This window comes from Bos javanicus, chromosome 18, assembly GCF_032452875.1.
Source record: "Bos javanicus breed banteng chromosome 18, ARS-OSU_banteng_1.0, whole genome shotgun sequence".
NCBI lineage: Eukaryota > Metazoa > Chordata > Mammalia > Artiodactyla > Bovidae > Bos > Bos javanicus.
Window position 1 is genome coordinate 49404348 of NC_083885.1, and position 71927 is coordinate 49476274.

Here is a 71927-nt window from a genome sequence, read left to right on the forward strand (position 1 = left end):
CTTATAAGTGATGGCCATTCTGACTGGTGTGAGGTGGTAACTCATTGTAGTATTGATTTGGGTTTCTTTAAGAATTTAGTGGTACTGTGCATCTTTCCATGTCCTGGTTGGGCAGCTGTAAGACTCCTTTGGGGGGAATGTCTATTTAAGCCTTCTGACCATTTTTTGATTGTGTTGGGGTTTGTTTTTTTTTTTTGGTATTGACTTGTATGAACTGTTTGGAAATTAAGTCCTTGTTGGTCACATCCAAATACCCTCTCCCAGTCTGTAAGTTGTCTTTTTGTTTTGTTTTTGGTTTCCTTTGCTGTACAGAAGCTTTTAAGTTTGATTAGGTTCCATTTGCTAAGTTTGCTTTTGTTTGTGTTGCTTTGGGAGACTGACCTAAGAAAACATTGATACAATTCATGTCAGAGAGTTTTGTTTATGTTGTCTTCGAGGAGTTTTATGGTGTTATGTCTAATATTTAGGGCTTCCCAGGTGGCCTAGTGTTAAGAATCCCTTTGCTAAAGCAGGAGATGCAGGAGATGTGGACTTTGTCCCCTGGGTTGGGAGGATCCCCTGGAGAAGTGAATGGCTAGCCACTCCAGTATTCTTGCCTGGAGAATTTCATGGACAGAAGAGCCTTGCAGGCTACAGTCCATGGGGTTGCAAGGAGTTGGACACAACTGAGCATCTGAGCATGCACACACATCTAATATTTAAGTCTTTAAGCCATTTTGAGTTTATTTTTTGTATGGTGTGAGAGTGTGCTCTAAGTTCACTGATTTATATGAGCTGTCCAACTTTCCCAACACCACTTGCTGAAGAGAATTTGCTTTTCCCATTGCATATTCTTGCTTCCTTTGTTGAAGATTGACTGTAGGTGTGTGGGTTTATTTTTGAGCTTTCTGTGCTGTTCCATTGATCCATATGTCTGATTTTCTATGTGTGTGTGTGTGACACTCCCCCACTATTTTGATTACTGTAGCTTTGTGGTACTGCCTCATTTCTGGGAGGGTTATGCCTCCTGCTTTGTTCTTTTTCCTTAGGATTGCTTTGGCAATTCTGGGTCTTTTATGGTTCCATATAAATTCTAGGGTTATTTGTTCTGCTTCTGTGAAAAATTCATGAGTAATTTGCTAAGTGTGTGTGTGTTAGTCACTCAGTCATGTCCAGCTCTTTGCTACCCCATGGACTGTAGCCCACCAAGCTCCTCTGTCCATGAGATTCTCCAGGTAAGATTACTGGAGTGGGTTGCCATTTCCTCTTTCAGGGGATCTTCCTGACCCAGGGATGAAACCTGCGTCTCTTACGTCTCCTGCATTGGCAGGTGGATTCTTTACTGCTAGAGCCACCTGGGAAGCCCTCATTTGATAAGGGATCACATTAAATCTGTGGATTGCTTTGGGTAGTATGGCCATTTTAAGAAGATTAATTTTTCCAAACAAGAGCTTATCTTTCCATTTCTTTGAATCATCTTTGATTTCCTTTGTTAATGTTTTATAGTTCACAACATTTAAGTCTTTCACCTCCTTGGTCAGGTTTACTCCTAAGTATTTTTTTCTGTGATTTTAAAAGGGATTGCTGTTTTTACATTCCCTTTCTGACATTTCATTGTTAATGTGAAGAAATACAACTGATATCTGTATGTTCATCTTGAATCCTGCTGCCTTGTTGACTTGATCAGTCTAGTAGTTTTTGCGAATTTCACCTGACTTCTCTCAAATTACAAAGCCTCTTCCCCAAATCACCAATTACAGCTTTGTGATTATAGACAGATACCTCTTGGTTTATTTGTCTGCAATGGGGGAAGGATTTTAGTTCAGAGCATCTGACATATAGTAGGTACTATATGAGCATATTGTTGCTAATGCCTTTACGGACATTTTAGTGACCTGTCACTTACTCCTTGTGTCAGTAAATATCTACCTTCTTAGATTCTTTGGTCTTTTCCACAGTACTCTCACAACCCTCTTGGTGATGACCACTTTTTCCCCCCCAGAGCAAGAACCAAACCCTGTCAAGTTTTCAGAAATTTTAATGACCACATTTTGGGGAAGGGTGGGGAGGAACCATTCTGTTTGCAACTCTGGGAGTCACATGGTCACTTAGATGGAAAGATCTCCTTGACAGTGGGCACTCTGGTCACATTCCTCTGTAGCTGATAGACACTGAGGACAGGGAGACATCTCTCCACACTTGCACGAACCTCACAGGCTCTGGTGGGAGTCAGAGGGCAAGGCTGACATATTTTCGGCCATTTACCATTACCTGGAAGGGAAAATGAGTAAGAAATACAGTTATGCCATCAAACAAACTTTCAATCTTCCTTTCTACTTCTGCTCTGGTACACACATCATTTCCTCAGAAAACCCATATTCCAACTTCAAAACCCGGTTAGACATGTTTCTTTCTATATATTTTTAGGACTATTTTGGAGACCTGTCCACTCTCTCTTCTGTATTTCTCTTATTCCTCCACTGGTGGTCTACCACTCTCTGTTGCAGTCTTTTATTTGCTCTAGCTTAGAAGATTCTTGTGGCCAAGAACTGTCTTTTGAATCTTGGACAGAGCATCACAGTCTAAGTGTCTGATAAGTGTTCATTAAATGCATACATTTCTGTTCTGCAAAACTAGGCTGCCATTTACTCTGATCACCTAGGTTTTTCTTTGAGTAGCTTAGATTGGAGATGATGGTGAGGAATGAAAGTAAAGTGGTCTTAAAGAGGTAGAAATAGTACAGATGCCTAAAAAACAGGATATTATTTTAACAGCTTATGGGCGTATGAAATGATGCTCTTCCTCAGTCTTAAAAATACTATTCTTTTGACGAGAGATTTTAAAAGGTCAGAATATTTGAACCTATTCTTTATTGGTGAGGCTTTCCAGAAATAGTCACTTTTAAAGTATTAATTTATCATACTTAAAATACGTGTGCTTTTTGAACCAGTTATTCTTCCAATGTAAGTAAGTATTAGGAGGTTATAATGACAAAAGTGTGGAATAGAAACATTAATGCAGCATCATTGATGAGATTCTTGTGTTACTAAGGGTCAAGGTAAATCATTTTTGGTAATCCTTCTGTTGCAGCGTTAGGCAAACATTAAATGATGAAGCATCATGGGTGGAAGTATTTCTTTAAGATACATTCTAGACCACGAATAGACTCTAGTCCTCCTGGTGTGATAGAGAAACGTATAACACCATTTGTTTAAAAAGAAATGAACAAAATGCATAAAATGAATAGATAAATGTACAACCATATTTTACCCCTGGAAGGAGTGTAAAGAAACTAGAAAGTTGTTCTGGTTTGAGAGAGAGAGAAAGAGTTATATTGGATGGATGATAATTACCCATATGCATATTTTAACTATTTATTGACACAAACTTTCAAATAATAATGGCATAGGTAGAAATGATACCTGAGGGTGAAGTCAGAGCCGATTCTGCATCTGGAGCAAAAGAGCGTGTAAGCTGATCTTGCCCTGGTTAGATCTGGGAAAATGCCTGAGCATGGTGGTACCAGCAGAGGGTGCTCTGTGATGAAAGGGGCAGGGGTGATGATGGGAGGTGGGTGGCGGGCACTGCGGCGGGGTCGGGGGACAGCAGTGTTCCTCTAGGAGAGCCTGTGGAGGCCGTGGAAGGGGTGGTCCTGGGCATACTTACCTGCCCTCATTCTGCATCACAGGCCGTGCAGGACAGATGGCTGGCCATCCTCACAGGGCATTTTGGAGGATTCCACCTCACAGTTTCAGCTCCCATCGTGATGGCTGTTTATCCTCACGGCTTGGCCACAGGACACTCAAAAATGAAAGGGGACGTCTGAGTTCCCATCGGTCCCAGTGTGGAAACCCACCTGCATTTGTGGATTCCTGCTGATGGGCAAAGCTCATAGCATGTTGAGCAGGTCTCTTCCTTGTGTGGGAACCCACACTGGACACACACGCCCCTCCTCTCCCAGCTCCTCCCTGGTGGAAGGCGGGCCTTCCTGGGGCTGCTGTCATCCTTTGTCCCGGGGACCTGCTTCCTCAGCTCACCCTGCCCAGGGAGGCAGGATGCCCTGATCCTTGGCCTGAGATTCAAGCTGAGCAGCAGTCACTGGCCTGGGCCTGTATCTTCTGGACGTTCTACGTCCCTTGATAAAAAGCCAAAGCCCTGAGCCTTCTCCCAGCCCCCGAGACCTGCCAGCAGTCCTGCGCCTGCACTGTGTCCCTGATGCTGGTTACACGCTTGAACATCACTCACGCGTGAAGTGGCCGTCCCCACACACACTCTAGTGTTCTCACTCCTCCTCCACCTCCACACCATGGGCTGTATATAACGTACCCACCTGAAGGAGACAGCAGGTTTCCCTTTGATTGTCAGTGAAGATCCGACAGTCAAGGACCCATCCCGTGTGTACGGGACCTGCCAGAGGAGACGAGAGTGGATGAGCGGCAAGGCCAGGTGTGGGCTCCCGCCCTACAGTGGTCCCCAGGGGTGCAGCAGGTTAGACACCAAAGGGTGGACTCTCATCCCCCATCTCCCTACTTCAGCAGAGTTAGGTCCCTGTTGCTGTGAAGAGTTGTGAGGATCATAGTTAAGAGCCAAGGGTTCAAGGACTTGAACTTAAGTCTCTTCCCTCCCCATGCAGAGGGCGCAGGTTTGATCCCTGGTCAGGAAACTAAGATCCTGCATGCCATGTGGTGTGGCTGAACGAGAGACAGGGAGAGAGAGAGACGGACAGGGGCGTGGATTCAAGAGCTAGCTTCCTGGATTCAAGTCCTAATTCTGTCCCTTACTAGTGAAAGGTTGTTGTTGAATCACGCGAATACACCAGGATTCTTGGCCCCCGGAGGAGAAGAATTCAATCCGGGGCCAGAGACGAGGCTTGATCGCTCAGAGCTTTTGTGTAATAAAGTTTTATTAAAGTATAAAGAAGATAGAGAAAGCTTCTGACATAGGCATCAGAAGGGGGCAGAAAGAGTACCCCCCTGCTAGTGTTTAGCTGGATGTTATATAGTCACTAGCAGTCTGTTAATGAAAGAAAGGAATGTCTTAAAATTCAGAATGGCACCAGGCCCCTCACCCATAAGATGCATTTTGGGATAAATGGTTTATCCTGGGCCATAAAATGATTAACTTGAATCTTGAAGAAGGGCAGACCACCATACAAATAGTTTCATTTACATAGATTAGGGGAACAATATCCATACTGGTTTGTCAAGTAGGTTCTGGGCCAAGAGGCGGAACCGACTTGGAGACAGAGTTTGGGGTAAAGGCATAGTACATTAGCATAGCTTAAGACAAACATTTCCATAAGAAAAAGGCATTGGTTATCTCTAGGCTCCAGAATAGCTAACTTCAGGCGAAGGCGGGTGTCATTATGGCAACACAGTATTTTAAGAGAAACCTCCCTTTAAATTTGTATAGAGAAGGAAAAAATATTGCTAGTTTGTTTCCTCCTGCCGCTTAAGAGAGATAAAAATGTCTGACACTTGCAGGCTATTTCCCCTATTTGGAGACCCCTGGCCTTCCTGCCTGTTACCCTCTCACTAGCAGTGAGATCTTAGGTCCATTACTTGAATTCTCCCTCGTCAGTTTCCTCAGTACAAGGAGGATTATCAGGAATTCCTACTTCCTAGGGTGTTCCAGGAATGGATAAGCTAGTATACGTAAAGACTTTAGCCTAATCCCTGGCACGTGCAGGGGTGACCTGTCAGAAGAGGGAAGACCCTTTCTGGAATAGCACCCTTTGATTACCATCTGATATCTGAAACTCTGAAGACAAGACTTGAGGATATAAAAATACAAAAAGTTCACTCCAGTGAAGAACATTGTTTATTTTTTTTAATTTTAATTTTATTTTTAACTTTACAATATTGTATTGGTTTTGTCATATATCAACATGAATGAAATGGAAATAATGGAAGGGGAGGCCCCATGTGTGGGATGCGTGCGCATCAGAATTATCAAGGGAAATGCGTGTCCTTTCAAGAACTTGTACAGCGTTGTTGAGAACCCAGTCAGTCAGTGCTCATCCACAGGATGTGTGGCAGGAAAGTAATTGGGAGAATCTACAAGTTAGTGACTGATTTCTCCTGGAAACCCTGAACTGGGGCTGCGTTTTTTCCTTCCAGCTTCAGGTGGTTCGATTCTCTGAGACCACGTCCCCCCGCAGCCCTCCCCCGGGGGGCCAGGGTCTGCTCACCTCCTCCTGTGAGGCAGAGGGAAGGGCTCGCTTGGGGAGGAGACCGGAGGCGGGGTGAGCGGGCACTGCATGTGGACCCAGACTGGAGACGCAGCGCCCTCTGGCCTGAGGTCGCCTTCTCGCACTCTTCTTGAGAAGAGGCATCTAAGGAGTCCCTCGCTCTGCTCTCATTAATGCTCAGAGATGAGTTCCGGGTAACTCACAGTCGGCAGGGCCACCAGTTCAGGATCCCCTCTGACACACATGCAAAGACCCACGGACACTTAAACAGTCACTGCTGTGTCAGGATGAACCCACACATGCACACAAAGCCACACACGTACTCACAGATCAACCCCTAGTCACAGATTTCTTACACACACACTCACACACATAGTCACACAGACATGCAGCTCCCCATGTCACACATACCTCCCCACATTCTCACTCACCGTACATGAACATTGTGCTCCACTCTTACACACAGACTCATGAAGACAGATCCATAATCTCAGCCCCTTGTACTCATGCACACACTCCCTCATCCCAGTCAGTGCTTCCCCAGCCGCTGCCCCCCGCAAAGTGACAGTGTCTCGGTAGAGTTCACTCTCAGTCAGGTACCATCAAATGCTATTGCACTGGTCCCGGCTCCACACGATTCCCACAAGGATTCCACATAATAGATCCTCAAGGAGTCTCTCTTCCACACAACTCTCAATACAACATTCCAAGTAGAAATATACGTATTTTCATCTTACACACTTTCCTATCTCTTCCTCCTCCCTTTATCTGACCTGGGATCACTGAAGGCTGTGTCTTTTCAGCTCACCCGTTGCTCTGACATTGTTATATCTTCCTCAGGGCAGCCCTTCCAAACTGTGTCCAGTTTTGTGTGTGAGTCTCTTGGAGTTGCAGAATACAAGTGAATCCTGGCAGCCCCGCCCTCTGGCTTTGTTCCTGTTTGTAAGCCTCAGAGTTACCCAGCAGGGTGAAGGGGGATGTCAGAAGCAGATTCAGTCACAAGCATGTCCTTGAGCAGGGCATGTCTGTGGCACGGCAGGGACTGCGGTGAGGGTAATGCCAGGGCGGAGGGAGTAGCCGGGGAAACACAGAAGTAAAGGTGATGGAGCGAGGGGGTGGCTGAGTCTAAAATCCAGCCTTTGCGCCTCTTCCCAGGTCTTTACCCCACAGACAGAATCTACTCAAAAGGTGCACATTGTTATAATTTTCACAATGGCAAAGAATGGATGACCCTGGCTCAGAAGACATGAACTTCCCGAAGGCTTCCAAGCAAGGCAGCATTTGGGGTGAGAGCTGTAGGATGCGTGACTCCTTTCTGATTGGTTTTGGTGAAGTAATGGTGATGTTTCAGGAATCTTTTTTTTTTTATGTATTTTTGGCTGTGCTGGGTCTTCATTGCTACCTGGGTTTTTCCTCTAAGTTTCGGAGAGCAGGGACTACTTTCTAGTTTCAGCACACTGGCTTCTCATTGTGGTGGCTTCTCTTGTTGCAGAGCACATGCTCTATGGTACATGGGCTTCAGTGGTTGTGGCTCCAAAGCTCTAGAGCATGGGCTGAGTAGCTGTGGCACACCAGCTTAGTTGCTCCATGGCAGGTGGGATCTTCCTGGAGTAGGGATCGAACCCACATCTCCTGCATTGGCAGGTGGATTTTTTTGCTACTGAGCCACCCGGGAAGCCCTGTTTGAGGAGTCGAATCATCAACCTTCTGGTTCCAACCACTTGCTCCACATCATCCTCCACTTGAGTCTAGGTGTGAATTTCTGTAGAACAACTCAGAGATACACATCAGATTGTTTTATGTATCACGAGGAGGAGCTAGGATTCTGTTTATCGGTGAACCATTGTTTAAGCCATCATTACTGTTCTTCCTCCTCCCGTTTTTCCTGCATTCCCTCACTTCTCTAATTAGTAACTGTCTGAGTCTGCTCTTCGGAACTTAGGGAAGGCCTAGGAAAGAAACTAAAACCCTTTTCAACAAACAAGAAACAGGGCTTACAGAGGCTGTGTATGTACCTTGGAGGGGTCTGTTGTGGCCTGCTTGGTTTCAACACTCCCCTCTTTTGTTTGACACTCCTCAATCCTGAAGTGGGACAAGAGAAGGAATACAGTTTTGAATAGAGAGGTCTGTTATAAACTTGGCAGGGAACTTGGTTTTACGAGGGCTTGGTTTCCCTGGGCTTAAGTCCTCACTTCTGCTGATCCTGTGAAAGTACTGGCTGATCCTCAGCTGTCCCAAAATCCTTCCCAGGTGGCACAGTGGTAAAGAGACCACCTGCCAATGCAGGAGACCTGGGTTCGATCCCTGAGTTGGAAAGATCCCCTGGAGAAGGAAATGGCAACCCATTCCAGTATATTTGCCTGGAGAATTCCATGGGCAGAGGAGCCTGGGTTTGACATAAAATTGTAGGACTCTGGCTCAGAAAAGTTGAAGTAGATATCCTTGTTCCCACTGCATCCACTAAACTAGTTTGACTAAGAATCCTAGAGAGTATATGTAAGACAAATAAAGAAGACTCTGGAAGGTGGAGAGAAAAAAACAGTGCAGCTGGGGACCCTGAGCCCCCAGAGCATCATGATGTTCCCTGATGACACCTGAGTTTTCTTCTTGTCTCTTCTGTCCCAGACCGGATACTACAGTAGCTGGAAGTCTGTAAACCATTAACCATTAAATGCCCAAGTGGATGAAGAGAGAGGATTATACTCCTGAAATAATGCTTCCTGTTTAATTTGGGGGCCTAGTGTCCCTTGCTGGATGCTGATCACCCCTCCAGGTTACCTCCCAGTACACACACATGCACGCGCACAGAAATCTGTATGGATGTCAGGATGATTTATATACACGCAACAGTTTGTTGTTCAGTCGCTCATCGTGTCTGACTCTTTGCAACCCCATGGACTGCAACACACCAGGCTTCCCTGTCCTTCACCATCTCCCAGAGCTTGCTCAAACTCATGTCCATTGGGTTGGTGATGCCATCCAACCATCTCATGCTCTGTCAGTCCCCTTCTCCTCCTGCCTTCAGTCTTTCTCACCATCAGGGTCTTTTCCAATTAGTTGGACCTTTGCATTACGTGACCAAAGTATTGGAGCTTCAGCTTCAGCATCAGTCCTTCCAATGAATATTCAGGATTGATTTCCTTTAGGAATTGACTCGTTTGATCTCCTTGCCTGGAAAAGTTAATCCATTTAGAAAATTTAATCCATGTAGAGGTTGATAACACAATTTAAAGCTTTAAGAATGCTTGCATCTAACACTCCCTTCATTAAAAATCTAGCAGGCATACCAGGAGATCTTTTCATACAAGTCTACTTGGACAAATTAAATTTGTAAAATCTAACTGCTTTAAATGACTCAAAGCTCTGAAACCAGCATCCCATGATTATTTTATTTACTAGAGAAGACAGCACTCTCACAGTTTCAGGATGAGAGTTAATATCAGTTGGGTACTTTCTTTGTGCCACACACAATTTTAAGGTGATTTCATATACTTCCTTTAATCTTCATAGAAACTGTGTACTGCAGGTCTACTGTTGTTTGGGCTTTACAGATGAAGACCCTAAAGCAGCAGTCCCCAACCTTTTTGGCACCAGGGACCAGTTTTGTGAAAAACCATTTTTCTACAGACGGTGGGCGGGGAGGAGTGGGATGGTTTGGGCTGATTCAAGCACATTGCATTTATTATGGTGTCACTGATTTGACAAGGCGTGGAGTTCAGGTGGTAATGTGAGAGATAGCTCACATTATCTGTGAGCTGTGGCCTGGTACCAGTCCTTGGCCTGGGGGTGGAGGACCCCTACCTTAAAGAACAGAAAACTTAAGTAACTTGTTACTCATGTTATTCACATCAAGTAGCAAAATTAGATTTGCACCCAGCCAGTCTGAACCCAGATTTCCCTGTCTTAAATGCAGTGGTATTAAGCACGGGCTCTAGAGAGTGAGCCCATTAACTGTGGGATTCCCAGTGGTTTAGTGGTGAAGAATCCACCTGCCAATGCAGGAGACTCAGGTCAGATCCCTGGGTCAGGACGATCCCCTGGAGAAGGAAATAGCAACCCACTCCAGTATTCTTGTCTGAGAAATCCCATTGACAGAGGCAGGCTACAGTCCTTGGGGTCACGAAGAGTCAGACATGACTGAGGACTAAACAACAAAAACAGCCACAGAGTCAGGGCTTCGATAGTTGTGGCTTGCAGGCTCAGTTGCTCCATGGCAAGTGAGATCTTAGTTCCTGAACCAGGGATTGAACCCATGCCCCCTGCATTGGCAGGTGGATTCTTAACCTCTGACTATGAGGGAAGTCCCTCTCACGCTTTCTATGCCTACCACGCTATGTTCTTTAGGTCTGTCATGCTGATTACACTTTTGCACAAACTGCTTTTCCACCTGTATATCCTTCTCTTTTATCCTAGCTAACTGTTACTCTTTTCTCAGAGCCTAAACAATCTCCTTCAGGAAAATCTTTCTTGACCTCCCTGGCCAGGTCAACCCATCCTAGAATTAGCCCTCAAAGCCCTGTACCTACCCTTTGTAACAATCATCACATTTGATTTTTTTTTTTTTTTGAGGGGTTGCTGAGCAACATTTCCATATCTAGAACAGGAAAGCAGTGATTCTAACTGCTTTCCCCCATTCTCAAATGAAAAATTTCCAACAAGCACCAAAAGAAGAAGAATGTTAACCTCAAACAATAAAACAGCCAGTTATTTTACCTGCCAAACAGACTTATTCAGAAGCACCAAAGGAAGTCTGATCCAAGACATGCAGCTCTGGTGAACCACAGGCAAGCCCATGAAGAAGAGGAGAAGAGGGGACTTCTCTGGTGGTCCAGTGGCTAAAATTCCGTGCTCCCAAATTAAGAGTTTGAGGGCTGCAAGTAAAGGCCCTACGTGCCACAACTAAAGACCCACACACGACACAAGAGAATGGAACATCCCGCCTGCTGCAACGAAGACCCGGCACGACCAAGTAAGTAATTTAAAAAAAAAAAAGAAAGAGGGACTTCTTGGAGGTCCAGTGGTTAACACTCTGAGCTTCCAATGCAGGGGGAATGGGTTCGATCCTTGATCAGGAAACTAAGGTCCCACATGCCATATGGCATGACAAAAAGAAAAAAATTTTTTTTTTTTAGCGAAAAAGGAAAGGAAACTCTTACTGAGGAAAAGGGAAAGTTTCGAGGAGCTGGTATAAACAAAGAGTCCATTGGAGGAAACTGAGAGTTTAAAGTACAGTGTATTTTCATTGGCTGAGCTGATTCCAGGCAGAGAGAAAATCTTTCTTCCTCCTGCTGGGGGTCGTAAAGTAAGGTCACTTTTGCCAGAGAGGTGAGGTACATCTCTTCCTGCTGGGATCTATGAGACAGCCAGTGGCGCATGTGTAAGAGCTCCCTCTTCTGGCTGCCCAACTTCATTTTAGTGAGGTTTTTTCCTTTATTAATTCTCACAGGAAAGAATAATATAAGTAATGCCTATGTACCTACTCTCCCACTTTAATTATGATTACTCTTGTTTCATTGTTCCTTCCACTTATTTGGGGGGGCAAATTTTAAAATAAATCTCAGTCATACTGTCATCTTTCACATAAACACTCGAGAATTTATCTTAACAGATCAGATCAGATTGGATGAGTCGCTCAGTCGTGTCTGACTCTTTGCGACCCCATGAATCGCAGCACGCCAGGCCTCCCTGTCCATCATCAACTCCCAGAGTTCACTCAGACTCACGTCCATCGAGTCGGTGATGCCATCCAGCCATCTCATTCTCTGTCGTCCCCTTCTCCTCTTGCCCCCAATCCCTTCCAGCATCAGAGTCTTTTCCAAACAGTCAACTCTTCACAAGAGGTGGCCAAAGTACTGGAGTTTCAGCTTTAGCATCATTCCTTCCAAAGAAATCCCAGGGCTGATCTCCTTCAGAATGGACTGGTTGGATCTCCTTGCAGTCCAAGAGACTCTCAAGAGTCTTCTCCATCACCACAGTTCAAAAGCATCAATTCTTCGGTGCTCAGCCTCCTTCACAGTCCAACTCTCACATCCATACATGACCACAGGAAAAACCATAGCCTTGACTAGATGGACCTTTGTTGGCAAAGTAATGTCTCTGCTTTTGAATATGCTGTCTAGGTTGGTCATAACCTTCCTTCCAAGGAGTAGGCGTCTTTGAATTTCATGGCTGCAAATCACCATCTGCAGTGATTTTGGAGCCCAGAAAAATAAAGTCTGACACTGTTTCCACTGTTTCCCCATCTATTTCCCACAAAGTGATGGGACCGGATGCCACGATCTTCGTTTTCTGAATGTTGAGCTTTAAGCCAACTTTTTCACTCTCCACTTTCACTTTCATCAAGAGGCTTTTTGGTTCCTCTTCACTTTCTGCCATAAGGGTGGTGTCATCTGCATATCTGAGGTTATTAACATTTCTCCCGGCAATCTTGATTCCAGCTTGTGCTTCTTCCAGCCCAGCGTTTCTCATGATGTACTCTGCATATAAGTTAAATAAGCAGGGTGACAATATACAGCCTTGACATACTCCTTTTCCTATTTGGAACCATTCTGTTGTTCCATGTCCAGTTCTAACTGTTGCTTCCTGACCTGCATACAGATTTCTCAGAAGGCAGGTCAGGTGGTCTGGTATTCCCATCTCTTTCAGAATTTTCCACAGTTTATTGTGATCCACACAGTCAAAGGCTTTGGCATAGTCAATAAAGCAGAAATAGATGTTTTTCTGGAACTCTCTTCTTTTGTCCATGATCCAGCAGATGTTGGCAATTTGATCTCTGCTTCCTCTGCCTTTTCTAAAACCAGCTTGAACATCAGGAAGTTCACGGTTCACATATTGCTGAAGCCTGGCTTGGAGAATTTTGAGCATTACTTTACTAGCGTGTGAGATGAGTGCAATTGTGCGGTAGTTTGAGCATTCTTTGGCATTGCCTTTCTTTGGGATTGGAATGCAAACTGACCTTTTCCAGTCCTGTGGCCACTGCTGAGTTTTCCAAATTTGTTGGCATATTGAGTGCAGCGCTTTCACAGCATCATCTTTCAGGATTTGGAATAGCTCAACTGGAATTCCATCACCTCCACTAGCTTTGTTCGTAGTGATGCTTTCTAAGGCCCACTTGACTTCACATTCCAGGATGTCTGGCCCTAGGTCAGTGATCACATCATCGTGATTATCTGGGTCGTGAAGATCTTTTTGTACAGTTCTTTTGTGTATTCTTGCCACCTCTTCTTAATATCTTCTGCTTCTGTTAGGTCCATACCATTTCTGTCCTTTATCAAGCCCATCTTTGCATGAAATGTTCCCTTGGTATCTCTAATTTTCTTGAAGAGATCTCTAGTCTTTCCCATTCTGTTGTTTTCCTCTATTTCTTTGGACTAATCACTGAGAAAGGCTTTCTTATCTCTTCTTCCTGTACTTTGGAACTCGGCATTCAGATGCTTATATCTACATCCTTCCTTTTCTCCTTTGCTTTTCGCTTCTCTTCTTCTCACAGCTATTTGTAAGGCCTCCCCAGACAGCCATTTTGCTTTTTTGCATTTCTTTTGCATGGGGATGGTCTTGATCCCTGTCTCCTGTACTATGTCACGAACCTCATTCCATAGTTCAACAGGCACTCCATCTATCAGATCTAGTCCCTTAAATCTATTTCTGACTTCCAGTGTATAATCATAAGGAATTTCATTTAGGTCATACCCGAATGGTCTAGTGGTTTTCACTACTTTCTTCAATTTAAGTCTGAATTTGGCAATACGGAGTTCATGATCTGAGCCACAGTCAGCTCCTGGTCTTGTTTTTGTTGACTATATAGAGCTTCTTCATCTTTGGCTGCAAAGAACATAATTAATATGATTTCGGTGTTGACCATCTGGTGATGTCCATGTGTAGAGTCTTCTCTTGTGTTGTTGGAAGAGGGTGTTTGCTATGACCAGTGCATTTTCTTGGCAAAACTCTGTCAGTCTTTGCCCTGCTTCATTCTGTATTCCAAGGCCAAATTTGCCTGTCTTTTTTTACACTGCTCTAAAAGAACTGGTTTCTTACTTTCCTCTACAGGTTGTTCATTGTCAAGGTATAGAAATAGGGAAGAATGCTCAGAGGGCCTGAAGACGACAAAAGCAAGCAGCCTTCCTTTATATATGGAGTGTCTAGGAAACTGCAGGCACTCAGAAACTTAGGGATTCATTAGGTCCTCTGTCTCTAGAAGACCTCCAGGCTGGAGGGGTCCGGAAGGATCTGGGTGCAGCCTCCTACGTCACACTTCATAACCCCTGAAAGCTGCCAGATGTTCCTAAGCCAGGGGAGACAGAAACCAGGAAAGCCACACACCATGGTTTATGCTGTATCTGCCCGAACGTCTGACGTTCATCTCCTGAGTTCCAAACACCCCACCGGGCTGACTTTACCCTTGACTTATCAGTATCAAGTTCCTTTTGCCAACAACACCATTCTCTAGTCCTCTCAGCATCACATAGGGTTCATACGGAATGTCTGGCACGTAGAAAGGTATGTTACAGAAAGGAGCTGTAATGGTTAATCTTCTGTGTCATCTTGACTGGGCTGTTGGGTGGTCAGGTCTTGGGCTGTACATTATTTTCAGTGTGTCTATGACTGTGTTCCTGGGATGAGATTAACATCTGAATCCACAGACTGAGTAAAGCAGACTGCCCTCCCTAGTGTGGATGGGCTTCCTCCCATCATCTGAAGACCTAAACAGAATAAAAAAGCTCGCCAGCCTAGAGAAGGGAGGATTTTTCCTGCCTTCAGAATGGAACTGAAACACTGGCTCTTCCTGGGTCTCAGGCTTCCAGACTCAGACTAGAACTACATCTTTGAAGATCTTGGGAATTGTCAGTCTCCATAATCAAATTCCTCTGTGTGTGTACATTTGTATACACACATACACACACACACACACCAGTTTCTCAGGAGAGCCCTGACAAATACAGGGACCAATAAATATTTGAGGAACGAAAAAACAAGTCAAAAGAGGCTCACATATAAAGTCATATCCCTTCCTTAAACAGCCCCAAACCTGACCACCTTCCTCATGACATCCTGAGACACTCTCACTGTCTCCATTTCAGGGTTAGCCCTTGACATTTTGGCCAACTGGGCCCTTCCAAAACCACACTCCCCATTCCACACCTGGGGCGATGTTCTCTTTGTGCCAAATCTGCCCTTGATATCTTCCCTACAAGCAAGAGCCAAGTCCTGGTTCATATCAGGAATATTTTATTATCACTGGAGTAAGTGTGAGGGCAGGGGCACATGCTGGCATCTTCTGGGAGTGGCCATGATCCTGCACATTATGGAAGAGTATAATGGGATCGATATCTTCACTGGAAGATCTTCTGCCCCTTAAAATGTATCCACTGGTCAGCACAATATCTCCCCTCACCTTCAGCATTTTCACAGACTGTAGGGGCAGGTGGTGGACAAACTGGCAGAAGGACTCGTTATTCACAAACACCTAAGGAAGGAGATGTATTTCTTGTGAGCTCAGAACGATTAGGCCTCCTCTTTCCCTTTCCTACTTTCATTGCCTTCTGTAAAATTTCTTTACTCTGTAAAAGCAAAGCAGAAATTCTCCTCCAGGACATCCTGCCAATACAGTGCTGTAGAAATCATCCTCCATGTCCACTTCCTCGCCTCCAGAGCTGCCATCCCTGCTTTACCCTGAGGGCAGGGGGCCTGCACGTCTCCCTCCACACTGCTGACTGTGCAATACAGTAAGAGCTGTGTGGAGTTCACCTCAGCATCTCTACTTGTACAGCACACACACTGAGTACAGCACACAAGATCCTGAGTATAGATGCCTGTGCTATACAGGGACAAGGGGCTCCACCACTCTGTTGTACGCCTGAAACTCACATGGTAAGGTAAATCAATGATACTTCAATTTCAAAAAGCACATGTGTTAAAAATACAAAACAAAGAAAAAATTGGTCTTTTGTGATCACATCAGAGTTGGACTCTCCGTGTGTTTCTCCACAGCACGCCCAACACAGCCACAGCGCTCCACACCCAAGAGGGCCCACACACCTTGTATTCATTCTCCAGCACCAAGAATCGAAGTTCAACTGGCTGGCCTGGCACGAAAGGGTCAGAAAACATTCTCTTTTCCTCCTGCCATCCCCCTTTCTGGAAACTGTTCATCACCACCTTGCTGTTCGTGTAGACTCGGAAATGGAATGCAATGTCGCTGTCTTCCTCAATACCCGTGCAGAAATCCACCACAAGCTCTGGGTTCTTCCTGCAAAGACAAGAGGATAGCTCCTGCAGGCAGGCATTTACTGCAGACAACAACTTCCTCAGGAACAACCACAGTCCTTTTTTCTCTCTCTCTCCCTCTCCCTCCTTCCCCTTCCCCCTGCCTTCTTTCTCAAAATATTTATACCTTTCTCACTTTGCTATCTCTCTCTCTCTTTTCCTCCCCTGCCTCCCCCGCTCACACACACACACATAGACACAGACACACAGAGGAAGGAAATCCCACCTGAAGTGTAATCTCACACTTTTGCATGAGACACCTCAACTTATTCCAATGATTAAAGAAGATCAAGCAGTTTCCAATGAATGTCCCCAAGACATGCTAACACTCTCCCCTTGTGCTTCACCCTCCATCAGACATAAACTGGCCTCTACTCACCCACAAGAAGACTCAAGATTTCCCTTGATCTTCACCATGAAACCCACAGCCAGAGAAACAGACTGCTGATAGGGGTTTGGCTGTGGAAGAGACGGATGTGTCAGTGAGTGAAGAGCCCATGTTCTCTCTCCCACATCATTGCCCAAGCAGACTCAGGACACAAAACGTGATCTCCTCCTGCAGCTAAGAGACATTAGTATACCTCCAACAAGGAGACATTAATCCGAGTCCACACATGCACTCAGAGGCACAGATACATAGATTATATACAAACCCTTCCAAACCCAGAGAAACAATATGCAAAAGGACATACAATAACGCAAATCCAGTGATTCCCACTCACACACACACACTCCTTCCCATTCTCTACCAGTATGCACACAATGATTTGTGTCAAGGTGACCTGGCACCAGCAGCAGAGGTAATCAGATTCCTTCCTCCCATTTTTCATACCAAGCAGTCCATAGTCTCCATCTGGGCCTTTCTTCCCTGTTGAAACTGTGTGTGTGAGTCTGTCTGGAGAAGGTGCCCTATAAATGCCATTAGGAGGTGAATCACCCCTGACCCTTTCACTCAGGCTATAGAGCCCCGCCCTCTGTTCTTCTGAAATTCATGATATAAAAAGTGTGTTCAGTCCACACTATCCAAAGTCCCCTGTGATAATAAGAAGTGGGTTCAAACTGTACTCACTTCAGTTCAGTTCAGTCACTCAGTCGTGTCTGACTCTTTGCAACCCCGTGAATCGCAGCACGCCAGGCCTCCCTGTCCATCACCAACTCCCGGAGTTCACTCAAACTCATGTCCATCGAGTCGGTGATGCCATCCAACCATCTCATCCTCTGTCATCCCCTTCTCCTCCTGCCCCCAATCCCTCCCAGCATCAGGGTCTTTTCTAATGAGTCAACTCTTCATATGAGGTGGCCAAAGTATTGGAGTTTCAGCTTTAGCATCAGTCCTTCCAATGAACACCCAAGACTGATCTCGTTTAGAATGGACTGGTTGGATCTCCTTGCAGTCCAAGGGACTCTCAAGAGTCCGCTCCAACACCACAGTTCAAAAGCATCAGTTCTTCAGCGCTCAGCTTTCTTCACAGTCCAACTCTCACATCCATACATGACCCCAGGAAAAACCATAGCCTTGACTAGCGGACCTTTGTTGGCAAAGTTATGTCTCTGCTTTTTTATATGCTGTCTAGGTTGGTCATAACTTTCCTTCCAAGGAGTAAGCGTCTTTGAATTTCATGGCCGCAAATCACCATCTGCATTGATTTTGGAGCCCAAAAAATAAAGTCTGACGCTGTTTCCACTGTTTCCCATGAACTGATGGCACCGGATGCCATGATCTTCGTTTTCTGAATGTTTAGCTTTAAGCCAACTTTTTCACTCTCCACTTTCACTTTGATCAAGAGGCTTTTTAGTTCCTCTTCACTTTCTGCCAGAAGGGTGGTGTCATCTGCATATCTGAGGTTATTGATATTTCTCCCAGCAATCTTGATCCCAGCCGTGCTTCTTCCTGCCCAGCATTTCTCATGATGTACTCTGCATATAAGTTAAATAAGCAGGGTGACAATATACAGCCTTGACGTACTCCTTTTCCTATTTGGAACCAGTCTGATGTTACATGTCCAGTTCTAACTGTTGCTTCCTGACCTGCATATAGGTGTCTGAAGAGGCAGGTCAGGTGGTCTGGTATTCTCATCTCTTTCAGAATTTTCCACAGTTTAGTGTGATCCACACAGTCAAAGGTTTTGGCATAGTCAATAAAGCAGAAATAGATGTTTTTCTGGAACTCTCTTCTTTTGTCCATGATCCAGCAGATGTTGGCAATTTGATTTCTGGTTTCTCTGCCTTTTCTAAAATCAGCTTGAACATCTGGAAGTTCACGGTTCACGTACTAGAGATGCTGATATGCTTAATCTAAGTGCAATTCCTTCTGTCTACTGATAAGTGACAATGATACAGCTGTAACAGAGAGCTCCCTGGCTACCCTTCTTCATAAAACTGGTGCCCATCCCATGCCATATGCAACTGACTTTTTCTTTGACATCAAACCTATTCCTGAATCTTTGCTGGCAATTTCCCTATTCGCCCTAGACTTGAGGAGACACAACACCTGGATGAGAGTCCAAGCTCTGCCACTGTGAGGCCTTATTAAAAGTGTAACCTCTGCTAGATGCAGTCTTCTTACACACAGAATATCTGATGACCATAATCCCAAACCAGAGGGTTATTAGTAAAGCAATCAATGGGATCCAACCATCTATCTGTTCATTTGACAACTGCTTATTGAGTGATGAATTGGCAGCAGGCTTTGTACTATGTGCATAAGTGGAAAAACACAGATAAAAATCTTGCTCCATGGAGCTTATACTCCAGCTGGAAAATATATGCAGTAACTTTCAAATTATAATACACAAGTAAAATATATAATGTGTTAGAAGGGAATAAGTGTCTTGAAAAAGATGTTGTTAATAGAACAGAGCAGTCCACAAAGGGCTTAATCTCAAATAGGCTGGTTAAGGTGGCCCTTGTTGAGGAGATGAGAACTGAGCAAAGGCTTAGAGATCAAGAAAAGAGCCACATGTATTTTGGGGAAGAACTTCTAGTTAGAGAGATCAGCATGGAGACCACAATGTGAAAAGACAACATGAAGTTTCGAGGAACGAAAGGGTGACTGTGTGACTGGAGTAAAGAGAGAGAGAAGGAGGGTTGAACTCAGGAGATGGAAAAGTAGATCACAGGCTATTGCAGGACTCTTGCTTTAAGTGAGATGGGCGCTTGAGGCAGATGAGGGATTGTTCTCATCTGTGTTTTAAAAGGATCTCCTCTGCTGCTGTGTGGAAAATAGACTGTACGTGGACCTGGACGAAATAAGACCATTCGCAAGGCCATTACAGTAATCCTGGAGAGCAGTGACTGGGACTTAGATGCGGTTTGTGGAAGAGGAGTTGGTAGAACTGTGGAGTTCAGCAAAGAGGTCCCCATCCACAGCAGTGAAGCCTGCAAGGCAGAGACCCATGCAACCAGGCTTCCCATTCACCCTCCGCACCCCCCACAGTGCTAGAGGCTGTGACTCAGGCACTCTCAGAAGAGGAGCTCACCATCCCAGTATTCCAGGCAGTGAAACCAATGGCACTGGCATCTGCAAGGCACTAAGGCCCTGGAGGCACATGCAGTGATAGTCAGGGCTTGGAGCCTTGCCCCTGACACAGGCAGTGGAAGGTGGAAAGTGCTAACCAAAGGCAAGGATGGCTCAACATCCAGATATCAATAAATGGGATACACCACATCAAAGAAAAATAAAGGATAAAAGCTATGTGATCATGTCAATACATAAAAGCATTTGTCAATATTCAACATATATTAGTGATTAAAAGAAAACCTCAATAAACTGGATATAGAAGAAATGTATTCAAAATAGTAAAGATGACATATGACAACCTCATAGCAAACATCATACATTCAAGGGTGAAAAGCTGAAAGCTACCCCTCTAAAATCAAGAACAAGACAAAGATGCCCACTCTGCCACTCCTATTCAACATAATATTGGAAGTCCTAGCTAAAGCAATTAGACAAGAAAAAGAAAAAAAAGATATCCAAATTGGAAAGGAAAAAACAAAACTGATGCTATTTTTGGATGTCATGATTTTATATACAGAAAACGCAAATAACTCCACCAGAAATTATTAAAAAGTATAAATAAATGTAAGGCTTTCCTGGGGGCTCAGACAGTAAAGAATCCACCTGCAATGCAGGAGACCTGGCTTCAATCCCTGAGTTGGGAAGATCCCCTGGAGGAGGGCCTGGCAACCCACTCCAGTATACTTGCTTGGAGAGTCTCAATGGACAGGAAAGCCTGGCAGGCTACAATACATGGGGTCACAAAGAGCTGGACATGACAGAGTGACTAAGCACATAAATGAATACAGTAAAGTTGCAGGGTACAATATCAATAGACAAAATGTGAATTTCTACATGCTAAAAATGAGCTACCAGAAAGAGAAATTAAGAAAGCAATTGCATTTATATTCACAACAAAAATACACAGGAATAAATGTAACCAAGGAGGTGAAAGACCCATACACTGAGACCTACACAATGTTGAAAGAAAGTGAAGAAGACTCAAATGGAAAGATAGTCCATGTTCATGAATTGAAAGAAATAAAATTGTTAAAATGTCCATATTACTTGTACAACTTACATATTCCATGCAATCCCTATCAAAATCTCAAAGGCATTTTTCACAGATAGAAAATGTTAAAATTTATATGGACTCACAAAAGACCCCAATAGCCAAAGATATCCTGTAAAAAGCTGAAAGTCATACTCCTGTGGTCTCAAACTATATGAAAAAGTCATGGTAACTGCAGAAAAAACATGATAATCAAAACTGCACAGTACTGGCAAAAAAAAAAAAAAAAAAAGATACATAACCAATGGAACAGAACTGAGAGCCAAGAAAAAATCCACACATAAATATATAATTGATTTATGACAAAGGAACAAAGAACATACCATGGAGAAAGGACAGTGTCTTCAGTAAATGCTATGAAAGTTGGGCATACAAAAAAAGAAACTATTATCTCACATCATATACAAAAATCAACTCAAAATTGATTAAAAGCATGAATCTAAGACCTGAAACAATAAGGAGAAAACACTGGCAGCATGCTCATTGACATCAGTCTTAGCAGTATCTTTCTAGATATGTCACCTGATCGGAGGGAAACAAAAGCAAAAATAAACATCAAACTAAAAATCTCCTTCATGGTAAACAAAACTACCGGGGTCCAGCCCCAGCAGGATCCAGGGGTACCCTCAGGATGACGGCCTGGGCGATAAGGATAGCAAAGCGGAGAGCAGGGCTTGATCTTCCTTGATTAACACAGAAAGCCAATAAAGCTCCTGTGTTCCAAGGAGTCATCCTGAAAGAAGAATAGAGAGAGAAAAGGAGAGAAAAGGAAAAAAAGAATGACACAGGGAGACCAAGCTTCAGTGAGCAAGGCCCATAACTTTATTTTCAAAAGGAACTTTTATACCTTGACTTGTACATAGAGGGAAATGAAAGATGCAAAGTCAAACAGAGTCAGCCCAAACATTACATCTGTTTTGTCTATCAAAACCAGGATTTTTTCTGCATACCTTTCCCATAAACAATGTTGTGTATATTATCTTCTGGCCTTGGAGGCCTGTGGACATTTTATGACCCTTTTTTGATAAAGGCTGATCAGCCAGAAAACTTGTTTTCCCTTAAAGTGTTTCTTCTTTATTTTTCCCAGCCTCAGAAAGTACTAAACAGAGTTACATTCTCACAGAGCAAAGGTGCAGTGGGTCACAGCAAAGAAAGAACCAATTAGCTCAAAGATCTGATGTGGTTAATTCCAAGGCTGCTGCTTGTTTTTCTTACATCCCAACTATGTTAACCAATGCACTCCCAGGTGCACAATGGCTAAGGGATGTGGGCACTTGGCAGCAAGCATTGGCCCAATAATGAAGCCCTTTACCAGTACTATCTATTCTAATAATTTTTCATCCCTTAAAGGACTCTATGCTCATTAGGACTTTTAGAATGTTTTGGCTTCCCATGCCTTTCAAGGTTGGGGAGTTGTGAACAATCATGTGTGTTAATTGCAAGAGTATGGATAAACCTGTCAGGCAAGCTAGAATGCCAACAGAGGGGTTAAAATAGAAATATTCCTTTCATGCCCAAGAGACTTATTAACTAAGGCCCTAAGTTGATTTTTTCCAGAGAAAGGTGGTCAGGGATAGCCCCCTGTTAATGTCAGAAGAGTTGGTGAAAGGTACAAAAGAGTAAGACAGACAGATTCTGGTTTTGGGGTAGATGCTCGAGCAGATTCAGGGGGTCCCTCGAAGCCTGATCTGCCTTTGCCTGTCAGGTCTCTTCCACATGACCTTTGTCATGGGTGGGATCTCCCGTGGTGGCTCCCAGCACAAAACCATCAAGGAAATGAAAAAATAACCTACCAAACAGGGGAGGATATCTGCAAATGATACATCTGATGAAGGTTAATATCCAAAGTATATAAAGCACTCATACAAGTCGACAACAAGAAAACAAACAACCTGATTAAAAAGTGGACAGAAGCCAAACAGACAGTTTTTTATTGTATGGAAGAAGACATCCAGATGGCCACATGCAAAGATTGTTTAACACCACAAATTAGTAGGGAAATGCAAATCAGAACCACAATTAGATGTCAACTCATGCCTGTCAGAATGGCTAGTAACAAAAAGGTAAAAAATGAAAAGTGTTGGTGAGGATGTCTATCTTGATGCTGGAGTGATTTTTTATCTTGATTGTGGCGCTGGTTACATATACCTACATTTCTCATAAAATGACACAGAACTATATGCATACATTGTACCAATGTATAATCCCTGGTTTTGACACTGGACTATAATTACGTAAGATGTATCCAATTGGGAAAAACTAGGCAATAGGTGGCACTAGCAGTAAAGAAACCGCCTGCCAATGCAGGACACATAAAAGTCATGGGTTCAATCTCTGGGCCAGGATAATCTCCTGGAGGAGGGCATGGCAATCCACTCCAGTATCCCTGCCTGGAGAATTCCATGGACAGAGGAACCTGGGGGCTACAGTCCATAGGACTGCAAACAGTCAGACTTGACTGAAGTGACTTAGCACAGCACACGCAATGGGTACATGGGACCTCACTATACAACATTTGCAGCTTCTCGAGAATTCATAATTCTTTCCAATAAAAGTTTTTCTTTTTAAAAAATCTTTTTTAAAAATTTTAAATTTATTTTTTATTGAAGGATAACTGCTTTATAGAATTGTGCTGGTTTCTGCCAAACATCATTCGCAAACTACATACAGAAGGGAAATTTCTCAACCTGATAGAAAGCTGTAATAAATCTACAGTCAACATCACACTCAATAATGAAAAACTGAATGTTTTCAATCTAAGATCCAAAACGAGCCAAGACTCATTATCACTACTACCTGATCTACTACTGGAGGTTTTAGTCAGTAGAATAAGGCAAGAAAAGGAAATAAAATAAATAGAACAGAAAGTCTGACCCTGCCTAGAGTTAAGGAGACTTTTTATTGATTACTTGATACCTGGGGAAAAAACAAAACAAAACAGAATGAATCTCAAGGGTACTGTGAGGAATGAAAGATGTCGCTCTCAACAGGTTACTTACTGTACGACTCAACTCCTGACATCACAAAATTCCAGTCATGAAGCTCAGTGCTCATCAAGGCTTCGGATGAGGCTGAGAACCTGACTGTAAAGGGGTAGCACAAGGGAGTTTGTGTGCGTGGAACAGTGGTGGTGGTTACACGGTGGCTACACACGTGACAAGATGAGATGGTATCTCACACACAAACACACACACACACAGACACACACACACACTGAAGACATGCAAAAACTGCTTAAATTCTAGTAAAGCCTTGTGTTCTTTAAAAAATATTGTGTCACACGGGATCTTTCATTGCAGTGCACAGACTCTTTCATTGTGGTGTGTGACCTTCAGTAGTTGAGGCCCACTGGCTCAGTTGTTCTGTGGTATGTGGGATCTTAGTTCCCTGACAAGGAATCGAACCTGTACCCTCTGCAGTGGAAGCGCAGAGTCCTAACCAGTCGGAGGGTTAGGGAAGTCCTTCTGGGAAGTCCCTGGAAGCCTGTGTTAAATATCATTCCTGCCAACCTTAAATGAAGATGCCCAACAAACATAGGAAAGCAGTCACCTCTTCTAGAAAATGAAGCAGTTGACAGAAGTGTTGACACTATTTGCAATTTCCTCATCGCTGTGTATTACACACGTTACTTTTTATATTGTTTAACATTTCCTAATGTCTTGGCATTACAACAAAGTTGACACGGGTACTAAATACTTGTTGCATTAAATCCTACGATAAGATATCTCATCATGGTTTCACCAGAATTTTCTCTTCCTTATTCTGATTAAGTTTTAAACATGAAATACCTCTCTATTTACTTTTCTTTAGGTTAGCTGATCATAAAGAGATTCTGAAGACACAGATGAGATTTATTAACCAATAGAAATTACTGTGGATTTCTGAGAAACACTAGAGGGAAGTGTTTTTATTACACTTTTAGTACAGAGGGAAGAGAAGGCATTCATTTAATGAAGGGTTATAAATGACTCTGAAGCATCTACTGGGAGCAAGGCAATTTCAGGGACACGGGAATGCAACAGTAAGGCATCAGATACAATCTCTGGCTTCACTGAGCTGTCAGGTGATGAGCGGCGCTCCATCCTTGAAGAATTTTAAAGCAGAGCCAATAGGACTTGTAGACAGAGTGCATACTGACAGGGAGTGTTTAACAGGAGGATTCCTACATGCTGTTTCTCATAAATCCTCTGTTCCTTATCAGCATGCCGCTCCCAGGACTGAGGGCATAGGATGAGACATGCATGAATCTCCTTCAGTAAACATTCTCCTTTTGACAAAACTGCTTAATCACAACTCTCTTTCTTGAGATATGGATTGTTTTCTGACCTTATGACCATTGTTAATCCCTTGTTCCCTTGGTAACACTTGCTGTATGTTTGGTTATCTCATCTTTATCATTGTAGAAAGAAATTCCTTGTACAACAGTTCAGTCACTCAGTCATGTCTGACTCTTTGCAACCCCATGAATCGCAGCATGCCAGGCCTACCTATCCATCACCAATTCCTGGAGTTCACTCAGACTCACGTCCATCGAGTCAGTGTTACTGAGCTATAATTTGCTTCAATATGCATACCTTTTAAATGCATAATCTGATAAGCTCTGATGAATACATATACCAATGAAATTATAACTGCAATCAATATATAGAACATTTTCATCATCCTCAAAAGTTTCATCTTCCTTCTTTGCAGTCTATCTCTTAGCCCCAAGTGTTTTTTGGTCACTATATTTGCATTTTCACTATAGTTTTTGCACTTTGGGGTCTGGCTTTTTTCACTCAGCATAATGGTTTTGTGTGCATGTTACAGTTATCTGTAGTGTTTTCCTTTTTATTGCTGAATAGTATTCTATTGTACAGATATACACCACATTTTGTGTATCGACTCACCAGCTGAAAGACATTTGGGTTGTATCCTGTTTGGGCTATTACTGTGAATAAAACTGCAATGATCATTCATGGAAAAAAATGATGGCATAGAAGTGTATTTACTGACAGAGAAAAACATTCATGACAAATTGCTAAATGAGAAGAAAAAAGGTTACAGAACAGTTAATACAATATGGACCCAATTTTGTAAAGAATATACCTGGTAAATGAAAAGTGCATAGAAAAAAGCCTCAAATGTGTGTATGTGTTGGCTGTGCCTCGTGGCATACGGGACCTTAGTTCTCCCACCAGGGACTGAACCCATGCCCCCTACATTAGAAGCGTGGACTCTTAATCACTAGACAGCCAGGGAAGCCCTGAAAGCCCCAAATGTTAAATGTTAATGATGGTTATCTCTGGGGGTTGAGATTACATGATTTTTAAATTAAAAAAAAAATAAAGTGGGGAAAAGACTGTAATAGGCACTTCACAAAGGAGGAGTTGCCAATAAGCACACGAAAACTGATCCTTGGTCATCAAGGAAAAGTGCTTCAAGGCACCACTCAGGCCACGACTGACAGCACCAAACATGGGCCAAAGCACAGAGCAACAAAACCTCATGTGTTACTGGCGGGAATGTGAAACCGTGAAACCACTTTGAAAACTGGTCTGGCAGTTTCTCATAAAGTTAAACATGCACCTACCCTCAGATCAGATCAGATCAGTCACTCAGTCGTGTTCAACTCTTTGCGACCCCATGAATAGCAGCACGCTAGGCCTCCCTGTCCGTCACCAACTACCGGAGTTCACCCAGACTCAGGCCCATCAAGTCAGTCATGCCATCCAGCCATCTCATCCTCTGTTGTCACATTCTCCGCTTGCCCCCAATCCCTCCCAGCATCAGAGTCTTTTCCAATGACTCAACTCTTCACATGAGGTGGCCAAGTACTGGAGTTTCCGCTTTAGCATCATTCCTTCCAAAGAAATCCCAGGGCTGATCTCCTTCAGAATGGACTGGTTGGATCTCCTTGCAGTCCAAGGGACTCTCAAGAGTCTTCTCCAACACCACAGTTCAAAAGCATCAATTCTTTGGCGCTCAGCCTTCTTCACAGTCCAACTCTCACATCCATACGTGACCACAGAAAAAACCATAGCTTTGACTGGACGAACCTTTGTTGGCAAAGTAATGTCTCTGCTTTTGAATATGCTATCTAGGTTGGTCATAACTTTCCTTCCAAGGAGTAAGCGTCTTTTAATTTCATGGCTGCAGTCACCATCTGCAGTGATTTTGGAGCCCAAAAAAATGAAGTCTGACACTGTTTCCACTGTTTCCCCATCTATTTCCCATGAAGTGATGGGACCGGATGCCATGATCTTCGTTTTCTGAATGTTGAGCTTTAGGCCAACTTTTTCGCTCTCCACTTTCACTTTCATCAAGAGGCTTTTGACTTCCTCTTCACTTTCTGCCATAAGGGTGGTGTCATCTGCATATCTGAGGTTATTAACATTTGTCCCAGCAATCTTAATTCCAGCTTGTGTTTCTTCCAGTCCAGCGTTTCTCATGATATACTCTGCATATAAGTTAAATAAGCAGGGTGACAATATACAGCCTTGACATACTCCTTTTCCTATTTGGAACCAGTCTGTTGTTCCATGTCCAGTTCTAACTGTTGCTTCCTGACCTGCATACAGATTTCTCAAAAGGCAGGTCAGGTGGTCTGGTATTCCCATCTCTTTCAGAATTTTCCACAGTTTATTGTGATCCACACAGTCAAAGGCTTTGGCATAGTCAATAAAGCAGAAATAGATGCTTTTGTGGAACTCTCTTGCTTTTTCCATGATCCAGCGGATGTTGGCAATTTGATCTCTAGTTCCTCTGCCTTTTGTAAAACCAGCTTGACCATCAGCAAGTTCACAGTTCACGTATTGCTGAAGCCTGGCTTGGAGAATTTTGAGCATTACTTTACTAGCGTGTGAGATGAGTGCAATTGTGCGGTAGTTTGAGCATTCTTTGGCATTGCCTTTCTTTGGGATTGGAATGAAAACTGACCTTTTCCAGTCCTTGGCCACTGCTGAGTTTCCAAATTTGCTGGCATATTGAGTGCAGCGCTTTCACAGCATCATCTTTCAGGATTTGGAATAGCTCCACTGGAATTCCATCACCTCCACTAGCTTTGTTCATAGTGATGCTTTCTAAGGCCCACTTGACTTCACATTCCAGGATGTCTGGCTCTAGGTGAGTGATCACACCATCGTGATTATCTGGGTCGTGACGATCTTTTTTGGACAGTTCTTCTGTGTATTCTTGCCACCTCTTCTTAATATCTTCTGCTTCTGTTAGGTCCATACCATTTCTGTCCTTTATCGAGCCCATCTTTGCATGAAATGTTCCCTTGGTATCTCTAATTTTCTTGAAGAGATCTCTAGTCTTTCCCATTCTGTTGTTTTCCTCTATTTCTTGCACTGATCACTGAGAAAGGCTTTCTTATCTCTTCTTGCTGTTCTTTGGAACTCTGCATTCAGATGCTTATATCTACATCCTTCCCTTTCTCCTTTGCTTTTCGCTTCTCTTCACAGCTATTTGTAAGGCCTCCCCAGACAGCCATTTTGCTTTTTTGCATTTCTTTTGCATGGGGATGGTCTTGATCCCTGTCTCCTGTACTATGTCACGAACCTCATTCCATAGTTCAACAGGTACTCCATCTATCAGATCTAGTCCCTTAAATCTATTTCTGACTTCCAGTGTATAATCATAAGGAATTTCATTTAGGTCATACCCGAATGGTCTAGTGGTTTTCACTACTTTCTTCAATTTAAGTCTGAATTTGGCAATACGGAGTTCATGATCTGAGCCACAGTCAGCTCCTGGTCTTGTTTTTGTTGACTGTATAGAGCTTCTTCATCTTTGGCTGCAAAGAACATAATTAATATGATTTCGGTGTTGACCATCTGGTGATGTCCATGTGTAGAGTCTTCTCTTGTGTTGTTGGAAGAGGGTGTTTGCTATGACCAGTGCATTTTCTTGGCAAAACTCTATTAGTCTTTGCCCTGCTTCATTCCATATTCCAAGGCCAAATTTGCCTGGTTTTTTTACACTACTCTAAAAGAACTGGTTTCTTACTTTCCTCTACAGGTTGTTCATTGTCAAGGTATAGAAATAGGGAAGAATGCTCAGAGGGCCTGAAGACGACAAAAGCAAGCAGCCTTCCTTTATATGGAGTGTCTAGGAAACTGCAGGCACTCAGAAACTTAGGGATTCATTAGGTCCTCTGTCTCTAGAAGACCTCCAGGCTGGAGGGGTCCGGAAGGATCTGGGTGCAGCCTCCTACGTCACACTTCATAACCCCTGAAAGCTGCCAGATGTTCCTAAGCCAGGGGAGACAGAAACCAGGAAAGCCACGCACCATGGTTTATGCTGTATCTGCCCGAACATCTGACATTCAGCTCTTGAGTTCCAAACACCCCACCGGGCTGACTTTACCCTTGACTTATCAGTATCAAGTTCCTTTTGCCAACAACACCATTCTCTAGTCCTCTCAGCATCACATAGGGTTCATATGGAATGTCTGGCACGTAGAAAGGTATGTTACAGAAAGGAGCTGTAATGGTTAATCTTCTGTGTCATCTTGACTGGGCTGTTGGGTGGTCAGGTCTTGGGCTGTACATTATTTTCAGTGTGTCTGTGACCGTGTTCCTGGGATGAGATTAACATCTGAATCCACAGACTGAGTAAAGCAGACTGCCCTCCCTAGTGTGGATGGGCTTCCTCCCATCATCTGAAGACCTAAACAGAACAAAAAAGCTCACCAGCCTAGAGAAGGGAGGATTTTTCCTGCCTTCAGAATGGAACTGAAACACTGGCTCTTCCTGGGTCTCAGGCTTCCAGACTCAGACTAGAACTACATCTTTGAAGATCTTGGGAATTGTCAGTCTCCATAATCAAATTCCTCTGTGTGTGTACATTTGTATACACACACACACACACACACACACACACACCAGTTTCTCTGGAGAACCCTGACAAATACAGGGACCAATAAATATTTGAGGAATGAAAAAACAAGTCAAGAGAGGCTAACATATAAAGTCATATCCCTTCCTTAAACAGCCCCAAACCTGACCACCTTCTTCATGACATCCTGAGACACTCACTCTGTCTCTATTTCAGGGTTAGCCCTTGATATTTCGGCCAACTGGGCCCTTCCAAAACCACACTCCCCACTCCACACCTGGGACGACGTTCTCTTTGTGCCAAATCTGCCCTTGATGTCTTTCCTACAAGCAAGAGCCAAGTCCTGGTTCATATCAGGAATATTTTATTATGACTGGAGTAAGTGTGAGGGCAGGGGCACATGCTGGCATCTTCTTGGAGTGGCCATGATCCTGCACATTATGGAAGAGTGGAATGGGGTGGATATCTTCACTGGAAGATCTTCTGCCCCTTAAAATGTATCCACTGAAGTCAGCACAGTATCTCCCTTCACCTTCAGCATTTTCACAGACTGTAGGGGCAGGCGGTGGGCAAACTGGCAGAAGGACTCGTTATTCACAAACACCTAAGGAAGGAGATGTATTTCTTGTGAGCTCAGAACAATTAGGCCTCCTCTTTCCCTTTCCTACTTTCATTGCCTTCTGTAAAATTTCTTTACTCTGTAAAAGCAAAGCAGAAATTCTCCTCCAGGACATCCTGCCAATACAGTGCTGTAGAAATCATCCTCCATGTCCACTTCCTCGCCTCCAGAGCTACCATCCCTGCTTTACCCTGAGGGCAGGGGGCCTGCACGTCTCCCTCCACACTGCTGACTGTGCAATACAGTAAGAGCTGTGTGGAGTTCACCTCAGCATCTCTACTTGTACAGCACACACACTGAGTACAGCACACAAGATCCTGAGTATAGATGCCTGTGCTATACAGGGACAAGGGGCTCCACCACTCTGTTGTACGCCTGAAACTCACATGGTAAGGTAAATCAATGATACTTCAATTTCAAAAAGCACATGTGTTAAAAATACAAAACAAAGAAAAAATTGGTCTTTTGTGATCACATCAGAGTTGAACTCTCCATGTGTTTCTCCACAGCACGCCCAATACAGCCACGGCGCTCCACACCCAAGAGGGCCCACACACCTTGTATTCATTCTCCAGCACCAAGAATCGAAGCTCAAATGGCTGGCCTGGCACGAAAGGGTCAGAAAACATTCTCTTTTCCTCCTGCCATCCCCCTTTCTGGAAACTGTTCATCACGACCATGCTGTTCGTGTAGACTCGGAAATGGAATGCAATGTCGCTGTCTTCCTCAATACCCGTGCAGAAATCCACCACAAGCTCTGGGTTCTTCCTGCAAAGACAAGAGGATAGCTCCTGCAGGCAGGCATTTACTGCAGACAACAACTTCCTCAGGAACAACCACAGTCCTTTTTTCTCTCTCTCTCCCTCTCCCTCCTTCCCCTTCCCCCTGCCTTCTTTCTCAAAATATTTATACCTTTCTCACTTTGCTATCTCTCTCTCTTTTCCTCCCCTGCCTCCCCCGCTCACACACACACACATAGACACAGACACACAGAGGAAGGAAATCCCACCTGAAGTGTAATCTCACACTTTTGCATGAGACACCTCAGCTTATTCCGATGATTAAAGAAGATCAAGCAGTTTCCAATGAATGTCCCCAAGACATGCTAACACTCTCCCCTTGTGCTTCACCCTCCATCAGACATAAACCGGCCTCTACTCACCCACAAGAAGACTCAAGATTTCCCGTGATCTTCACCATGAAACCCACAGCCAGGGAAACAGACTGCTGATAGGGGTTCGGCTGTGGAGGAGACGGATGTGTCAGTGAGTGAAGAGCCCATGTTCTCTCTCCCACATCATTGCCCAAGCAGACTCAGGACACAAAACGTGATCTCTTCCTGCAGCTAAGAGACATTAGTATACCTCCAACAAGGAGACATTAATCCGAGTCCAGACATGCACTCAGAGGCACAGATACATATGTTATATACAAACCCTTCCAAACCCAGAGAAACAAGATGCAAAAGGACATACAATAACGCAAATCCAGTGATTCCCACTCACACACACACACTCCTTCCCATTCTCTACCAGTATGCACACAATGATTTGTGTCAAGGTGACCTGGCACCAGCAGCAGAGGTAATCAGATTCCTTCCTCCCATTTTTCATACCAAGCAGTCCATAGTCTCCATCTGGGCCTTTCTTCCCTGTTGAAACTGTGTGTGTGAGTCTGTCTGGAGAAGGTGCCCTATAAATGCCATTAGGAGGTGAATCACCCCTGACCCTTTCACTCAGGCTATAGAGCCCCACCCTCTGTTCTTCTGAAATTCATGATATAAAAAGTGTGTTCAGTCCACACTATCCAAAGTCCCCTGTGATAATAAGAAGTGGGTTCAAACTGTACTCACTTCAGTTCAGTTCAGTCACTCAGTCGTGTCTGACTCTTTGCAACCCCATGAATCGCAGCACGCCAGGCCTCCCTGTCCATCACCAACTCCCGGAGTTCACTCAAACTCATGTCCATCGAGTCGGTGATGCCATCCAACCATCTCATCCTCTGTCATCCCCTTCTCCTCCTGCCCCCAATCCCTCCCAGCATCAGGGTCTTCTCTAATGAGTCAACTCTTCATATGAGGTGGCCAAAGTATTGGAGTTTCAGCTTTAGCATCATTCCTTCCAATGAACACCCAGGACTGATCTCGTTTAGAATGGACTGGTTGGATCTCCTTGCAGTCCAAGGGACTCGCAAGAGTCCGCTCCAACACCACAGTTCAAAAGCATCAATTCTTCGGCACTCAGCTTTCTTCACAGTCCAACTCTCACATCCATACATGACCACAGGAAAAACCATAGCCTTGACTAGACGGACCTTTGAACCATCTTCATAATAAGATTTGTTGACAAGTCCTGGACTTTCTGCTAGAGTTTTATTAATTTCAGTTACTTCTCCTGATAGAGAATAGAGTTCACTAGGAGCTTTCACACTTTCCAAGCACCAAACTCCTCTTGTTTGTTCAATTTCAACCCAACTTAAGGCAGACTACGGTAAACATCTCCCAAAGCTTCCTGTGCAAAATTGCTGATTCCCAGTGCTTCAACACCGTTTTCTGTTGTAACCCATTCGTGGTTTTCTGTGAATTTCCGCACCGACAGCAGAGCGAGGCCAGTGCGCAGTGCTCGGACAGCACCCGCCCATAGTCCCCAGGGCCGCGGCGAGCAGGGCGCATGTGATGCCGAGATGGCGTGCAGGCTGCCAACCGCCGCCCGCACTCTCCGCACTGTTTGCAGCGCCGTGTTCCCAGGCGTGCAGAGGGTCTCCGCGCGGCACTTAGCGCACCTGGGCTCGCGGGGCAGCCCCGCCAATTCAAGATTTTTAAAAGACTGAAATCGTAAACAGTATGTTGAGCACAACAGGAACTAAATTAAAATCAACAACAGAAGAAAATTTGGGAAATTCACAAATGTGTGGAAACTGAACAATAGTCTCCTGAAGAATCAACTGGTCAAAGAAAAAAATCAGGAGAAAGATTTTAAAATATTTTGAGATAAATGAAAACAAAAGCACACAACTTATGAGGTGCAGCACAAGCACTGTTAGCAAGGAAATTTAAGAGTTGTAAATGACTATATTAACAAAAATGAAAAACTTAAATAACTTAACCTTCCACTTTAAGAAACTAGAAGAGCAAACTAAATCCAAAACAAGCAGAAAGAAATCATAAAGATGAAAACAGAAATGAAACAGAGAGGAGGAACAGACAAAATCAAGAATCAAAAGTTGGTTCCTTGAGAAGATTAACAAAACTGACAACCGTTAGGGAGACTGACCAAGAAAAAAGAGAGAAAGCTCAAATTATTTGCAATTGTCAAAGAAACTATTTTTAATGTCTATTAGAACTTACAAACATTCAGCAAAGTTACTGGACAACATGGAACCATTGGCATTCTTATACACCAACCCAAGAGTCCCATGTGCCTGGCCTGTTCAATGTCCATTGATTAAAGAGGCTAAGAACCCTGGTTGGTAACACCTATAAATCTCCCTAGTCATCCCTCCCCACTGCCTCGACTTGCTCACTGACCTGACTTGCTCACTGCCCCAAGTAAACTCCATTTAAAATTTCTCATTTAGTCACAGTTTCACTAGCTACATCTATAAACAATTGGGGCGGGGGGGACTATAAACTTATGTAATTTAAAGAAAACTGACACATACATCACATTAATACAGGAGAAAGATCCATTTTAAAGATTCCAGTTCTTCCCTAAATTAATCTAAGAATTCATGAATTCCTAAGCAAAATCCCAGTAAGCTTTCAGAGAAATTCTCAAACTGACTCAAAACTTCACAGACACTGTAAAGTCCAAAGAGAACTGAGACAATCTCGAAGAATGAGGAAGGAGATTCAAGCTCATTCACTGTCAATAAATCACATATTAAAGTGTTTGATATAAATATAGTAAGACAACATGCACTGGTGCAGATAAGCAAATAAATTAATAGGAAAGAACAGAGGTGGGACTTAGCTGGTGATCCAGTGGTTAAGAATCCTCCCTTTCCACTGCAGGGTCCATGGATTCCATCCCTGGTCAGAAAACTAGGATCCTGTGGGAAGGGAGGCAGGGGGAGGGAGGACTGTCCAGATGCAGACCCAAGCACAGAGGTGGCATTACAAGAGGGTCTGGAAGACAGTTCCCCTAGAAGTTAGGAGCAGTCTGGGATGAAAGTTTTGGAGTTACAACTGTAGGGTAGGCAGAGAAGCCTGCCAGAGACTTAGATTTAAGACGAAGGGCAAAGGGGAAGGTAGTGTGGAGAAAGAAACGTGAAGGACAGAGGCTGGGAGAAACAAAATGAAAGAGCGGGAGAAGGAGAAAGGTAAAGTGGATGTGGGGAACGGAAAGAGAAGACAGCAGGGGAAAAGACCAAGAAGGAGAAGGAACAGAGAGGAAAGAGGGAAGGGGAAAGAAAAGCTGGAAAGAGAAAAGCAGATGGGAAACGCAAAGAGGTGCAAACGCATATGGGGTAACAGCAGACACGGGAGGGCCGTATCAGGTTTCCAGCACCAAAAGTTGTAGTTTTCTAAAACAAAATAGGGTCTGAGACACTGATGCTGAGTGTGTCTTACCAAGAATTACTTGACTAAGATTCAAAGTATGAAGCAGCCGTTTTCATTTGTTGGGTACTAAGAGCAACTTCAGTTCAGTTCAGTTCAGTCACTCAGTCGTGTCTGACTCTTTGCGACCCCGTGAATCGCAGCACGCCAGGCCTCCCTGCCCATCACCAACTCCCGGAGTTCACTCAGACTCACATCCATCGAGTCAGTGATGCCATCCAGCCATCTCATCCTCTGTCGTCCCCTTCTCCTCCTGCCCCCAATCCCTCCCAGCATCAGAGTCTTTTCCAATGAGTCAACTCTTCACATGAGGTGGCCAAAGTACTGGAGTTTCAGCTTCAGCATCATTCCTTCCAATGAACACCCAGGATTGATCTCCTTTAGGATGGACTGGTTGGATCTCCTTGCAGTCCAAGGGACTCGCAAGAGTCTTCTCCAACACCGCAGTTCAGAAGCATCAGTTCTTCAGTGCTCAGCTTTCTTTATAGTCTAACTCTCACATCCATACATGACTACTGGAAAAGGCATAGCCTTGACTAGACAAACCTTTGTTGGCAAAGTAATGTCTCTGCTTTTTTACATGCTATCTAGGTTGGTCATAACTTTTCTTACGAGGAGTAAGCATCTTTTAATTTCATGGCTGCAGTCACCATCTGCAGTGATTTTGGAGCCTCAAAAAATGAAGTCTGACACTGTTTCCACTGTTTCCCCATCTGTTTCCCATGAAGTGATGGGACCAGATACCATGATCTTAGTTTTCTTACTGTTGAGCTTTAAGCCAACTTTTTTACTCTCCTCTTTCACTTTTATCAAGAGGCTTTTTAGTTCCTCTTCACTTTCTGCCAGAAGGGTGGTGTCATCTGCATATCTGAGGTTATTGATATTTCATAGGTTCAACCAACTTATTTTGTGTGCTACTTGAGGATATAGTTCAACTCAGCAAAATAAAGAACAAGAGGGAGGGGCCTTCCCTCGTGGTCCAGAGGTTAAGAACCTGAGCTTCCCATGCATGGAGGTATGGGTTCAATTCCTGGTCAAAAACTAAGACCTCCCATGCCACCCAGTGCAGGGGTTGGGGGGTGGTGGTCACAAACAAAGGGGAATTTGTGTGGAAGAAAGGAGAATCCACACAAGAGGGTGAGAAGGGGAGCTTCCAGGTTGAGTCCTATACAACAGGCCTGGAAAGCAAGCAGAGCTGATTCCTGGGGGGAGGAAATGGCAACCCACTCCAGTATTCTTGCCTGGGAAATTCTGTGGACAGAGGAACCTGGTGGGCTACAGTCCATGGAATTGCAGAGTCAAGACATGACTGAGTACACGTACATGTACATCTGCGACCAATATAAGAAATAAATTATTGGTGTCCAGAATACAACAAAAATGTTCTACTAAACCTCAAAGGTGGGGCGGGGGAGGGGGGTGAATACTAGAAAATTGTCAAAGGAAAGAAGTAGGAAATTAGCAAAAGAGAAAAGCAAAATAGACTTTAAAATAGAGTGAAGAGTCTCAATTTCATTGGTTAATAAAGAAATGGAACTGGATCAAATTTCATGTACCCACTATTACAAACATAAGGCCCAAAGTGGAGTCACTTATGCTCCACACTGCCAACAGACTTAATTTACAGTTTCAGCTCTCCCAGAAATGGAATCTTAAGCAGTCAGGAATTGCTCAATCAGTACTAGTTAGGTAACTGCCTGATAGACCCCTGCTATCTCATAAAGGGAAGTAACCCTGCAATAATCTGATTTCCCGCCTTGTATAACCTAGTTCCTATTCCCTTCTGCCTGTACAATACAAATCATTCATTTTACACAGCTCCTCTGAGCTCCTTTTGATATGCTAGACTGGATCCTGCCTGATTCATGAATCACTGAATAAAGCCAATAAAATCTTTAAAATTTACTCAGTTGAATTTTGTTTTCAGAACACCACCAATGGTTGACATTTAAAAGTATGACAGTGCCGGGAGCCAGCACGGGAGTTCCCACTCATGACAAAGGTCATGCGGAGAGGCCTGATATGCAAAGACGAGTCAGGGCTCAAGGGGTCCCCATGGACCTGCCCAAGCATCTACCCCAAAACCAAAATCTGTCTGTTTTACTACTTCACAACTTTCACCAACTCTTCTGACATTAATGGGGGGCTATCCCCGACCACCTTTCTCTGTAAGAAAATCAACTTAAAACTCTAGTTAATAAGTCTCCTGGGCATAATAGGAGTGTTTCAATTCAAACCCCTCTGATGACTTTCTAGCTTGCCTGACAGGTTTGTTCAGATTCACAGCCTCCCAACCATGAGAGGCACGGGAAGCTTAAGATATTCTAACAATGCAGAGCTTCCCAGAGAATAGAACTAGTAGAGGATTTCTTTGTTGAGCTAATGCTTGCTGCCAAGTTTCCATATCCCTTACCTACTGTGTCCCTGGGAGTGTATTGATTAATATAGTTGGTGTATAGAAATGTAAGTAGTAGCTTTAATGTTTGTAACCTTGGACCCTTGAGTTAATTCTTTTCTTGTTATAGCCCACCACACTTCTAACCTATAGGAATGCAGCTTTTATCTAATGCTTTCGGAGGGTGGCGCCTGACTTTAGAATAATCACCTTTAGAGAAAAATAAGTTTTCTGAAGAAAGGGTCATAAAATGTTAACAGGCCTCCTGGCCAGAAGATGATGTAAATCACCTAAAGCTATTGCATATGATAAGTTTGCAGAAAGAAAGCCTGGCTTCAATAAGGATCAAGGACTGCTGACCTTGCAAGACTCTACCCACCGCACCCCCCCCCCCCCTTATCCTCTATGCACAACTTAAGGTATAAAAACTACTTTGGAAAATAAAGTGCGGGTCTTGCTCACCGAAGCTTGGTCTCCCCATGTCGTTCTTTCTCTTTCCTTTTCCTATTCAGGCTGATTCCATGGAGCCCAGGGGCTCTCTGCATTCACTTTCCTGCCTGGGCTTCTAAGACCCACTCAAGAAGGTGCCTAAGGTGGGGCACCTTCCGCGATTCGAGAGGGCGCCTGCGGCCTTCGTGAACAGAGCAAGTCCCGTGCTGGGGCTTTATTGGCTTTCTGCGTAAACCAAGGAATATCAGCCTCTTTTCTCTCCTCTATTTTCTTAACTGCAAAATTCTGCTATTCTTTTAATCGCTGACGCCGTCCTCCCAAGGGAATCCCTGGATCCAACCGGGGCTAGACCCTGGTATGACAGTACCACTAGTTAAAAAGGAGGTGGAGACACAAAAACTTCCATTACTGGTGATGTAATTTTCTACTACATGTTAGATCACGAAAGGAATGTTCCCCAAAGCTTAAATTATACATAACAGCCCATCTCTGGGAACCCTCCCAGGTAATGATCATTAAGCTAAAATATCTTTGTTTACCATACAGAAAATATCTTAACAAGGCTCACCTGAGGATGAGGTGGGACGGTCATTAACACAGTCCCTCCAGAGGTTGATGGGAACCAGGAAGCCACACACGTACTCACAGATCAACACCTAGTCACAGATTTCTTACACACACTCACACACATAGTCACACAGACATGCAGCTCCCCATGTCACACATGCCTCCCCACATTCTCACTCACTGTACATGAACATTGTGCTCCACTCTTACACACAGACTCATGAAGACAGATCCATAATCTCAGCCCCTTGCACTCATGCACACACTCCCTCATCCCATTCAGTGCTTCCCCCCCACCCCCTGCAAAGTGACAGTGTCTTGGTAGAGTTCACTCTCAGTCAGGTACCATCAAATGCTATTGCACTGGTCCCGGCTCCACACGATTCCCACAAGGATTCCACATAATAGATCCTCAAGGAGTCTCTCTTCCACACAACTCTCAATACAACATTCCAAGTAGAAATATACGTATTTTCATCTTACACACTTTCCTATCTCTTCCTCCTCCCTTTATCTGACCTGGGATCACTGAAGGCTGTGTCTTTTCAGCTCACCTGTTGCTCTGACATTGTTATATCTTCCTCAGGGCAGCCCTTCCAAACTGTGTCCAGTTTTGTGGGTGAATCTTTTGGAGTTGCAGAATATAAGTGAATCCTGGCAGCCCCGCCCTCTGGCTTTGTTCCTGTTTGTAAGCCTCAGAGTTACCCAGCAGGGTGAAGGGGGATGTCAGAAGCAGATTCAGCCACAAGCATGTCCTTGAGCAGGGCATGTCTGTGGCACGGCAGGGACTGCGGTGAGGGTAATGCCAGGGCGGAGGGAGTAGCTGGGGAAACACAGAAGTAAAGGTGATGGAGCAAGGGGGTGGCTGAGTCTAAAATCCAGCCTTTGCGCCTCTTCCCAGGTCTTTACCCCACAGACAGAATCTACTCAAAAGGTGCACATTGTTATAATTTTCACAATGGCAAAGAATGGATGACCCTGGCTCAAAAGACATGAACTTCCCGAAGGCTTCCAAGCAAGGCAGCATTTGGGGTGAGAGCTGTAGGATGCGTGACTTCTTTCTGATTGGTTTTGGTGAAGTAATGGTGATGTTTCAGGAATTTTTTTTTTTTTTTAATGTATTTTTGGCTGTGCTGGGTCTTCATTGCTACCTGGGTTTTTCCTCTAAGTTTCGGAGAGCAGGGACTACTTTCTAGTTTCAGCACACTGGCTTCTCATTGTGGTGGCTTCTCTTGTTGCAGAGCACATGCTCTAGGCTGCACGGGCTTCAGTGGTTGTGGCTCCAAGGCTCTAGAGCATGGGCTGAGTAGCTGTGGCACACCAGCTTAGTTGCTCCATGGCAGGTGGGATCTTCTTGGAGTAGGGATCGAACCCACATCTCCTGCATTGGCAGGTGGATTCTTTACTACTGGGCCACCTGGGAAGCCCTGTTTGAGGAGTCGAATCATCAACCTTCTGGTTCCAACCACTTGCTCCACATCATCCTCCACTTGAGTCTAGGTGTGAATTTCTGTAGAACAACTCAAAGATATGTGTCAGATTGTTTTATGTATCACGAGGAGGAGCTAGGATTCTGTTTATCGGTGAACCATTGTTTAAGCCATCATTACTGTTCTTCCTTCTCCCGTTTTTTCCTGCATTCCCTCACTTCCCTAATTAGTAACTGTCTGAGTCTGCTCTTCGGAACTCAGGGAAGGCCTTAGAAAGAAACTAAAGCCCTTTTCAACAAACAAGAAACAGGGCTTACAGAGGCTGTGTATGTACCTTGGAGGGGTCTGTTGTGGCCTGCTTGGTTTCAACACTCCCCACTTTTGTTTGACACTCCTCAATCCTGAAGTGGGACAAGAGAAGGAATACAGTTTTGAATAGAGAGGTCTGTTATAAACTTGGCAGGGAACTTGGTTTTACGAGGGCTTGGTTTCCCTGGGCATAAGTCCTCACTTCTGCCGATCCTGTGAAAGTACTGGCTGATCCTCAGCTGTCCCAAAATCCTTCCCAGGTGGCACAGTGGTAAAGAGACCACCTGCCAATGCAGGACCCCCGGGTTTGATCCCTGAGTTGGAAAGATCCCCTGGAGAAGGAAATGGCAACCCATTCCAGTATACTTGCCTGGAGAATTCCATGGGCAGAGGAGCCTGGGTTTGACATAAAATTGTAGGACTCTGGCTCAGAAAAGTTGAAGTAGATATCCTTGTTCCCACCGCATCCACTAAGCTAGTTTGACTAAGAATCCTAGAGAGTATATGTAAGACAAATAAAGAAGACTCTGGAAGGTGGAGAGAAAAAGACGGTGCAGCTGGGGACCCTGAGCCCCCAGAGCATCATGATGTTCCCCTATGACGCCTCAGTTTTCTTCTTGTCTCTTCTGTCCCAGACCGGATACTACAGTAGCTGGAAGTCTGTAAACCATTAACCATTAAATGCCCAAGTGGATGAAGAGAGAGGATTATACTCCTGAAATAATGCTTCCTGTTTAATTTGGGGGCCTAGTGTCCCTTGCTGGATGCTGATCACCCCTCCAGGTTACCTCCCAGTACACACACATGCACGCGCACAGAAATCTGTATGGATGTCAGGATGATTTATATACACGCAACAGTTTGTTGTTCAGTTGCTCAGTCATGTCTGACTCTTTGCGACCCCATGGACCACAACACACCAGGCTTCCCTGTCCTTCACCATCTCCCAGAGCTTGCTCAAACTCATGTCCATTGGGTTGGTGATGCCATCCAACCATCTCATGCTCTGTCAGTCCCCTTCTCCTCCTGCCTTCAGTCTTTCTCACCATCAGAGTCTTTTCCAATGATTCGGCTCTTTGCATTATGTGACCAAAGTATTGGAGCTTCAGCTTAAGCATCAGTCCTTCCAATGAATATTCAGGATTGATTTCCTTTAGGAATTGACTGGTTTGATCTCCTTGCTGTCCATGGGGCTGTCACAAATCTTCTCCAACACCACAATTTGAACGCATCAATTCTTCAGCGCTAGGCCTTCTTTATGGTCCAACTCTCACATCCATACATGACTACATGCAACAGTAAATATAAGATAAAGTTTGTTATCCATACAGTAAATAGTAAAGGGATTCCCCAAGGAGACAGCTCGGTTGGCGGGGAGTGAAGTCAGAGCAAAGTGGGGCAGCAGGCTTTGGCTTTATTGGTGAGGAGGTGGGTCCAGGCTCTGGGTTTATGAAGGGCCAGAAGTGCCTCTATTTCAAATTCCCCTGGTGTACACTTGGGCTTTGTTAATATGGTCCCAGAGATAGTAGGGATTAAGCAGAGAAAGGACAGGGGAGCCTGTCCAGGACCCGACATTAGAGATGTTTGTCAACGTAGGGACTTCCCTGGTGGTCCAGTGGCCAAGAATGTGCTTCCGCTGCAGGGGGCACAGGTTCGATCCCTGGTTGGGGAACCAAGATCCCACATACCTGTTGGTGCAGCCAAAAAAAAAAAAAAAAAGATGTTTATAAATGTAAATAACATAAACACTATTGCACTTTGCCCCCATGCCAGCACACTCAGGCCTTCCTGCAGTGTAGAAGCAGTCCACCGTCCATCTTTGTCTCTGTCACAGCAGCTCAGGCCAGACCTGAATTATCCCTGCCCGTCTTTCGATCACACCTGGAATGTGCTCTGTCCACAAGTCCTATTGGCTCTGCTTTAAAATTCTTCAAGGATGGAGCACTGCTCATCACCTGACAGCTCAGTGAAGCCAGAGATTGTATCTGATACCTTCCTGTTGCATTCCCGTGTCCCTGAAATTGCCTTGCTCCTAGTAGATGCTTCAGAGTCATTTTATAATCCTTCCTTTAAATGAATGCCTTCTCTTCCCTCTGAAATAAAGCCTAGTTTTTTCAGAAATCCTCAGTAATTTCTATAGGTTAAGAAATTTCAACTGTTTCTTCAGAATCTTTTTATGATTAGCTAACCTAAAGAAAAGTAAATAGAGAGGTATTTCATGTTTAAAATTTAATCAGAATAAGGAAGAGAAAATTCTGGTGAAACCATGCTGAGATATCTTATCTTAGGATTTCATGCAAAAAGCATTTAGTAGCCCTGTCAACTTTGTCGTAATGCCAAGACAGTAGGAAACGTTAAACGATATAAAGAGTAATGTGTGTCATACACAGCGATAAGGAAATTGCAAATAACATCAACACTGCTGTCAATTGCTTCATTTTCTAGAAGAAGAGGTGGCTGCTTTCCTATGTTTGTTGGGCATCTTCATTTAAGGTTGGCGGGAATGATATTTAACACAGGCTTCCAGGGACTTCCCTGGTGGTCCACTGGTTAGGACTCTGCACTTCCACTGCAGGGGGTACAGGTTCGATTCCTTGTCAGGGACTAAGATCCCACATACCACAGAACAGCTAAGCCAGTGGGCCTCAACTACTGAAGCTCCCACACCACAATGAAAGAGTCTGTGCACTGCAATGAAAGATCCCGTGTGACACAATATTTTTTAAAGAACACGAGGCTTTATTAGAATTTAAGCAGTTTTTGCATGTCTTCAGTGTGCGTGTGTGTGTCTGTGTGAGAGAGAGAGATACCATCTCATCTTGTCACGTGTGTAGCCACCATGTAACCACCACCACTGTTCCACGCACACAAACTCCCTCGTGCTACCCCTTTACAGTCAGGTTCTCAGCCTCATCCGAAGCCTTGATGAGCACTGAGCTTCATCACTGGAATTTTGTGGTGTCAGGATTGAGTCGTACAGTAAGTAACCTGTTGAGATCAACATCTTTCATTCCTCACAGTACCCTGGAGATTCATTCTGTTTTGTTTTGTATGTTTTTCCAAGTATCAAGTAATCAAGAAAAAGTCTCCTTAACTCTAGGCAGGGTCAGACTTTCTGTTCTATTTTATTTCCTTTCCTTGCCTTATTTTACTGACTAAAACCTCCAGTACTAGATCAGGTAGTAGTGATAATGAGTCTTGGCTCGTTTTGGATCTTAGACTGAAAACACTCAGTTTTTCATCATTGAGTGTGATGTTGACTGTAGATTTATTATAGCTTTCTATCAGGTTGAGAAATTTCCCTTCTATATCTAGTTTGCTGATGATATTTGGCAGAAACCAGCACAATTCTGTCAAGCAGTTATCCTTCAATTGGGAAATAAATTTAAAATTTAAAAAAAGAAAAAAGATGTTTTTAAAAGAAAAACTTTTATTGGAAAGAGTTATGAATTCTCGAGAAGCTGCAAATGTTGTATAGTGAGGTCCCATGTACCCATTGCGTGTGCTGTGCTAAGTCGCTTCAGTCAAGTCAGACTCTTTGCAATCCTATGGACTGTAGCCCCCAGGTTCCTCTGTCCATGGAATTCTCCAGGCAGGGATACTGGAGTGGATTGCCATGCCCTCCTCCAGGAGATTATCCTGGCCTAGGGATCGAACCCATGACTTTTATTTCTCCTGCATTGGCAGGCGGGTTCTTTACTGCTGCTGCTGCTGCTGCTAAGTCGCTTCAGTTGTTTCCGACTCTGTGCGACCCCACAGACAGCAGCCCACCAGGGCGCACCGTCCCTGGGATTCTCCAGGCAAGAACACTGGAGTGGGTTGCCATTTCCTTCTCCAATGCATGAAAGTGAAAAGTGAAAGTGAAGTCGCTCAGTCGTGTCTGACTCTTAGCGAACCCATGGACTGCAGCCTACCAGGCTCCTCCCTCCATGGGATTTTCCAGGCAAGAGTACTGGAGTGGGGTGCCATTGTTGCTAGTGCCACCTATTGCCTGCTGCTGCTGCTGCTAAGTCGCTTCAGTCGTGTCCGACTCTGTGCAACCCCATAGACGGCAGCCCAACAGGCTCCGCCAACCCTGGGATTCTCCAGGCAAGAACACTGGAGTGGGTTGCCATTTCCTTCTCCAATGCAGGAAGGTGAAAAGTGAAAGTGACATCGCTCAGTTGTGTCCGACTCCTCGAGACCCTTAGTTTTTCCCAATTGGATACATCTTACATATTTACAGTCCAGTGTCAAAACCAGGGATTATACATTGGTATAATGTATGCATATAGTTCTGTGTCATTTTATGATAAATGTAGGTATGTGTAACCAGCACCACAATCAAGATAAAAAATTATTCCAACATCAAGATAGACCGCATGTCATTCCTTTGTAGTAGCATCTAACACTTCTCCCTGATCTCCATCTATAAGCCACCACTCATCTACTTTCTGTCTCTGGCTTTCAACTTTTGAGGATGTTAAACAAGTGCACTTACACATTATGTGACCTTTTTAGGTTGGTTTTCCCACTGAGGACAATGCTCATGTAATCTCTTGATTTCTTCTTAACCTCACTGTCCTTCACTTCTGCCTCTTTTTCTTTTGGGTCCTTGATCTGAACAACTCAGTGCCAATTCATTCCCGTTGTAAGCTGCACTCACTCCCTTGGTGATCTCAGCATGTCACAGTTTTAATTGCTATCTATATGTTAGAATTTTAACTTTTACGTCTCCGACCAGATCTCTCTTCCAAATTCATGCCTTAAACCCTGTACAATAGGCATCTCAACCTCCAAGTGCCCAAAGCTGAATTCCTTATCTTTTTCCTTCCCAGTGGTCCCAGCCACAGTTTGCTGACCAGTGTGTGACTTCAGTAGTTCAGTAAGAAGACCAAAATCCTACTAGTCATTCTTGATTCTCACTTTTAACTTTTTATTGAAGTAACATTGGTTTATAACATCATAAAAGTTTCTTGTGTGCAGCATTATACTTCTGTGTCTGTATCCTCTGTACCGCCAAACATTGTTTTGTCCGTCATCGTACAGTCGATCTGCTTTACACATTTTGCCTCCCCCCATAACTACTATTCTGTTTCCTATGCATTTATGTTCATTAGGTGTGTTTATTTATTTTGTTGATGTTGTTTGCTTTTTATGTTCCACCTATGAGCGAAGTTATATGATATTTGTCTTTCTCAATCTGACTTATTTCCACTTAGTATGATGCCCTCAAGGCCTGTCCATGTTGTTGCAATTGGCAGGATTTCATCTTTTTTATAGCAGAGTAGTGTTTCATATATATATGTCTATATCTCACCTCTTCTTTATCCAGTGCTGGGCACTTTTTGTTTCCATATCTTGCTATTGTCCGCAATGCTTTGACAAACATAGGGGTGCATTTATCTTTCTGAGTTAGTGTTTTTGTCTTCTTTGTGTGCATAGCCTAAAGTGGGATAGCTGGATCATATGTTAGTTCTGTCCTCAACTTGTTCCATAGTGGCTATACCAATTTACATTCCCAGCAACAGTGTATGAGGGTTCCCTTTTCTATGCATCCTCGCCAACTCTTGTCATTTTTTACCTTTTTGTTAATAGCCATCCTGACAGATATGCTGCTGCTAAGTCGTGTCAGTCGTGTCCAACTCTGAGCAACCCCATAGACGGCAGCCCAACAGGCTCCTCTGTCCTTGAGATTCTCCTGGCAAGAACACTGGAGTGGGTTGCCATTTCCTTCTCCAATGCATGAAAGTGAAAAGTGAAAGTGAAGTCGCCCAGTTGTGCCTGACTCTTAGCGACCCCATGGACTGCAGCCCACCATGCTCCTCTGTCCATGGGATTCTCCAGGCAAGAGCACTGGAGTGGGGTGCCATTGCCTTGAGTTGATATCTAATTGTGGTTTCGTTTTGATTTGCATTTCCCTAATAATTTGTGGTTAAACAATCTTTTCATGTGCCCATTGGCCATCCGATTGTCTTCTTCCAGACAATGAAAAACTGTCTATGCAGCTTCTGTCCACTTTTTAATCAGGTTGTTTGTTTTCTTGTTGTTGACTTGTATGAATTCTTTATATACTTTGGATATTAACCTTTATCAGATGTATCATTTGCAGATATCCTCCCCTGTTTGGTAGGTTATTTTTTCATTTCCTTGATGGTTTTGTTTACCATGAAGGAGATTTTTAGTTTGATGTTTATTTTTGCTTTTGTTGCCCTCCGATCAGGTGACATATCTAGAAAGATACTGCTAAGACTGATGTCAATGAGCATGCTGCCAATGTTTTCTCCTTATTGTTTCAGGTCTTAGATTCCAGCTTTTAATCAATTCTGAGTTGATTTTTGTATATGATATGAGATAGTAGTTTCTTTTTTTGTATGCCCAACTTTCGTAGTATTTATTGAAGAGACTGTCCTTTCTCCATGGTATGTTCTTTGTTCCTTTGTCATAAATCAATTATCTATTTATGTGTGGATTTTTTTTCTTGGCTCTCAGTTCTGTTCCATTGGTTATGTCTTTTTTTTTTTTTGCCAGTACTGTGCAGTTTTGATTATCATGTTTTTTTCTGCAGTTACCATGACTTTTTAATATAGTCTGAGACCACAGGAGTATGACTTTCAGCTTTTTTCAGGATATCTTTGGCTATTGGGGTCTTTTGTGAGTCCATATAAATTTTAACATTTTCTATCTGTGAAAAATGTCTTTGAGATTTTGATAGGGATTGCATGGCATATGTAAGTTGTGCAGGTAATATGGACATTTTAACAATTTTATTTCTTTCAATTCATGAACATGGACTGTCTTTTCATTTGAGTCTTCGTCACTTTGTTTCAACATTGTATAGGTCTCAGCGTATGGGTCTTTCACCTCCTTGGTTACATTTATTCCTGTGTATTTTTGTTGTGAATATAAAGGCACTTCATAGATAAAACTGCTTTCTTAATTTCTCTTTCAGGTAGCTCATATTTAGCATGTAGAAATGCAACATTTTGTCTATTGATTTTGTACCCTGTACAAACTTTACTGTATTCATTTACGTGCTTAGTCACTCTGTCATGTCCAGCTCTTTGTGACTCCATGTATTGTAGCCTGCCAGGCTTTCCTGTCCATTGAGACTGTCCAGGCAAGTATACTGGAGTGGGTTGCCATGCCCTCCTCCAGGGGATCTTCCCAACTCAGGGATTGAAGCCAGGTCTCCTGCATTGCAGGTGGATTCTTTACTGTCTGAGCCACCAAGGAAGCCTTACATTTATTTATAATTTTTAATCATTTCTGGTGGAGTTATTCGGGTTTTCTGTATATAAAATCATGACATCCAAATATAGCATCAGTTTTGTTTTTTCCTTTCCAATGTGGATATCTTTTTTTCTTTTTCTTGTCTAATTGCTTTGGCTAGGACTTCCAATATTATGTTGAATAGGAGTGGCAGAGTGGGCATCTTTGTCTTGTTCTTGATTTTAGGGGGATAGCTTTCAGCTTTTCACCCTTGAATGTATGATGTTTGCTAGGAGTTTGTCATATGTCACCTTTACTATTTTGAATACATTTCTTCTATACCCAATTTATTGAGGTTTTCTTTTAATCACTAATATATGTTGAATATTGACAAATGCTTTTATGTATTGACATGATCACATAGCTTTTATCCTTTATTTTTCTTTGATGTGGTGTATCCCATTTATTGATATCTGGATGTTGAGCCATCCTTGCCTTTGGTTAGCACTTTCCACCTTCCACTGCCTGTGTCAGGGGCAAGGCTCCAAGCCCTGACTATCACTGCATGTGCCTCCAGGGCCTTAGTGCCTTGCAGATGCCAGTGCCATTGGTTTCACTGCCTGGAATACTGGGATGGTGAGCTCCTCTTCTGAGAGTGCCTGAGTCACAGCCTCTAGCACTGTGGGGGGTGTGGAGGGTGAATGGGAAGCCTGGTTGCATGGGTCTCTGCTATGTCCAGGGCTGTAACTAAGCCTTGCAGGCTTCACTGCTGTGGATGGCGACCTCTTTGCTGAACTCCACAGTTCTATCAAACCGCATCCAAGTCCCGGTCACTGCTCTCCAGGATTACTGTAATGGCCTTGCGAATGGTCTTATTTTGTCCAGGTCCACATACAGTCTATTTTCCACACAGCAGCAGAGGAGATCCTTTTAAACACAGATGAGAACAGATCCCTCGTCTGCCTCAAGTGCCCACCTCACTTACAGCAAGAGTCCTGCAATAGCCTGTGATCTACTTTTCCATCTCCTGAGTTCAACCCTCCTTCTCTCTCTCTTTACTCCAGTCACACAGTCACCCTTTCGTTCCTCGAAACTTCATGTTGTCTTTTCACATTGTGGTCTCCATGCTGATCTCTCTAACTAGAAGTTCTTCCCCAAAATACACGTGGCTCTTTTCTTGACTGCTAAGCCTTTGCTGAGTTCTCATCTCCTCAACACCTTAACCAGCCTATTTGAGATTAAGCCCTTTGTGGACTGCTCTGTTCTATTAACAACATCTTTTTCAAGACACTTATTCCCTTCTAACACATTATATATTTTACTTGTGTATTATAATTTGAAAGTTACTGCATATATTTTCCAGCTGGAGTATAAGTTCTATGGAGCAAGATTTTTATCTGTGTTTTTCCACTTATGCAGATAGTACAAAGCCTGCTGCCGATTCATCACTCAATAAGCAGTTGTCAAATGAACAGATAGATGGTTGGATCCCTTTGATTGCTTTACTAACAACCCTCTGGTTTGGGATTATGGTCATCAGATATTCTGTGTGTAAGAAGACTGGGTCTAGCAGAGGTTACACTTTTAATAAGTCCTCACAGTGGCAGAGCTTGGACTCTCATCCAGGTGCTGTGTCTCCCCAAGTCTAGGGCGAATAGGGAAATTGCCAGCAAAGATTCTGGAATAGGTTCAATGTCAAAGAAAAAGTCAGCTGCATACGGCATGGGATGGGGACCAGTTTTATGAAGAAGGGTAGCCAGGGAGCTCTCTGTTACAGCTGTATCATTGTCACTTACCAGTAGACACAAGGAATTGCACTTAGATTAAGAATATCAGCATCTCTAGTACGTGAACCGTGAACTTCCAGATGTTCAAGCTGATTTTAGAAAAGGCAGAGGAACCAGAGATCAAATTGCCAACATTGCTGGATCATGGAAAAAAGAAGAGGGTTCCAGAAAAACATCTATTTCTGCTTTATTGACTATTCCAAAGCCTTTGACTGTGTGGATCACACTGAACTGTGGAAAATTCTGAAAGAGGTGGGAATACCAGACCACCTGCCCTTCCTCTTGAGACACCTATATGCAGGTCAGGAAGCAACAGTTAGACTGGACATGGAACAACAGACTGGTTCCAAATAGGAAAAGGAGTACGTCAAGGCTGTATATTGTCACCCTGCTTATTTAACTTATATGCAGAGTCCATCATGAGAAACGCTGGACTGGAAGAAACACAAGCTGGAATCAAGATTGCTGGGAGAAATATCAATAACCTCAGATATGCAGATGACACCACCCTTATGGCAGAAAGTGAAGAGGAAGTCAAAAGCCTCTTGATGAAAGTGAAAGAGGAGAGTGAAAAAGTTGGCCTAAAGCTCAACATTCAGAAAACCAAGATCATGGAATCTGGTCCCATCACTTTATGGGAAATAGATGGGGAAACTGGAAACAGCGTCAGACTTTATTTTTTCAGACTCTAAAATCACTGCAGATGGTGACTGCAGCCATGAAATTAAAAGACACTTACTCTTGGAAGGAAAGTTATGACAAACCTAGACAGCATATAAAAAAGCAGACACATTACTTTGCCAACAAAGGTCCGTCTAGTCAAGGCTATGGTTTTTCCTGTGGTCATGTATGGATGTGAGAGTTGGACTGTGAAGAAAGCTGAACGCCGAAGAATTGATGCTTTTGAACTGCGGTGTTGGAGTGTACTCTTGAGAGTCCCTTGGACTGCAAGGAGATCCAACCAGTCCATTCTAAAAGAGATCAGTCCTGGGTGTTCATTGGAAGGAATGATGCTAAAGCTGAAACTCCAATACTTTGGCCACCTCATATGAAGAGTTGACTCATTAGAAAAGACCCTGATGCTGGGAGGAATTGGGGGCAGGAGGAGAAGGGGACGACAGAGGATGAGATGGCTGGATGGCATCACCAACTCTATGGACATGAGTTTGAGTGAACTCTGGGAGTTGGTGATGGACAGGGAGGCCTGGCATGCTGCGATCATGGGTTCCCAAAGAGTCAGACACGACTGAGCGACTGAACTGAACTGAACTGACTACAGTTTGAACCCACTTCTTATTATTACAGTGGACTTTGGATAGTGTGGACTGAACACACTTTTGATGTCATAAATTTCAGAAGAATAGAGGGCAGGGCTCTATAGCCTGAGTGAAAGGGTCAGGGGTGACTTATCTCCTAATGGCATTTATAGGGCATCTTCTCCAGACAGACTCACACACACAGTTTCAACAAGGAAGAAAGGCCCAGTTGAAGACTATGAACTCCTTGGTATGAAGGATGGGAGGAAGGAATCTGATTACCTCTGCTGCTGGTGCCAGGTCACCTTGACACAAATCATTACGTGAATGCTAGTAGAGAATGGGAAAGAGTGTGTGTGTGTGTGAGTGGGAATCACTGGATTTGCATTATTTTATGTCCTTTTGCATATTGTTTCTCTGGGTTTGGAAGTGTTTGCATATAAAATATGTATCTGTGCCTCTGAGTGCATGTCTGGACTCGGATTAATGTCTCCTTGTTGGAGGTATACTAATGTCTCTTAGCTGCAGGAGGAGATCACGTTTTGTGTCCTGAGTCTGCTTGGGCAATGATGTGGGAGAGAGAACATGGGCTCTTCATTCACTGACGCATCCGTCTCTTCCATAGCCAAACCCCTATCAGCAGTCTGTTTCCCTGGCTGTGGGTTTCATGGTGAAGATCAAGGGAAATCTTGAGTCTTCTTGTGGGTGAGTAGAGGCCAGTTTATGTCTGATGGAGGGTGAAGCACAAGGGGAGAGTGTTAGCATGTCTTGGGGACACTCATTGGAAACAGCTTGATCTTCTTTAATCATCGGAATAAGCTGAGGTGTCTCATGCAAAAGTGTGAGATTACACTTCAGGTGGGATTTCCTTCCTCTGTGTGTCTGTGTCTATGTGTGTGTGTGTGAGTGGGGGAGGCAGGGGAGGAAAAGAGAGAGACAGATAGCAAAGTGAGAAAGGTAAAAATATTTTGAGAAAGAGGGCAGGGGGAAGGGGAAGGAGGGAGAGGGAGAGAGAGAGAGAAAAGGACTGTGGTTGTTCCTGAGGAAGTTTTTTTCTACAGTAAATGCCTGCCTGCAGGAGCTATCCTTTTGTCTTTGCAGGAAGAACCCAGAGCTTGTGGTGGATTTCTGCATGGGTATTGAGGAAGGCAGCAACATTGCATTCCATTTCTGAGTCTACACGAACAGCATGGTGGTGATGAACAGTTTCCAGGAAGGGGGATGGCAGGAGGAAAAGAGAATGTTTTCTGACCCTTTCGTGCCAGGCCAGCCATTTGAGCTTCGATTCTTGGTGCTGGAGAATGAATACAAGGTGTGTGGGCCCTCCAGGGTGTGGAGCGCCATGGCTGTGTTGGGGCTGCTGTGGAGAAACACACAGAGAGTCCAACTCTGATGTGATCACAACAGACCAATTTTTTCTTTGTTTTGTATTTTTAACACATGTGCTTTTTGAAATTGAAGTATCATTGATTTACCTTACCATGTGAGTTTCAGGCATACAACAGAGTGGTGGAGCCCCTTGTCCCTGTATAGCACAGGCATCTATACTCAGGATCTTGTGTGCTGTACTCAGTGTGTGTGCTGTACAAGTAGAGATGCTGAGGTGAACTCCACACAGCTCTTACTGTATCGCACAGTCAGCAGTGTGGAGGGAGACGTGCAGGCCACCTGCCCTCAGGGTAAAGCAGGGATGGCAGCTCTGGAGGCGAGGAAGTGGACATGGAGGATGATTTCTACAGCACTGTATTGGCAGGATGTCCTGGAGGAGAATTTCTGCTTTGCTTTTACAGAGTAAAGAAATTTTACAGAAGGCAATGAAAATAGGAAAGGGAAAGAGGAGGCCTAATCGTTCTGAGCTCACAAGAAATACATCTCCTTCCTTAGGTGTTTGTGAATAACGAGTCCTTCTGCCAGTTTGTCCACCGCCTGCCCCTACAGTCTGTGAAAATGCTGAAGGTGAGGGGAGATACTGTGCTGACTTCAGTGGATACATTTTAAGGGGCAGAAGATCTTCCAGTGAAGATATCGATCCCATTACACTCTTCCATAATGTGCAGGATCATGGCCACTCCCAGAAGATGCCAGCATGTGCCCCTGCCCTCACACTTACTCCAGTGATAATAAAATATTCCTGATATGAACCAGGACTTGGCTCTTGCTTGTAGGGAAGATATCAAGGGCAGATTTGGCACAAAGAGAACATCGCCCCAGGTGTGGAATGGGGAGTGTGGTTTTGGAAGGGCCCAGTTGGCCGAAATGTCAAGGGCTAACCCTGAAATGGAGACAGTGAGAGTGTCTCAGGATGTCATGAGGAAGGTGGTCAGGTTTGGGGCTGTTTAAGGAAGGGATATGACTTTATATGTGAGCCTCTTTTGACTTGTTTTTTCGTTCCTCAAATATTTATTGGTCCCTGTATTTGTCAGGGCTCTCCTGAGAAACTGGTGTGTGTGTGTGTATGTGTGTATACAAATGTACACACACAGAGGAATTTGATTATGGAGACTGACAATTCCCAAGATCTTCAAAGATGTATTTCTAGTCTGAGTCTGGAAGCCTGAGACCCAGGAAGAGCCAGTGTTTCAGTTCCATTCTGAAGGCAGGAAAAATCCTCCCTTCTCTAGGCTGGTGAGCTTTTTTGTTCTGTTTAGGTCTTCAGATGATGGGAGGAAGCCCATCCACACTAGGGAGGGCAGTCTGCTTTACTCAGTCTGTGGATGCACTGAAAATAATGTATAACCCAAGACCTGACCACCAAACAGCCCAGTCAAGATGACACAGAAGATTAACCATTACAGCTCCTTTCTGTAACATACCTTTCTACGTGCCAGACATTCCGTATGAACCCTATGTGATGCTGAGAGGACTAGAGAATGGTGTTGTTGGCAAAAGGAACTTGATACTGATAAGTCAAGGGTAAAGTCAGCCCGGTGGGGTGTTTGGAACTCAGGAGTTGAATGTCAGATGTTCGGGCAGATACAGCATAAACCATGGTGCGTGGCTTTCCTGGTTTCTGCCTTCCCTGGCTTAGGAACACTGGCAGCTTTCAGGGGTTATGAAGGGTGACGTAGGAGGCTGCAGCCAGATCCTTCGGACCCCTCAAGCCTGGAGGTCTTCTAGAGACAGAGGACCTAATGAGTCCCTAAGTTTCTGAGTGCCTGCAGTTTCCTAGACACTCCATATATAAAGGAAGGCTGCTTGCTTTTGTCGTCTTCAGGCCCTCTGAGCATTCTTCCCTATTTCTATACCTTGACAATGAACAACCTGTAGAGGAAAGTAAGAAACCAGTTCTTTTAGAGTAGTGTAAAAAAAGAATACAGTACTTAAGACAAAATCTAACCAAGGAGGTGCCAGACTTCTACATTGAAAATGACAAAACACCATTGATAGAAATTACAGATGAGCAACCTCAATAAATGAAGAGACATTCCATGTTTATGGGTTGGAAGACAATATTGTTAATACTATTAATTCTAAATATGTTATCCAGTGTGGTTTGAGAGATTCAGTGCACCCCCTGTCAGAATGCCAGTGGCCTCTGTGTGCAGAATGGAAAACAGATCCTAAAATTCACATGGAGCTGAAAGGGACACCAAATGGCCAAGATAGTCTGCACAAAGAACGGGTTTGGAGGATTCCCACATCTCGGTTTCAAAACTTAATACAAAGTTATGCTACGAGCTCTAAGGAAGAAAGTACAGCCTATAGGAACAGATGGATAATATAAGCAGAGTGATGGAAATTCTAAGAGAATCAAAAAGAACCCCTACAGATTAAAAAAATTTACATAAGTGAAGAATGCATTTGATGAGCCCATTATCTAAATTAGCTATCCCTAGGAAAGAATCTCAGAGGTTGAGGGTATGTCAATAGAAACTTCGAAAACTGAAAAAAAGAAAAAAGACTGGAGAGAGATTGAATATCAAAAAACTCTGGGACAGGTACAGAAAGTGTAGCATGTGCTTAATGGGAGAACTAGATGCAGAAAAGAGAAAGGAACAGAAGAGATATTTGAAGTAATAATATCTGAGAATTTCCCACATTTATGCCAAACACCAGAACCACAGACAAAAAGAAGCTGGAGGGAAAAAGCACCTGCCCACATAGGAGCGAAAATAAGAATTATATCAAACGTCTCCTTAGAAACCATGCAGACAAGAGGAGAGTGGAGTGAAAGTTGAGAGAAATTTGGTGCAACCATCATGGGAAACAGTATGGCGATTTCTCTAAAAACTGAAAATGTAATTGTCATATGATCCAGCAGTTTTACATGTTGATACTTCTCAAAGGAAATAAAGACCCCCCCCCCAACTCAAAAAGATATACAGTAGTGGCCCCTTGGAAACAGGGGTTATGTTCGAAGACCCACAGTGGATGCCTGAAACCTTGGATAGAACCAAATCCTACATGTGTGTATGTAGTTAATCCTTGAGCAAGGGAAAGCCACTGGGGGACTTGGTTGCAGAGAATCAAGTCACCTGAAGCTGGAAGGAATAAATTCCCCCTCAGTCCAGAGTTTACAATAGATATCAGTCAATAACTTGTAGATTCTCCCAATTACTTTCTTGTCCCTCACCCTTTGGACAAGCAGTGACTGGATTCTCAACAGTATTGTACACGTTCTTGAAATGACATGCATTCCCTTTGATAATTTTGATGCATATGCATCCCACACAGAGGGCTTCCCTTTCCCATTATTTCCTTCTCTCTTTAAATAAATGTTTTTCACTGGAGTAAATTTCTTTTTAATCAATGACCTTTTTTTTTTCAAGATTTATTTATTTATTTATAGCTGCACTGGGTCTTTTTTTTTTTTTTTTTTTACTTTTTATTATTATTATTATTTTTTTTTTTTACTTTACAATATTGTATTGGTTTTGCCATACATCAACATGCATCCACCCTGGTGTACACGTGTTCCCCATCCTGAACCCCCCTCGCACCTCCCTCCCCATACCATCCCTCTGGGTCATCCCATTGCACCAGCCCCAAGCTTCCTGTATCCTGCATCAAACCTGGACTGGCGATTTGTTTCTTATATGATATTATACATGTTTTAATGTCATTCTCCCAAATCATCCCCCCCTCCCTCTCCCACAGAGTCCAAAAGACTGTTCTATACATCAGTGTCTCTTTTGCTGTCTTGAATACAGGGTGTCGTTACCATCTTTCTAAATTCCATATATATGCGTTAGTATACTGTATTGGTGTTTTTCTTTCTGGCTTACTTCACTCTGTATAATAGGCTCCAGTTTCATCCACCTCATTAGAACTGATTCAAATGTATTCTTTTTAATGGCTGAGTAATACTCCATTGTGTATATGTACCACAGCTTTCTTATCCATTCATCTGCTGATGGACATCTAGGTTGCTTCCATGTCCTGGCTATTATAAACAGTGCTGCGATGAACATTGGGGTACATATGTCTCTTTCAATTCTGGTTTCCTTGGTGTGTATGCCCAGCAGTGGGATTGCTGGGTCGTATGGCAGTTCTATTTCCAGTTTTTTAAGGAATCTCCACACTGTTCTCCATAGTGGCTGTACTAGTTTGCTTTCCCACCAACAGTGTAAGAGGGTTCCCTTTTCTCCACATCTTCTCCAGCATTTATTGCTTGTAGACTTTCGGATCGCAGCCATTCTGACTGGCGTGAAATGGTACCTCACTGTGGTTTTGAGTTGCATTTCTCTGATAATGAGTGATGTTGAGCATCTTTTCATGTGTTTGTTAGCCATCTGTGTGTCTTCTTTGGAGAAATGTCTAGTTCTTTGGCCCATTTTTTGATTGGGTCATTTATTTTTCTGGAATTGAGCTGCAGGAGTTGGTTGTATATTTTTGAGATTAGTTGTTTGTCAGTTGCTTCATTTGCTATTATTTTCTCCCATTCTGAAGGCTGTCTTTTCACCTTGCTATAGTTTCTTTTGTTGTGCAGAAGCTTTAAATTTTAATTAGATCCCATTTGTTTATTTTTGCTTTTATTTCCAATATTCTGGGAGGTGGGTCATAGAGGATCCTGCTGTGATGTATGTCAGAGAGTGTTTTGCCTATGTTCTCCTCTAGGAGTTTTGTAGTTTCTGGTCTTATGTTTAGATCTTTAATCCATTTTGAGTTTATTTTTGTGTATGGTGTTAGAAAGTGTTCTAGTTTCATTCTTTTACAAGTGGTTGACCAGTTTTCCCAGCACCACTTGTTAAAGAGATTGTCTTTTCTCCATTGTATATTCTTGCCTCCTTTGTCAAAGATAAGGTGTCCATAGGTGCATGGGTTTATCTCTGGGCTTTCTTCTTTGTTCCATTGATCTATATTTCTGTCTTTGTGCCAGTTCCATACTGTCTTGATGACTGTGGCTTTGTAGTAGAGCCTGAAGTCAGGCAGGTTGATTCCTCCAGTTCCATTCTTCTTTCTCAAGATTGCTTTGGCTATTCAAGGTTTTCTGTATTTCCAACAAATTGTGAAATTATTTGTTCTAGCTCTGTGAAAAACACCATTGGTAGCTTGATAGGTATTGCATTGAATCTATAGATTGCTTTGGGTAGTATACTCATTTTCACTATATTGATTCTTCCGATCCATGCCCATGGTATATTTCTCCATCTATTAGTGTCCTCTTTGATTTCTTTCATCAGTGTTTTATAGTTTTCTATATATATATATATTTCTATATAAATATTTCTATTTCTATATATATAGTTTCTTTAGGTAGATATATTCCTAAGTATTTTATTCTTTTCGTTGCAATGGTGAATGGAATTGTTTCCTTAATTTCTGTTTCTATTTTCTCATTATTAGTGTATAGGAATGCAAGGGATTTCTGTGTGTTGATTTTATATCCTGCAGCTTTACTATATTCATTGATTAGCTCTAGTAATTTTCTGGTGGAGTGTTTAGGGTTTTCTATGTAGAGGTTCATGTCATCTGCAAACAGTGAAAGTTTTACTTCTTCTTTTCCAATTTGGATTCCTTTTATTTCTTTTTCTGCTCTGATTGCTGTGGCCAAAACTTCCAAAAATATGTTGAATAGTAGTGGTGAGAGTGATCACCCTCGTCTTGTTCCTGACTTTAGGGGAAATGCTTTCAATTTTTCACCATTGAGGATAATGTTTGCTGTGGGTTTGTCATATATAGCGTGTATTATGTTGAGGTATGTTCCTTCTATTCCTGCTTTCTGGAGAGTTTTTATCATACATGGATGTTGAATTTTATCAAAGGCTTTCTCTGCATCTATTGAGATAGTCATATGGCTTTTATTTTTCTATTTGATAATGTGGTGTATTACATTGATTGATTTGCAGATATTGAAGAATCCTTGCATCCCTGGGATAAAGCCCACTTGGTCATGGTATATGATCTTTTTAATATGTTGTTGGATTCTGATTGCTAAAATTTTATTAAAGATTTTTGCATTTATGTTCATCAGTGTGCACTGGGTCTTTGCTGCTGCATGCGGGCTTTTTCCCATTGCAGGGAGCAGGGGCTGCTCTCTAGTTTTGGTGCGAGAGCTTCTCATTGCAGTGGTTTCTCTTGTTGAGGCTCCCAAGCCCTGGGGCACAAGCTCAGTAGATGTGGGGCACAGGCTTAGTTGTCCTGTGGCATGTGGGGTCTTCCCACACCAGGGTTCAAACCTGTGTCCCCTGCATTGGCAGGCAGATTCTTTACCAGGGAAGCCCTGGAGTGAGTTTTTTTCTTTTTTATATTTTTACATCCTCAGTTCTTGAGTTTCAGATGTTAAAAAATAATACAAGAATGGTATTTCAGAAAGGGTTCTCCCTTTCTGACAGTTTGCCCCAGGCATGTGCCAGTGATTCAGCTAAAGGTTTTACATATACTAGCTCATCTGTTCCTGAGAACATCCTAGGAAGTAGGACTTTCTGATAATCCTCCTTGTGCCAAGGAAACTGAGACCAGGGGAGTTTAATGAATCTTAAGATCTCACTGTTAGGAAGGAACCAAATCAGTACTGAATCCAGGCAGCTGACTTCTGAACCTGTGCTCTTAATCTGATGTGAGGGGCCAACTCAGTGGAAAAGACCCTGATGCTGGGAAAGACTGACGGCAAAAGGAGAAGAGGGCAGCAGAGGGTGAGATGGTTAGATAGCATCAGTGACTCAATGGACATGAATCTGAGCAAACTCCAGGAAATAGTGAAGAACGGGGGAGCCTAGCGTGCTGCAGTCGTGGGGTCACAAAGAGTTGAACACAACTTAGCGACTGAAGAACAGCAAGAGTCTGCCCTTTGATGTCTAACCTGCTGCACCCCTGGGAACCACTGTAGGGCGGGAGCCCACACCTGGCCTTGCCCCTCATCCACTCTCGTCTCTCCTGGCAGGTCCTGTACACACGGGATGGGTCCTTGACTGTCGGATCTTCATTGACAATCAAAGGGAAACCTGCCATTTCTTTCAGGTGGGTACGATATATATAGCCCATGGGTGTGGAGATGGAGGAGGACGGAGAATACTAGAGTGTGTGTGGGGATGGCCACTTCATGGGTGAGTGATGTTCAAGCGTGTACCCAGCCTCAGGGACACAGTGCAGGCGCAGGACCGCTGGCAGGTCTCGGGGGCTGGGAGAAGGCTCAGGACTTTGGCTCTTTACCAAGGGACGTAGAACGTCCAGAAGATGCAGGCCCAGGCCAGTGACTGCTGCTCAGCTTGAATCTCGGGCCAAGTACCAGGGCATCCCGCCTCCCTGGGCAGGGTGAGCTGAGGAAGCAGGTCCCCGGGAAGAAGGATGACAGCACCCCCAGGAAGGCCTGCCTTCCACCAGGAAGGAGCTGGGAGAGGAGGGGTGTGTGTGTGTGTGTCCAGTGTGGGTTCCCACACAAAGCTGTAACTGGTGGTTTGTTCTAAGGATGTATACTGTATATCAAGCCCCTGCCTGGCTTTGTGCAAAATGCATGGGAGAAATTAAAGAGAGAAAATGACCAAGTCAGCACTTGAAATTTTTAATTAAAGACAGAGAACCATAGAAAACTGACCTTAAAGAATCTCTTTTTTTCTTGTATCCAAACAATTGCAAGTTTTTTTGCAATTTATGTGGTCAGAAACCTAGGTCTTTATGTTTGGAAATGAGTTGTCAGCGTTTTAGACTGAGGAGGACAGAATTTATTGTTAGAACAAGCACAGTTATACACATGGATGCAGTGACCTGATTCTGGTTTTGATGTTCCAGTTAATCATTGCAGAATAATAAATCTCCTGAAAATATATTGGTTTAAAGCAATGATTTAGTATCTCTCCCAGTTTTGCAGGTTTATTGCACTCATATGGGTAGCATGTGGCTTTAGTCAGATTATGGTGGGAAATCCAGTTTAATTTAAATCTGCTTTTAATTGGGTTATTGATATGGTTAAATATTGAGTCTAACATATTGCTACTTGTTTTCTATTTGTCTCAGCTATTGTTCCCACCTTCCCCTTTTCTCTGCCATCTTTTAAATTAATCAAGTTTTATCATTGTTTTATCTTCTTTGTTGGCTGTTGAGCTAAAAATCTTCATTTTGGTATTTTAGTGGTTCTTCAGGATTTTTAGTGTACATGTTTAACTTACACAATCTATCTCAAATGATATACCACCTTATAAGCAGTATAACTTTACAATAGCATATTTTCACTTCTCTCCTCTCACATATGCTATAATTCTCATGTGTTTTATTTTTTTGTTGTTGTTGTTTTTAATTGGAGGATAATTGCTTTACAGTGTTATGTTGGTTTCTCCTGTACAACAACGTCAATCAGTCCCAAGTATACGTAGAAGCCCCCTCCCTCCCTCCTGAGCCTCTCCCCCTGCCCATCCCGTGCCTCTAGGTCATCACAGAGCTCCGAGCCGAGTTCCCTGTGTTATACAGCAACTTCCCAGGGCTCTCTCTCAGTCTTCACTTTATTTTTATATGTTATAAGCTCTGCAAGGCATTGTTATAATTTCTCTTTAACAATTATATTTACCGATGTAACAGCCATCTCCACTGCTCTTCATTCTTTGGTGTAACTCCAGATTTCCAACTGGTGTCCTTTTCCTTCTGCCTGAAGGACGTACTTTAACATTTCTCCAGAAGGGGTTTGTTACTGGTGACCTTTTCTGAAAAAGTCAAGGTTTCACCATTACCTTTGAAAGATACCTTTCCTAGATTGAAAAAGTACACTTCAGATTCTGTCGGAGAATTCAAATGTAACCTGTGCATCAGATGATATCAAGGGAGTTTTCTGGAACATTGTAGTGGTAGTTGTGATTATGTTTTCGAAGTCCTTATCTGTTAAGATAAATTCTGGAGTGTTTATATGAAAAATGATAGTATGACTGAGATTTATTTTAAAATTCACCCCCCCTCTGCAAATAAGTGGGAGGAACAATGAAACAAGAATATTCATAATTAAAGTGGGAGAGTAGGTACATAGGCATTATTTATATTATTCTTTCTTGTGAGAATTAATAAAGGAAAAAACCTCACTAAAATGAAGTTGGGCAGCCAGAAGAGGGAGCTCTTACGCATGCGCCACTGGCTGTCTCATAGATCCCAGCAGGAAGAGATGTACCTCACCTCTCTGGCAAAAGTGACCTTACTTTACGACCCCCAGCAGGAGGAAGAAAGATTTTCTCTCTGCCTGGAATCAGCTCAGCCAATGAAAATACACTGTACTTTAAACTCTCAGTTTCCTCCAATGGACTCTTTGTTTATACTAGCTCCTTGAAACTTTCCCTTTTCCTCAGTAAGAGTTTCCTTTCCTTTTTCTTAAAAAAAAAATTTTTTTTTTTTGGTCATGCCATATGGCATGTGGGACCTTAGTTTTCTGATCAAGGATCAAACCCATTCCCCCTGCATTGGAAGCTCAGAGTGTTAACCACTGGACCTCCAGGGAAGTCCCTCTTTCTTTCTTTCTTTTTTTTAATTACTTACTTGGTCGTGCTAGGTCTTTGTTGCAGCAGGCAGGATGTTCCATTTTGTTGTGCCCTGCTGGGGTCTTTAGTTGTGGCACGCAGGGCCTTTTACTTGCAGCCCTCAAGCTCTTAATTCGGGAGCATGGAATTTTAGCCACTGGACCACCAGAGAAGGCCTCTCCTCTCTTGTTCTTTATGAGCTTGCCTGTGGTTCACCAGAGCTGCGTGTTTTGGATCGGACTTCCTTTGGTGCTTCTGAATAAGTCTGTTTGGCAGGTAAAATAACTGGCTGTTTTATTGTTTGAGGTTAACATTCTTCTTCTTTTGGTGCTTGTTGGAAATTTTTCATTAGAGAATGAGGGAAAGCAGTTAGAATCACTGCTTTCCTGTTCTAGATATGGAAATGTTGCTCAGCAACCCCTCCAAAAAAATAAAATAAAATGTGATGATTGTTACAAAGGGTAGGTACAGGGCTTTGAGGGCTAATTCTAGGATGGGTTGACCTGGCTAGGGAGGTCAAGAAAGATTTACCTGAAGGAGATTGTTTAGGCTCTGAGAAAAGAGTAACAGTTAGCTAGGATAAAAGAGAAGAATTTACAAGTGGAAAAGCAGTTTGTGCAAAAGTGTAATCAGCATGACAAACGTAAAGAACATAGCATGGTGGGCGTGGAAAGCGTGAGAGGGACTTCCCTCATAGTCAGGGGTTAAGAATCCACCTGCCAGTGCAGGAGGCACGGGTTCCATCCCTGGTTCAGGAACTAAGATCTCACTTGCCATGGAGCAACTGAGCCTGCAAGCCACAACTATCGAAGCCCTGACTCTGTGGCTGTTTTTGTTGTTTAGTCCTCAGTCATGTCTGACTCTTCGTGACCCCAAGGACTGTAGCCTGCCTCTGTCAATGGGATTTCTCAGACAAGAATACTGGAGTGGGTTGCTATTTCCTTCTCCAGGGGATCGTCCTGACCCAGGGATCTGACCTGAGTCTCCTGCATTGGCAGGTGGATTCTTCACCACTAAACCACTGGGAATCCCACAGTTTTAATGGGCTCACTCTCTAGAGCCCGTGCTTAATACCACTGCATTTAAGACAGGGAAATCTGGGTTCAGACTGGCTGGGTGCAAATCTAATTTTGCCACTTGATGTGAATAACATGAGTAACAAGTTACATAAGTTTTCTGTTCTTTAAGGTAGGGGTCCTCCACCCCCAGGCCAAGGACTGGTACCAGGCCACAGCTCACAGATAATGTGAGCTATCTCTCACATTACCACCTGAACTCCACGCCTTGTCAAATGAATGGCAGTGTAATAAATGCAATGTGCTTGAATCAGCCCAAACCATCCCACTCCTCCCCGCCCACCGTCTGTAGAAAAATGGTTTTTCACAAAACTGGTCCCTGGTGCCAAAAAGGTTGGGGACTGCTGCTTTAGGGTCTTCATCTGTAAAGCCCAAACAACAGTAGACCTGCAGTACACAGTTTCTATGAAGATTAAAGGAAATATATGAAATCACCTTAAAATTGTGTGTGGCACAAAGAAAGTACCCAACTGATATTAACTCTTATCCTGAAACTGTGAGAGTGTTGTCTTCTCTAGTAAATAAAATGATCACAGGATGCTGGTTTCAGAGCTTTGAGTCATTTAAAGCAGTTAGATTTTACAAATTTAATTTGTGCAAGTAGACTTGTATGAAAAGATCTCCTGGTATGCCTGCTAGATTTTTAATGAAGGGAGTGTTTATATATGTGTATATATATATATATATATTTTTTTTTTTTTTAGATGCAAGCATTCTTAAAGCTTTAAATTGTATTATCAACTTCTACATGGATTAACTTTTCTAAGTGGATTAACTTTTCCAGGCAAGGAGATCAAATCAGTCAATCTTAAAGGAAATCAATCCTGAATGTTCATTGGAAGGACTGATGCTGCAGCTGAAGCGACAATACTTTGGTCAGGTGATGCAAAGAGTTGGAAAAGACCCTGATGCTGAGAAAGACTGAAGGCGGGAGGAGAAGAGGACTGACAGAGGATGAGATGGTTCGATGGCATCATCAACTCAATGGACATAAGCTTCAGCAAGCTCTGGGAAATGGTGAAGGACAGGGAAGCCTGGCGTGTGGCAGTCCATGGGGTTGCAAAGAGTCAGACACGACTGAGCCACTGAACAACAGCAAGAGTGAGGACACATTCTTTCATCCAGATAAAAACAGAGCTGATGAGATTCAGTCTTACTTGCTTTGAAAGGTGATTGATACACTTAATCTCCTAGCTAACTTTAGCCTAAGGTGCTTATCAAATCTCCTCCCTTTGCCAAGCACCAAGCTCCAATTTTTAGACCTTTCACAAGATTTCTAGGTGTTAAACTCTGCTCTTGCTTAAGAATTGGCAACTAATACATAACTCATATTTAAATTTCCCCCAGTTGTCCAAAAACATGTCTTTTATAGCAAATTTTAAGCCCAGCATCCAGTCAGATTCTGCGCATTCCATTGGGTTCCTATATCCCTTTAGCCTCTCTTTGTTGTTGGTTTTCACTTACTCAGGCACGTCCGACTCTTCGCAACCCCATAGTGGCATTGCAGGCTTCCCTGTCCTTCACCATCTCCTGAAGTTGGCCCAAACTCATGTCCATCATGTTGACGATGCCATCCAACCATCTCATCCTCTGTCAGTCCCCTTCTCCTCTTACCCTCAGTCTTTCCCAGCATCAGGGTCTTTTCCAATGAGTTGGCTCTTCTCATGAGGTGACCAAAGTATTGAGTTTTAGCTTCAGCATCAGTCCTTCCAATGAACACCCAGGACTGATCTCCTTTAGGATGGACTGATTGGATCTCCTTGCAGTCCAAGGGACTCTCAAGAGTCTTCTCCAGCACCACAGTTCAAAAGCATCAATTCTCTGGCACTCAGCTTTCAGGAAAGCATCTGCCGGAGATGCAGGAGACCTGAATTCAATCTGGTTTGGGAAGCTCCCCTGGAGAAGAAAATGGCAACCCACTCCAGTATTCTTGCTTGGAGAATCCCATGGACAGAGGAGCCTGGCAGGCTACAGTTCATGGGATCGAAAGAGTCGGACACGACTTGGTGCTGTCTTTCCTTTTTCGTTATGATCCAATTTTCACCTCCATACACTGGAAAAAAACCATAGCTTTGACTTGATGGACCTTTGTCAGCAAAGTCATGGTTCTGCTTTTTAATACGCTTTCTAGTTTTATCATAGCTTTTCTTCCAAGGAGCACGTGTCTTTTAATTTCATGGCTGCAGTCATCATCTGCAATGATTTTGGAGTCCAGGAAAATAAAGTCTGTCACTGTTTCCATTGTTTCTCCATCTGTTTGCCATGAAGTGATGGGATCCAATGCCACGATCTTAGTTTTTTGAATGTGGAGTTTTAAGCCAGCTTTTTTACTCTCCTCTTTCACCTTCATCAAGAGGCTCTTTAGTTCCTCTTTGCTTTCTGCCTTTAGGATGGTGTCGTCTGCATATCTGAAGTCATTGATATTTAGCCTCTTTCAATCGAGAACACTCTTCTGCCTTGTTGTACCATTTTTGTTAAGTTTCCAGGAGCGTTCTATCAGTAAGGGCTTGTGTACCCATGGCCAAGAAAGACAAACTCTGTTGGGGGATGTTTGTAGTAAAGTAAGGGTTTATGCAGGGCATCCAGGCAGGGAGTGGGAGACAAACCCTTACATTTGCTCCAACCTGGTCTTTGACTTAGGGGGTTTTATAAAGGGGATGGAGAAGGCAATGGCACCCCACTCCAGTACTCTTGCCTGGAAAATCCCATGGATGGTGGAGCCTGGTAGGCTGCAGTCCATGGGGTCGCTAAGAGTCGGACATGACTGAGTGACTTCACTTTCACTTTTCCCTTTCACTCATTGGAGAAGGAAATGGCGGCCCACTCCAGTGTTCTTGCCTAGAGAATCCCAGGGATGGGGGAGCGGGGGAGCCTGGTGGGCTTCCGTCTATGGGGTTGCACAGAGTCGGACATGACTGAAGCGACTTAGCAGCAGCAGCAGCATAAAGGGGAAGAATGCAGAGACAAGGATTAATTATCATCTTGTGACATTCCTGAATGTAATTTCAGGAATCAGGATGTGTCTGGTTATGATTCTCTGGCCATGTGGTCCATAGCTCTGGGATTTCTTAGCTCATTTTGCTCCAGAGAAACAACCTGCATTTGTACCTTAATACTGATATCTGTAACAGCAATGTTAGTACATTAAAGATGTTATCGAAAACAGCAGTTACAGCCATCTGACTCTGGTGGAGTAGTGTTCAGTTAGCACAGGATTGCAGTCCAAGGGGACAAGAAAGAAGTTTTGAATAGAGAGATTAATCAGAAACTTGGTAAGGAGACTTGGTTTTAGAGGAATTTGGTTTCAATGCCCCCGCCTGTTTTAAGTTCCCCTGAATCTTTGAGGAAACAAGACAACAATTGCTCTAGCTAATTCTTGCTGAAACAGGTCATTGTCCTGCCTCAGTCTGGGGAATTGACCCTGCTTTGGGATCTTCCATGTTCCAAGTACTGGATCTGAGTCTTTCATGATTTAAGGCTTTTAGTCCCTTGGTCCACCCTTTCGGGGCAACAGACCCGATTATGAGGAAGTGGAAGAGTGATGACTGGAAATTTAATAAGTTTCGGAAAGCAGATCTCATTCCCTGAGGAAAGAAGGAGAATAATCCTGAAGAACAGGCTGGCCTGGGCACTTCTGGGGAGACTTGTTTTAAGCCTGATAGGCAGTTGTCTAATTTTATCTAAGTAGGTCTAACTTTGTAATCTGGCCACTAACATATAAAACACGTATGGCTACTGAACATACGTGTCCTTTTTCTGCTAAAATCCAATCTAAAGCAGTTGTCTAGTACTATTCATGATAAAAAATCTAGTGGTTTATTCTGAGGGGCTGTAGCTTAAGCTCTATCATTGTCACTACTATTCTTTCTTATTGTATTTATTTTTGGCTGTGCTGGGCCTTCACTGTGGCTCTTGGGCTTTCTCTGGTTGCAGTGAGCGGGGCCTGCTCTCTTGTTGCAGAGCATGGCTGTAGAGCGCAGGCTCAGTAGTTGTGGCACTCGGCCTTAGGTGCCCCATGGCATGTGGAGTCTTCCAGGACCAGGGATCGAACCCGAGTCCCTTACATTGGCAGGCGGATTCCCACTGAGCCACCAGGGAAGTCAGTTACTACTGAAAGTTACTACTATTCTTAAGTAAGGGAAAGATTTTATTGTTACCTTGAGACTATAATGCTGTAGTTGGCAGCTGCTGGCAGATACTGTTTTGAGAATTGATGGCGGTATCCTTGATTCTGATACACTTCAGGAAATTCAAGGTCACAGTAATACAGGCATTTGTCTGAAACCATGTCCACAAGGGCTGTCCAGCTTTGTTTTGATTTCTACATGTACTTTTTCCTTAGTGGTTAAAGCAGATGTACAGTGTATAAGCCAGAATGACTTCCCCATACCTCAATAGGTGAACATTTCTTCTGTCATTTCCTGTTTTGATTACAGATCTTTTGCTTGGTCAAAATGTTTGCCCCTTGGTGCCAGGGTGGTTGGTCCATCACGTCCTGTGGTGCTAAGCCTACTTTTTGTTTATATATTTTTTTGCCTCACTATCCACATTGGGAGAAAACTGATCAGACATAGTGAACAAACTCAGAGGCATTTTAATGAGGAAACATTTTATAGGCTGTACATTTTATCAGTTATACCAATTTGTCACAGAAACATTGTATTAATATGCTGCTTTTAGCATGGACTTAAGAAACATTGTATTAATGTGCTGCTTTTAGCATAACTTAAAACAAGCAGTGATGTGTTATGAGTAGCTATACTCTGTTACAACTTCACTGGGCAGTTTTCTTTCCGTCTTAAATTTTGGGGGTAACAGTATGGTTGGAAGTAAAAAATATATATATAATTTCCAGTGTTATAGGAAGACAGACAACTTGTGAGCAGTTCAGACACATGAACTGGATGGGTCTCACAAGCCTGGCTCTGATTCTTGGATTAGCCACCTATCACCCTGGCACCTCACTCCAGCACTCTTGCCTGGAAAATCCCATGGACTGAGGAGCCTGGTGGGCTGCCAGTCCATGGGGTCGCTAAGAGTTGGACATGACTGAGTGACTTCACTTTCACTTTTCACTTTCACGCACTGGAGAAGAAAATGGCAACCCACTCCAGTGTTCTTGCCTGGAGAATCCCAAGGACGGGGGAGCCTGGTGGGCTGCCATCTATGCGGTCACACAGAGTCGGACACGACTGAAGCGACTTAGCAGCAGCAGCACTGCTGTGGTCTTGTCCTGATGTGGGTGTCTTTTGGCATCAGCAGGCCTTTCTACAGGCCAGTCCAACACAGAGCCCTCTCTTAAGTGGGAAATAATAAATTCAACAGTCAGTTCCCTTCAGTTTTGTTGCAGATGTGCTTTTTAAGAGTACCTGATGAAGGCCCTTTGATCTAGGTTTCAGACAGTCCTTTAAGTGCTGCCTTCTCAAGTATACACAGTCTCCTGTTTGTAATTCTTAGGGCATCTGATCTTCATCCAAAGATAGATTGGTGTGATCAGCTTCAGAAGTAAACTTAAAGTGTCCTTCAATAATTCAGTTAAACTTTACACAATAATGTAACATAACCCTAGGAGGTATCTTTGGAGGTGAGTCTTAGGCAGTAAATACAGATCTCAATCAACAAAACTAGGATTTAATATCTACTGAAACATAATCTTTTTTCTGGGCTTCAGTGTGTGTTTGCAACCAAGTAAAAGTTTATTGAAGGGTGCCAAGCACGGGGGTGTGAGACAAGTCTCAGATCCCTTCTGACCTGGTCTTTGAGTTAGGTTTGTTGTTGTTGCTTTAAGAGGAAGCACAAACTGAAATTGTATGGCTCAGGGAGTCCCTGTCCTGGCTGACCTACTGGTATGTGGGGCTGGGACACAAGGCTGCTGGCCAGGGCGTCCCAAGGGTCCTGGTGTTAGTGCTGGCCCATTGGTGGGCAGAGCCAGGTTCTGGTATGAATGGCTGAGGGCCCAGGGTCCCAGAGCTGGTGTTGTCCTGCTGTTGTATGGGGCCGGATTCTGGGGCAGGTGGCTCAGGAGCCCCGGGTTGCTTGAGGCTGGTACCAGCCAGCTGGTGGGTGATCCAGGTCCCAGCCTTTCTGGCAGCAGGGTTGAGGTGGTTCTGCGGCTGATGCCCACACACTGGGGAGTGAGGCAGTGTCTTAGGGCCATTGCTGAACCACTGGTGGGTGGAGCCAGGTCCAGGGGTTTCTGGCAGAGGGCTTGGGGTTCCCAGAACTGGTGTCAGCCCACTGGTCGGTGGAGCTGTGTCCTAGGGCCTTTGTTGCAGGGTCCTGGGAGTCCTGGAGTTGGAGTCAGCCACTGGTGGACTAGCTGTGGGGCCCCAGGGGTCCCAGAGCTAATACTAGCCCACTGGTGGGTCCTGGACCCTCTGGTTGGTGGGGCCAGGTCCCTGGGGAGTCCGCTGATTGATATGGGTATCCCAGGACTGGTGCCAGCTGACTGACGGGTGGGTCCAGGTCCTGTGCTAATCAGCTAGAGGGAAGATTCCAGAAGCACATGTACCAGCAGCAGTGCCCTGTAGAATGAGCTCCTCAGAAGGGCTGCTGGCAGGTGAGTCCCAGTCTCTCCTGCCCCTCCAGGAGGCTCTCCCGGATCTACAGGTGCATCTGACTCAGGTTCCTTTCAAAGGACTGCTCCTGCCCCGGGTCTCAGAGCATCAGGGATTCCGTGTGCACCCTTTTGATCGAGTGTTTCCTACACCCGCTGACTCTCCCAAAGTAAGTCCCACTGGTCTTCTTCTGGGTGTTGGTCTTCCTGATGTAGAACCTCTAGGTTGGGGAGCTCAGATTCCTCACTCCTCCGGGTGAATCTCTGCAGTTGTAATCATCCCTTGTTCCTGGGTTGCCTACCTAAAGTAGGTCTTGACTGCATCTCTGCTTATCTTGTTGTGGTTTCTTTTCTATACCTTTGTACGTTAGGTTGTAGAAGATCTTTTCAGCTAGTTTTTGGGTCATTCTCATGGACAGTTGCTTTGTAAATATTTGTAGCTTCTGTGTGCTCATGACAGGAGGTGAGCTCAGGGTCTTCCTACTCTGCCATCTTGTCCATTCAGCCAAGTATTTTTTTTTTTTTAATATACCACAACTGACTGAAGAAAAAATATATAATAATATAAACAGAACTATAAAAGTAAAGAGATTGACTCAGTAACCTCCCTATTAGAACTCCCCTAGAGGAGATGGCTTGACTGCTAAATTATGCAATACATTGTATGAAGCCAACATTACTCTGATACCAAAGGCAGAGAAAGATATCACAAGAAAGGGACGTTACAGATCAATATCCGTATGTATTTTTCCACATGCCTGGGAAAGAGGAAATGTGATTGGTGAATATCTAGCTATCCTCTCCCACAGTGACTCATCTGTGATTTTTACAGGTTTGCAAATGACCCCTTCTAAACTAAGTTCTCTCCAAATTCTGGAAAATACACAATTTCAGAAAATGTTAAAATTAAATTACATCCATTGTAGAAGGTAATTGAATATTGCTAATATTTCTGTGCTCTACAATGGCCTAAATTAAAATGGTGCTTTAAAAGAAAAAACTGCCATCAAATTTGGATGCTGAAAATATTTATAACAGATACAGAGTTGACCTGAGGCTTTATAGTTCATCTAGAAAGTCATCAGCAGGTTTTAATACATAACAAAAAGACTACCCTGGGATTGCAAGAACAGTGGTCCTCTAAGTGTGGTTTCCAGATCAATAAATCAGCTCATCTGGGAATTTATTAAAATGTGTATTTATGGGTCCCAATCTGTATCTACATATATAGTGATATATTGAATTCTGGGGGTGGGACCCATCTTTATATGTTTTTATAAAACGTCAAGGTGACTCTCATGTATCCTAAAGTTTGAGAACTACTGGCTGATAAAGATCTCTCTTCTGGTCAAAAAAAAAAGTCAAAACCTTGCAAGCTCAAGAGAATGAGAAGACAAGACACAAATTGGGAGAAAATAATTGCAGAACACATATCTCATAAGACTCTTGTCAAAACAAAGAATTCTCAAATACACAAGAAGAAGAACAAATCAATTTAAAAATGGGCCAAAGATCTGAAGGAGCTTCTCTGGTGGCTCAGTGGTAAGGAACCTGCCTGCCTATGCAAGATTCAGTCCCTGGGTCAGGAAGATCCCCTGGAGAAGGAAATGGCAACCCACTCTAGTCTTCTTGCTGGGAGAATCCCATGAACAGAGAAGCCTGGCAGGCTACAGTCCACGGGGTCTGAAAAGAGTCGGACACGACTTAGTGACTGAACAACAGCAAAGATCTGAACAGATACCTTAACAAAGAAGATACACAGATGGCAAATAAGTATATATGCTGCTTAACATCAGGTATCATTAGAACTGTAAATTACAACAGGATAACACCACAAAGCCTTTAGTATGTCTAAAACTAAACACAGACAACACCAAACAGGGATGCGGGTGTGGAGGGACAGGGACTCTCCTTCTGTGCTGGTGGGAGTGCAGGATGGTACAGCTACTTTGGAAGACAGTTTCATGGTTTCTTACAAAACTAAACGTATTCTTACTGTGTTTACCGCCAGCTGTGCTCCTATATATGTTTACCCACAGGGGTTGAAAACTTATGTCCATTGAAAAACTTGCACATAAATATTTATAGCAGCATTATTCATAGTTGCCAGAAACTGAAAGAAATCCAGGTGTTTCTGTGTAGGTAAGTGGGTAAATTAACTTTGGTACATTCAGACAATGGGATCTTGTTCAGCACTAAAAACTGTGAGCTATGAAGGCATGAAAGAATCTTAAAGGCGTATTCCTCAGTGAAAGAACCCAATCTGAAAAGGCTACATACTGTATGATTCTGACATAGGACATTCAGTAAAGGCTGCAACTGTGAGGATGGTAAAATGACCAGAGGTTCCCAGGGTGCAGGAGATGAGTAGGTGAGGCACAGAAGATTTTTAGGTCAGTGAAAACCCCCTGCATAATATTTTAAGGATGAATGTATGTTGGTACACATGTCTCTAGATCCACAGGATGTGTAACCCCAAGAGTGAACCCTCAGGTAAACTGTGGGTTTTGGATGATTGTGATGTGTCAGTGTAACTTCATCTGTTATAAAAAGTGTACCACTCTGATGGGGCATGTGGATAATGGTGGGGCCGGGGTGCTATGTACGTGTGGCAGCAGAGGGTATATGGGAAGTCTCTTTTTCTTACTCTCAGTTTTGCCTGGAATCTAGAACTGTTCTTTAAAAAAAAAAGTCTAAAAAAGACATTAGGGGGAGAGCTGGTGAGATAAAAAATAGTCTGGTAACTTCCCTGGTGGTCCAGAGGTTTAGAATCTGCTGCCAGTGCAGGGGACATGGGTTCAGTCCCTGAGAGAAGAATTAAGATCCCGCATTCTTCAGGGCAACTAAGCCTGCACGCCACAACTAGAGAGCCTGCACGCTGCAGCGAAGACCCAGTGCAGCAAAAAAGAAGAAAAAAGACTGAAATTTAGTTAATATACCAATGTAAATTTCTTGGTTTTGGCCAATGTACCTGGGTATATAAGACATTAACATAGAGGGAGCTGGATGAATTGTTTGTGGAAACTCCCTAATTATCTG

General features: G+C 43.6%; 2 protein-coding genes and 1 pseudogene across 5 annotated transcripts in view; 2 read left to right on the forward strand and 1 right to left on the reverse strand.

Moving 5' to 3' along the window:
* Positions 1-3543: 3543 nt before the first annotated feature.
* LOC133230589 (placental protein 13-like) lies at positions 3544-42228 on the reverse strand. Of its 4 annotated transcripts, XM_061388267.1 has the most exons (5): positions 38967-41814; positions 16812-16994; positions 16205-16415; positions 4310-4386; positions 3557-3780 (listed from the first exon to the last, which is right to left on the reverse strand). In XM_061388267.1, exons 2-5 carry the CDS (start codon positions 16847-16849, stop codon positions 3723-3725), a joined length of 384 nt encoding a protein of 127 aa, XP_061244251.1. In that variant the 5' UTR covers positions 16850-16994; positions 38967-41814; the 3' UTR covers positions 3557-3722. The 4 variants fall into 4 exon arrangements, with proteins under 4 accessions (XP_061244248.1, XP_061244251.1, XP_061244250.1 ...); XM_061388264.1 differs by having other exon boundaries at positions 3544-4386; positions 38967-42228; XM_061388266.1 differs by lacking the exons at positions 3557-3780; positions 4310-4386; positions 16205-16415; positions 16812-16994 and adding exons at positions 21803-30427; positions 31000-31210; positions 31605-31684 and having other exon boundaries at positions 38967-39164.
* Positions 42229-50476: 8248 nt separating this feature from the next.
* On the forward strand, positions 50477-52532 carry LOC133229871 (galectin-16-like; annotated as a pseudogene).
* Positions 52533-68863: 16331 nt separating this feature from the next.
* The window catches only part of LEUTX (leucine twenty homeobox), a 9371-nt gene continuing 6307 nt past the window's right edge, over positions 68864-71927 (forward strand). The window contains exon 1 of the mRNA XM_061385807.1: positions 68864-69058. Coding sequence (XP_061241791.1) covers positions 68864-69058 — 195 coding nt within the window. The remainder of the gene's footprint in view (positions 69059-71927) is intronic.

Coding starts and splice junctions, on each gene's coding strand:
- LOC133230589 (XM_061388264.1), bottom strand. CDS start 16,849: ATGGTGAAGATCAAGGGAAATCTTGAGTCTTCTTGTGG. Junction 16,416..16,811: donor AATCTTGAGTCTTCTTGTGG/GTGAGTAGAGGC, acceptor TTGTCTTTGCAG/GAAGAACCCAGAGCTTGTGG. Junction 4,387..16,204: donor TGCTGGAGAATGAATACAAG/GTGTGTGGGCCC, acceptor CTCCTCTGGCAG/GTCCCGTACACACGGGATGG.